Source organism: Triticum aestivum, chromosome 3B, assembly GCF_018294505.1.
Source record: "Triticum aestivum cultivar Chinese Spring chromosome 3B, IWGSC CS RefSeq v2.1, whole genome shotgun sequence".
Lineage (NCBI taxonomy): Eukaryota > Viridiplantae > Streptophyta > Magnoliopsida > Poales > Poaceae > Triticum > Triticum aestivum.
The window spans coordinates 765,068,582-765,140,670 of NC_057801.1; the positions used below are offsets into that span (position 1 = coordinate 765,068,582).

Genomic DNA, 72,089 nt, shown 5'->3' on the forward strand with positions numbered 1-72,089 from the left:
GTACAATTTTAATAAGGTGTTACTCACCTTCCTTGTCCTCGAGCTGCTTCTTGGCACGACCGAGCTCGTTCTCGGACCGCTCGAGGCTTTGCTTCAAAGTATTGACCTCCGCAGTCAGTGCGGCAGAGGTCAGCAGCACAGCCTGCAATCCCATATTGACATATTTTTTATGACTCCTGCGTATATCTTTTTAGATCCTCAGTCCGGCTTTTCTTTCTGAATACCGAACCAAGCATCAGGGGCTACTGTCTATGCGGTACTATTTTACATATATCAAAATTCTTACCTCAAAGCCTGTTAGAAGGCTGCTGCAGGCTTCGGTCAGCCCGCTCTTGGCGAGCTGAACCTTCTGAATCACCGCACTCATGAAGGTGCGGTGTTCCTCTTTGATGGAGGCGCCGTTGAGCGCCTCCAGCAAGCTATCCGGCACCCCCGGTTGGACAGAGGCCGCCGGCGTCACGGTCTTGCCCTTCTTACGAAGGGGCCGCCCGCCGGACTCCGGAGCCACTACGGGTTCCGGGGCGGAGTCCGGCGCAAAGTCCGGGAGGTTGCCCTGCGGCACCTCCGGGGCCTTCTCCTCCTGGCGGGTCCCTTCCCGGGATCCCACCTCGGCATCGTCCGCATCACGAGGGGTGGAGGCGGTCGGAAGGGAATCCATATCCAACGCACCCAAGGATCCGCTCGACGAAGCGGGAAAATCATCCTTGGACAGACTGCAGGGTTGTATGCGGCATTAGAAAGACACTATGTGGCGAAAAGAAAAACCATGAAGTTATTCGGGAGTCCGGATACTTACGGTCTTGCCAGGGGCTTGGCCCTTGGAGGCCAATCCTCGTTGTCATCACTGGCGTTGGCAGAGCAGTCCGGGGGAAGAGTCTTTCCCTTCTTGGACCCTTCGGCCTCCCTCGTTGGGGAAGCCTTCCTTTTCTTCCCTCCCCCCACTGGGGGAGAGGCCTTCTGCTCCTCCTCCTCACCTTTGTGGGAGGAGTCTACCGCGGAGTCATCGTTCGATGACACCTGAAAACGGGAACTCTTCCGAGTGCCCGTGGCCTTCTTCTTGGCCTTCTTCTCCGGCACCACGTGGGGTGCCGGAGCCAGCAGCCCCGTTAAGCGGGCGTCCGCTGGGTCCTCTGGCAATGGGGCCGGACATATAGTCTGTTCAGCCCTCTCCAGCCAGTCCTGTCAAAGGAGAGGGAGTTTAGAACCCGCATAGAGTCAAACTATGGAAAACAAGTGTCCTGTAAAGGGAAAAATCGCTTACCTCGCTTGCCGGATGCTGCAAGCTGAATCCACGATCTTCGGTAGCGGATGCGGGGGCCTCGGCACCTTTAAACAGCACCCTCCAGACATCTTCGTATGTAGTGTCGAAGAGCCCGCTCAAAGTCTAGTGCTGCACCAAATTGAACTCCCACATACTGAAGCCCCGTCGTTGGCACGGGAGAATCTGGCGGATAAGCATGACCTGGACTACGTTGACAAGCTTGAGCTTCTTGCTCACTAGCTTTTGGATGCAGGCTTGGAGTCCGGTCAGCTCCTCCGAATCACCCCATGTCCGGCCGCTCTCTTTCCAGGAGGTGAGCCGTATGGGGATGCCAGATCTGAATTCGGGGGCCGCTGCCCATTCAGGGTCACGCGGCTCGGTGATGTAGAACCACCCCGATTGCCACCCCTTAACGGTTTCCACGAAAGTGCCCTCAAGCCAAGTAACGTTGGGCATCTTGCCCACTATGGCGCCTCCGCACTCCGCTTGGCTGCCCTTCACAACCTTCGGCTTGATACTGAAGGTCTTGAGACACAAGCCGAAGTGGAGCTAGATGTAGAGGAAGGCCTCACACACGACGATAAATGCCGAGATGTTGAGAATGAAATTCGGGGCTAGATCATGGAAATCCAGGCCGTAGTAGAAAATGAGCCCCCGGACAAAGGGGTGGATTGGGAAGCCCAGACCACGGAGGAAATGGGAAAGAAATACTACCCTCTCATGGGGCCTGGGGGTGGGGATGAGCTCCCCCTCGTCGGGGAGCCGGTGCGCGATGTCGCTGGACAGATATCCGGCGCTGCGCAGCTTCTGGATGTGCCCCTCCGTAACGGAGGAGGCCATCCACTTGCCTCCCGCTCCGGACATAGTTGGCGAAGGTTGAGGTGAGATGTGCGGACTTGGGCGCTGGAGCTCGAGTTCGCGGAGATGGATAAGCCAAGGAGGAAGAAGGCGTAGGTAAAAGGGTTGGATCTTTATCCCCTTATATGGGCGGACGAAAACATGCGTCCCCACCGGCCTGATAAAACTCGCTTATCTCCCAAGCGCTGCAATCAATGGCGCGGTTGGGTTACCCATGTCCGTATTGATGGGAATCCCGGAATAAGGGGAACACGATCTCTGCTTCGACAAGGCGTGCCAAGGAAACCGCTTCGCTAAACACGCTGAGGTGGTACAATAAAAACAATTCGAGTAAAGGCTTGGTAGTGGTGTGACATCACGCCACCAAATACGTCAGCAGATTGAACTTGTGTAAATATTATTCTCTCTACGGTGGTATGTGGAATTTATTTTGCAGAGCCGGACACTATCCTGGTGTTCACAATCTTCTATAAATTATTCGGAGAAGGAACCCGCCTTGCAATGCCGAAGACAATATGCGCGCCGGACCCGTCGTCATTGAAGCCTGGTTCAGGGGCTACTGAGGGAGTCCTGGACTAGGGGGTGTCCGGATAGCCGAACTATCATCATCGGCCGGACTCCAAGACTATGAAGATACAAGATTGAAGACTTCGTCCCGTGTCCGGATGGGACTTTCCTTGGCGTGGAAGGCAAGCTTGGCAATACGGATATGTAGATCTCCTACCATTGTAACCGACTCTGTGTAACCCTAGCCCTCTCCGGTGTCTATATAAACCGGATGGCTTTAGTCCGTAGGACGAACAACAATCATACCATAGGCTAGCTTCTAGGGTTTAGCCTCCTTGATCTCGTGGTAGATCTACTCTTGTAATACCCACATCATCAATATCAATCAACCAGGACATAGGGTTTTACATCCATTAAGAGGGCCCGAACCTGGGTAAAACATCGTGTCCCTTGTCTCCTGTTACCATCCACCTAGACGCACAATTCAGGACCCCCTACCCGAGATCCGCCGATTTTGACACCGACAAGTTCCAAGATTGATATGATCATCATCGCACACTCCCTATACTTTCGGGATTAGTGTTAAACCTAAATAAATGTTATTTGGCATTTGCGTTGAGCATGAATATGATTTGATCATGTTTATTGCAATACGGTTATTCATTTAAAGTCAGAGAATAATTGTTGTTCTGTTTACATGAATAAAACCTTCAATGGTCATACACCCAATGAAAATAGTTTGTTGGATCTCGATCGTAGTGATACACATATTCATAATATTGATGCCAAAAGATGCAAAGTTGATAATGATAGTGCAACTTATTTGTGGCACTGCCGTTTGGGTCATATCGGTGTAAAGCGCATGAAGAAACTCCATGCTGATGGGTTTTTGGAATCACTTGATTATGAATCATTTGATGCTTGCGAACCGTGCCTTTTGGGCAAGATGACTAAAACTCCGTTCTTCGGAACAAAGGAACGAGCTACTGATTTGTTGGAAAGAATACATACCGATGTATGCAGTCCAATGAGTATTGATGCTCATGGCGGGTATCGTTATTTTCTGACATTCACAAGATGATTTGAGCAGATATGAGTATATCTACTTAATGAAGCACAAGTCTGAAACATTTGAAAAGTTCAAAGAATTTCATAGTGAAGTGGAGAATCATCATAACAAGAAAATAAAGTTTTGGCGATTTGATCGCGGAGACAAATATTTGAGTTATGAGTTTGGTCTTCAATTAAAACAATGTGGAATAGTTTCACAGTTCACACCACCTAGAACACTATAGCGGTATGGTGTGTCCGAAAGTCGTAACCGCACTTTATTGGACATTGTGCAATCTATGATATCTCTTATCAGTTTACCACTATCGTTTTGGGGTTATGCATTAAAGACAATTGCATTCACTTTAAATAGGGCACCATCGAAATCCGTTGAGACGACGCCTTATGAACTATGGTTTGGCAAGAAACCAAAGTTGTCATTTCTTAAAGTTTGGGGCTGCGATGCTTATGTGAAAAAGTTTCAACCTGATAAGCTCGAACCCAAATTGGATAAGTGCGTCTTCATAGAATACCCAAAGGAAATTGTTGGGTACACCTTCTACCACGGATCCGAAGGCAAAAGTCTTTGTTGCTAAGAATGGATCCTTTCTAGAGAAGGAGTTTCTCTCGAAAGAAGTGAGTGGGAGGAAAGTAGAGCTTGATAAGGTAATTGTACCTTCTCCCTTATTGGAAAGAAGTTCATCACAGAAATCAGTTCCAGTGATTCCTACACCAATTAGTGAGGAAGTTAATGATGATGATCATGAAACTTCAGATCAAGTTGCTACCGAACCTCGTAGGTCTTCCAGAGTAAGACCCGCACCAGAGTGGTACGGTAATCCTATTCTAGAAGTCATGTTACTAGACCATGATGAACCTACGAACTATGAGGAAGCGATGATGAGCCCAGATTCCGCGAAATGGTTTGAGGCCATGAAATCTGAGATGGGATCCATGTATGAGAACAAAGTATGGACTTTGGTGAACTTGCCCGATGATCGGCAAGCCATAGAAAATAAATGGATCTTCAAGAGGAAGACGGACGTTGATAGTAGTGTTACTATCTACAAAGCTTGACTTGTCGCGAAAGGTTTTTCGACAAGTTCAAGGTGTTGAATACGATGAGATTTTCTCACTCATAATGATGCTTAAGTCTGTCCGAATCATGTTAGCAATTGCCACATTTTATGAAATCTGGCAAATGGATGTAAAAACTGCATTCCTGAATGGATTTCTGGAAGAAGAGTTGTATATGATGCAACCAGAAGGTTTTTTCGATCCGAAAGGTGCTAACAAAATGTGCAAGCTCCAGCGATCCATCAATGGACTGGTACAAGCATCTCGGAGTAGGAATATACGCTTTGATGAGTTGATCAAAGCATATGGTTTTATGCAGACTTTTGGAAAGGCCTGTATTTACAAGAAAGTGAGTGGGAGCACTACAGCCTTTCTGATAAGTATATGTGAATGACATATTATTGATCGCAAATGATGTAGAATTTTCTGGAAAGCATAAAGAAGTGTTTGAAAGGAGTTTTTCAAACAAAGACCTCGGTGAAGCTGCTTACACATTGAGCATCAAGATCTATAGAGATAGATCAAGGCGCTTGATAAGATTTTTCAATGAGTACATACCTTGATAAGATTTTGAAGTAGTTCAAAGTGGAACAGTCAAAGAAGGAGTTCTTGCCTGTGTTGCAAGGTGTGAAGTTGAGTAAGACTCAAGACCCGACCATGGCAGAAAATAGAAAGAGAATGAAAAGTCATTCCCTATGCCTCAGTCATAGGTTCTATAAAGTATGCTATGCTGTAAACCAGACTTATTGTATACCTTGCTCTGAGTTTGGCAAAGGAATACAATTTTGATCTAATAGTAGATCACTGGACAGCGGTCAAGAATATCCTTAGTGAGGACTAAGGAGATGTTTCTCGATTATGGAGGTGATAAAAGAGTTCGCCGTAAAAGTTACATCGATGCAAACTTTTACACTGATCCAGATGACTCTAAGTTGCAATCTAGATACATATTGAAAGTGGGAGCAATTAGCTAGAGTAGCTCCGTGCAGAGCATTGTAGACATAGAATATTTGCAAAATACATACGGCTATGTATGTGACAGACCCGTTGACTAAACTTCTCTCACGAGCAAAAACATGATCATACCTTAGTACTCTTTGGGTGTTAATCACATAGCGATGTGAACTAGACTATTGACTCTAGTAAACCCTTTGGGTGTTGATCACATGACGATGTGAACTATGGGTGTCAATCACATGCATATGTGAATATTAGTGTTAAATCACGTGGTGATGTGAACTAGATTATTGACTCTAGTGCAAGTGGGCGATTGAAGGAAATATGCCCTAGAGGCAATAATAAAGTTATTATTTATTTCCTTGTATCATGATAAATGTTTATAATTCATGCTAGAATTGTATTAACCGGAAACTTAGTACATGTGTGAATACATAGACAAAACTGAGTGTCACTAGTATGCCTCTACTTGACTAGCTCATTAATCAAAGATGGTTATGTTTCCTAACCATAGACATGTGTTGTCATTTGATTAACGGGATCACATCATTAGGAGAATGATGTGATTGACATAACCCATTCTGTTAGCCTAGCACTTGATCGTTTAGTATATTGCTATTGCTTTCTTCATGACTTATACATGTTCCTGTAACTATGAGATTATGCAACTCCCGTTTACCGGAGGAACACTTTGGGTGCTACCAAACGTCACAACGTAACTGGGTGATTATAAAGGAGTACTACAGGTGTCTCCAAAGGTACATGTTGGGTTGGCGTATTTCGAGATTAGGTTTTGTCACTCCGATTGTCGGAGAGGTATCTCTGGGCCCTCTCGGTAATGCACATCACTATAAGCCTTGCAAGCAATGTAGCTAATGAGTTAGTTACGGAATGATGCATTACGTAACGAGTAAAGAGACTTGCCGGTAACGAGATTGAACTAGGTATTGGATACTGACGATCGAATCTCGGGCAAGTAACATACCGATGACAAAGGGAACAACGTATGTTGTTATGCGGTTTGACCGATAAAGATCTTCGTAGAATATGTAGGAAGCAATATGAGCATCCAGGTTCCGCTATTGGTTATTGACCGGAAACAGTTCTAGGTCATGTCTGCATAGTTCTCGAACCCGTAGGGTCCGCACGCTTAATGTTACGATGACAGTTTTATTATGAGTTTATATGTTTTGATGTACCGAAGGTTGTTCGGGGTCCCGGATGTAATCACGGACATGACGAGGAGTCTCGAAATGGTCGAGGCATAAAGATTGATATATTGGACGACTATATTCGGACACCAGAATTGTTCCGGGTGATTTCGGAGAAAACTGGAGTGCCGGAGGGGTTACCGGAACCCCCCGGGGAAGTATTGGGCCTTAGTGGGCCTGAGGGGAGAGAGAGGGTAGCAGCCCAGGAGGTGGCGCCCCCCCATGGGGAGTCCAAATTGGACTAGGGAGGGGGGGCGCGGCCCCTCTTTCCCTCTCCTTCTCCCTCTCTTTCCTTCCCCCTTCCTCCTTCCTAGTGGGACTAGGAAAGGGGAATCCTACTCCCACTAGGAGGAGGATTCCCCCCTCCTTGGCGCGCCCCCTAGGGCCGGCCGGGCTCCCCCCTTGCTCCTTTATATACGGGGGCAGGGGGCACCCCAAGACACACAAGTTGATCTTCGTGATCGTTCCTTAGCCGTGTGCGGTGCCCCCCTCCACCATATTCCACCTCGGTCATATCGTCGTGGAGTTTAGGCGAAGCCCTGTGCCGGTAGAACATCATCATCGTCACCACGCCGTCGTGCTGACGGAACTCATCCCCGACACTTTGCTGGATCGGAGTCCGGGGATCGTCATCGAGCTGAACGTGTGCTGAACTCGGAGGTGCCGTACGTTCGGTGCTTGGATCGGTCGGATCGTGAAGACGTACGACTACATCAACCGCGTTGTCATAATGCTTCCGCTTACGGTCTACGAGGGTACATGGACATTACTCTCCCCTCTCGTTGCTATGCCATCACCATGATCTTGCGTGTGCGTAGGAATTTTTTTGAAATTACTACGTTCCCCAACACTTCCGAGCTCCAACACCGGAATGTATCCAAGCTCTAACGCCGGACTGTGTCCAAGCTCCAACGTCGGACTGTATCCGAGCTCCAACGCCGGACTATATCTCAGATGTCATAGATCATCTGGGTTCAAAAAGTTGAAGGATTTTAGCCGAGCTTAATGCCGGAAATGCCCTCTATGGAGCCAGCCACTGGCGCCCGAGCTTAATGCTGGACTGCTTCCGAGGTGGTGCACCACCCCTGACTGCAGGCTGATATTTTGATTGGTGCAATTTATTCTCTACCGAGATATATAGCCAGTAACCCTCAAGGTGTGTGTGTCGGTCTAAAACTCGAGATGCACCTAAAGGAAAACATGAAACCGTTGATCCTAGTTGCCCCTGAGACTCAGGTTGATGCGCGAAATCGGCCTGAGGATCAACTCCTAGCTCGGCAGCATACATAGGAATAGAAACGCGGTGTGCAAAGTCCTCGAGACTCAAGTTGGGTGCGGCCGACCAACCTAAGGATAATAATCTCCTTGAAAACTATATTGCACTTTAAATTTTCTACATTGGGCAGGCAATGCAGCAGCCCCCGAGACACTGGTCGGGTGGCGACACCAGATCAGGGGATCGATGTATCCCTTTAATCTTTGTAAATAATAAGCACGAAGCCCACTAGCCCCCGAGCCTTAATGTGGGCACGGGTGGCCGAATTAAGGATCGATATCCAAAGTAAAATCACAAATTATGTGTAATGATTCTATGTATCTAAGTACATTACATCATCAATGCTCGGATCCACATTTACAAAACTTTGTTGACCGGCCATCGGCTTCAACCTCCTTGGCCAGTAGTCGGGGAGTGTTTGTCCCACTTTATAAAGCCTTTATGAGGGCAAAGATTTACGGCAAACAAGGCAATCCGGCCATACGGTTTTATAAACAAAGGTACACAGAGAGACATGTTATATTATTGTTTTAACATAAGAAACATCGTCCAAAGAAAATAGTCCCGCTATCGGTTCCTTTCTTTGGGTTATCATGCTAAGCATGATCATGAAACCTCAGCTTCAATCAATGTGGGAGGAAAATACTGAGGATTTAGTTCGGGAAAAGCTTCCAAACTCTGTGGTCTAGATAAACCCAAATTTTCACTTCCCCGTTGCGACCATTTATAATCTGAAAGTGGGCCATCATCGGCTTCTACCCCCTTGTAGATGCTATGTAGGGTGTTTCCGAAATAACAAAACAACCCTTAGCCAACGTCTCGGTGCCCGAAGGCGGTTGTGTTGGCGGAAATGAGGCAATCAGATATGCGGGCTTTATAACTTTCACTTAGTCATAGGATCTTAAAGTTGGGAGGCCAGCAAGTAGCCCCCCCCCCCCCCCCCGCTTAGTGTTCGGCGACAGCCGAGGTCAAGACGTAAACACTTCGGCCAATGTTATGAATGGACCGTCTTTTAATACAGTCATCGGACTGTTGACCAGTTTGCTCTTATTGTGATAGTCAGTTTTTGGCTTTCTCCACTACGGTGCTTAACCATGCGAGCTAGAAGCACAATCGCAGTGGTTCTCCCTTTGCACACCTAGCCGAACAAAGCGAAACATAGGAGGCCAGCATAGGAACCAGGCAACCCAACTATTGACCGAAGAAACAATTCGAAACTGATGCATACATAGCAATATCCAAGAATTTTTGTCGAATCTCTAAAGGTGTCCGGCGTTGCACTGCGAGACTTATGCGGAAAACACACAAATAGATAAAAAGTACCATAGGATTGAAAAACCAAAAAACGTCAGTAAAAACTCGACGTCCGAACTAGATTAATTGTTCGATGCCAATCAGAAAATTGGTCTTAGAGAAAAAAGTGCTTATGTCGTGCTTTAACATGACACATCCTATCTCAATACTTCAAGCAGGTCAGCCTACGGCTTCAACCTCCTATCCCGAAGGCTGAATTCTTCTCGCTAGGCCAGTTTAGCAAAGTTTAGCGGCTTTGAAGGGAAATCCGGCTATTGACCACACACTCGCGTCGAAAAAAGGAGTGATAGAAAAAAGACTTTTCAACGACTAGGAAGAAGAACACTTATTATAAAACAGCTCACATAAATTTAAGAGCCCCCGAGTGACTTGGGTAAAAGAATTTTATGTAAAATGATTGTACGTACCGAAGTACTTGTATCATATCTATGTTCACCCGAACTTTATACACGTCTTAACCGACCGTCGGCTTCTCCCTCTTCGGTTGAGGACCGAAAAGTTTTATGTACCCCACCTGTCGAGAATATCGGCGATGTTTCCGATAACCAGGCAATCAGGTCATAAGACTGTCAGGGAACTTATGCTATATTACTAACAAAGTGTAAGAAGCATCTTCAAAGAAAATAGTACCCCCACCGATACCTTTCTTCGGTGCTCATTGTCATTATGAGACTTGTGCAATAGAGTTTTTGTACTCATGAGTTCCGTTGTGTGCCGACCATGATTGAAAACAATAAGAGTGCTAGCTTTAGGCTTCACCCAGTCTGAGGTCAGAGCTCGGACGACGGTCGTGACGGTCGCAGAGGTGCTCCCTTTACTCCCTAGCCGAACAATCGGGAACGTAGGGGTAAGCACAGGAGCCAGGCAACCCAGCTTGCGGAACAACTTAAGTCAATATGGTGCATATTGTGGCGTAATACACGAACAAGGAATGAAGCCGTACAAGTATGTTCATTTGCAAGAGGAAAGGCTTCATAAAGGAAGCCCCCAAGTAAACGGGGTATTTGAATTTGTGTGTCACAAACAAAGTTTGGACAAGGAAGTTTTTCACAAACAATTTTTTGCCAAAAAGGTATAATGCTTGGTCGAACCGAACACAAATTTAAAATTTAAAACTTTGAGCATAAAAGTGACTTAGCTGGTTAATGTGTTCGGCATTGATAACGCGGTCCAAGCTTGATGCAGGACAAGGTTCCAGCCCCCAAGCTGGCCCCGAGGTGGCCGAGCGGAGAGTTGGGCACTCTGAAATGGCGACACAGCACGACCGCTGTGGAGAGCTGAAGCTCCCAGTTTAGGCGAGGTGACGAAGCAGGTTGGTGGGGTCATGCCGGAGTCTCCGACCAAGTAGGTTGATGAAGCGATGATGCGGGGTTGCCAACACAGGACAACGCTCCAAGGCGACGACACAATTCGGTCAATGGAGGTGGGCGACGAGGACACCACACCGAGGGGATAGAGTGGCCCGATCTAAGTCAATTGCCTACACAGGTAAAATAGTGCAAACCAAAAAAAAATAATGAAAAAAAGGTGTATAATTAATTTATGCGAAAAAAGTTTGGTAAATATGGCCTGAGCGCTGAGGCTAGCTCGACGGCACGTTGGCGTCGTGGCACGGCGATGTCGGCGAAGGTCGACCTGCCCAGGTGACAGGGAGAGGCTGGCCGGACTGATGCCAGGTGCGTATGTCGGTAGAATTTCTCTGCCAAGATGATGCAGTACAGGCCAACAAAAAATATTCTGTGTATAATAATGCTAATCAAATAATTTGGAAAAATACAACTTAAACTCCAGCAGCAACGACTGTAGTAAACCGAAGCAAACGGACCAACTCATCTGTGCCGAACAAGCCGCAAAGTCAATCCTCAATATGCGTAGTAGAACTTTTATTCTGTGTATTTGTCAGAAAAAGTAGAAGACAACCAGCGGCCGACTACATAGGTATTGAATTAAAAAGGGAAAATTAGCAAATCTCCCTGTGACTGCGCTGAGCCGAACTATTGTCGGCATAACATGCATGCCGTGTACAGTACTGTGTCATCTCCTCGGCTCGTTCACCGCCGTTAGGATTGCTTTTTTTATCATTGACCTTGACGAGGTGTCTGTCGGTCGACGCACAGCAAACCGAGCTGTGGAGACGATAGCCAGGTTGGAGCAGCGCGAAGGAGCTCTCTTAACGATGAGCTGAACTTATCAAGGCAAGCTCGCACAATGGTCCGACCTTGAAAATTAGGAAACAATTAGTATCATGCCTTTTTTGATAAGTACGTATCTGAAGACAGACTTCTTAATAAAGTAGTCTATTTCCTCAAGGCTAATAATTAAATAAGGAGTATGTACGTGGGACGCGTAGATTTTTCCCCGAAACCTAGGAACCCTCTGGCGGCGACTAGGGTTTCGACGTGGAACCAGAACACGGCCGCAGATCCCATCGGCGGGCCGTCGGGGGAAAGAGATCGGAGGGGATGGCAGCGCCCTCCTCCTCCGGCAACCCATGAGGGGTCGAAGGACAAGCAACAAAGGACGGGGAAATCTCCATTGGAAGAAGCACTAGGGAGGCTGGATATCTCGGAAGAAGAAGCTACTCCTTTCGTGATCGATGATCGCATGGACGGAGCGCCGGTGAAGTGGTTGTTGGCGGGCAAGATCCTCCACCGGAACCAGTTTCATATCCAGACGGTCACCAACGCGCCCCGCCCGGCATGGGGAAACCCTAGAGGTCTCAAGTTCCGCTCTGTTGGACCCAACATGTTTATTGCAGAATTTGAGAGCCAGAGGGACAGAGATAGGATCTAGGATGGATCTCCGTGGCACATAAACAAGAATGCAATAATCCTAGCTGATTTCGAGGATTGCATGCGCCCGAATGAGGTAAAGTTTGATCGATTGCAGGTATGGGCTAGGGTTCTGAACTTACCGTACAACCTAAGAGATGATGCTTGGAGCCTACCCATCGCTCAGATGATCGATAGGAACGCACAGATTGCAAAATTTGACCACATAGGAGGATATCTCCGAACCAGGGTCACAATTGACGTAGACAAACCTCTGCGGAGGTGGATCTTGATCGATTCTGCAAGGAGGAAGAAGGTCGATGCTTATGATATTCAATATGAGCAGATTCCTTATTTCTGCTTTTCATGCGGACGACTTGGCCACTCAGAACTGTATTGCCCCAATCCGGGGTCCAGGGATGAGAAGGGTGAACCTCCGTTTGGATCATATATGCGAGCTCCTAAAGAGTACAAGAAGCAGCCGTCCCAGGAGAGCTCGGCAAAGAGTCAGAGAGCGGAAACTAGCAGCAAGACGAGCACAAAGAAATCAAGCACTAATCCAAAGACAGATGGGGGTGAGGAGGTTGTTTCACCGTTGAAAAACCCATCGGGAGGAAAGTATAAAAGGAAGGAGGGGCCTACTGCAGTTTATGTGCCAAAACAACTTCTCCTCACCTCGGGCGAGGACAGTACAAATCATGAAGATCCTGTGGGGAGGAAAGATGAGGAGGATGATGAGGGGTCAGAGAGGTACCCTAAGAAGAAAAGGCCAACACCTGAGAATTCGGCAGAGGACGCTGGGCGGCCCTGCCGGGAGCAATGAGTTGTTTAAGTTGGAACTGCAGGGGCTTGGGAACCCCGAGGCAGTTCGAGAACTGCGCAAGATTGTGCGGCAGGAAGTTCCTGCCCTACTGTTTGTCATGGAAACCAAAATTAGGGCTGTGAGAGTTGAATCACTGCAGAGACAGCTGGGCTTTGTAGGATGTTTTGCAGTTGATAGTAATGGACTAAGTGGTGGCATTGGCCTATTCTGGTCGAGTGAGGTTAGTGTTGAACTAAAAAACTACAGTACTAGCCATATTGATGTTATGGTGAGGAAATCTGATGATGATAGCTCTCCTGCTTGGAGGCTAACCGGTTTCTATGGAACTCCAAGGGCAGAAAATCGACACCATAGCTGGAGGTTCATGAGAACTTTGTACCAGATCAAACACGTAGCATGGCTTTGCGTGGGAGATTTTAACGAGACCATGTATGGGACGGAACATTTTAGCAGGTCGGAGAGGCCGGAGTGGCAGATGAGGGCCTTTAGAGATGTCATCGAGGAGTGCCCGTTTCAGGACCTTGGTTGGTCAGGTGTTCCATTCACATGGGATAATGGGCAGCAGGGGGAGAAGAATGTTAAGGCAAGACTTGATCGGGCTTTGGCAAACCAAGGATTTTTGCAGAGATTTCAACATTCATGTGTACGACATCTTAGTGCAATGGAGTCTGACCACTACTTTGTTATGGTGGATATTCGTGAGAAAGCAAAAACCAGTGGACATGGCAAGCGACAGTTTAGGTATGAGAATATCTGGCAGTCGCATGCAGACTATGATAATCGTGTGGCCAATGTTTGGAGGCGTCACTGCCGCGGGGCTTGCCTTGTCAGCATTGCGGATACGTTGTCCACATTATAGGGGGAGTTGGGGGCATGGGGAACAAAGGAGTTTGGATGTCTCGCAAAGAAAATAAAGAAGCTCCAACAGAAGCTTGACAAGCTGCGATCTACGTCTATGGGCAGAGGTCCGACGGAGGAGGAAAAGAAAACAGTGATGCAATTACGAGAAACGCTGAAACTTGAGGAGATTTGGATGCGACAATGGTCGCGAGTTCCATGGCTGTGTGATGGTGATCGAAACACAAAGTATTTTCAGGCTCAAGCTACCCAGAAGCGTCGCGTGAACCGCATCTCCGGTTTACGACGTCGTGATGGTTCTGTGTGCACCGGGGAAGAGGAAGATAAAGAGGAGATTCAATCATTTTATCTGTCCTTATTCCTTTCTCAGGGTGTTAGTGATATGGAAGCACTGCTGCAGTTCATCCCGACCAAGGTTTCCCCCGCAATGAATGAGGCTCTTGATAAACCATACACCATGGAGGAAGTACGTGTGGCTTTGTTTCAGATGGCACCGTCCAAGGCCCCCGGAGTGGACGGTTTCACAGCAGGATTCTTTCAGCGTCATTGGAACTTGATCAAAGACGACTTGGGGCCTGCTATACTGGATTCTTTGCATGGAGGGTGAGGGAGTCCCGGATTAGGGGGTGTCCGGATAGCCGGACTACCATCATCGGTCGAACTATCATCGGCCAAACTATCATCATCATTGACCGGACTCCAAGACTATGAAGATACAAGATTGAAGACTTCGTCCCGTGTCCGGATGGGACTTTCCTTGGCGTGGAAGGCAAGCTTGGCGATACGGATACGTAGATCTCCTACTATTGTAACCGACTCTATGTAACCCTAGCCCTCTCCGGTGTCTATATAAACCGGATGGCTCTAGTCCGTAGGACACAACAACAACCATTACAATCATACCATAGGCTAGCTTCTAGGGTTTAGCCTCCTTGATCTCGTGGTAGATCCACTCTTGTAAACATCCACAATATCAATATCAATCAAGCAGGATGTAGGGTTTTACCTCCATCAAGAGGGCCCGAACCTGGGTAAAACATCGTGTCCCTTGTCTCCTGTTACCATCCGCCTAGACGCACAGTTCGGGACCCCCTACCCGAGATCCGCCGGTTTTGACACCGACATTGGTGCTTTCATTGAGAGTTCCTCTGTGTCGTCAACGATAGGCTTGATGGCCTCCTCAATCGACAATGACGCAGTCCTGGGTGAGACTTTTCTCCCCGGACAGATCTTCGTATTCGGCAGCTTCGCACTGCGGGCCAACTCACTTGGCCATCTGGAGCAGATCGAAAGCTACGCCCCTGGCCGTCAGGTCAGTTTGGAAGCCTAAACTTCACAGCCGATATCCGCGGGGACTTGATCTTCGATGGATCTGAGCCACAGCCAAGCGTGCTGCGCTGCCACGACGGGCATGACCTAACTCTGCCGCCGGACAGCACCTTGGAGGCCGCACATGAATCCGCTCCGACCCATAGTCCAGAGCCGATCGCACGGATCGAGGATGGATGGCTGGACACCGCCTCGGGAGTTGCAACTTCCACGGCGATGGAGCCGAACACTTACCTTGTCCCGCATAAAGCCCATGACTCCGAGGTGCCGGACCCCCTGCCGGACTCCGAACCTCCTGCGCCCCTGCCAGTCGAATCCGATTGGGCGCCGATCATGGAATTCACCGCTGCGGACACCTTTCAGCACTCACCCTTCGGCGATATCTTAAATTCGCTGAAGCATCTCTCACTATCCGGAGAGCCCTGGCCGAACTACGGCCAGGATGATCGGGACACGGACAATGAAGAAATTCAGAGCCCACCCACCACCCACTTCGTAGCCACCGTCGACGATCTAACCGACGTGCTAAACTACGACTCTGAAGACATCAACGGTATGGACGACGATGCCAGAGACAATCAAGAACCAGCGCCTACAGGGCACTGGAAGGCCACCTCGTCACATGACATACATATGGTGGACACCCCAAAGGGAAGCGATAACGAGGAACAACGGGATGCGGCAGAGGATAATCCCGCCGATAAACAACCAAAAGGGCGACGTAGACGCCGCCCTAAGTCCCGCCTCGATCAAAGCAGCATTCCTAACGACCCAGCGATAGAGCAAGGCAAACCAGCGGACGACAAACATACAACCAAGCAACCATCCGAACAAGACGAACCGGATAATGAACCACTTCACGGAGCAATCAACAGTCCAGACACAACACCGGAGCATAAGAACCTTCACAAAAGACTCGTCGCCACTGCAAGAAGTTTGAAGAAGGAAAAACGGAAGCTCAAAACGGCGGAAGACATACTCAGAATGAAGTGGAGCAAAGTACTCAAGACCGCAAACAAATATGGCAATGGCCATCAAACAAAGAGCTACCCGAAGCGCAAGTTGCTGCCAGAATTTGACGAGGAAGCCATAGAGCCCTCACAGTCAAAAAATAAAGAGGCCGCCTGGCCGGATAGACGGCCAGATGACAGGCCAAAAGCGACAAGCGGCGCCGCACACAAGCCGACTTATGATCCTGGGAAAACGGACGGCCCAACTAAGTCCATCTACGGGCCAAAAAAGAGGGCCCCAGGAAGTAACACAACACGACAAGTGTTCGAAGACAGCGGCACACCCAAATACAGGGGCGCCGCACACCCGCTATGTTTTACCGATGAGGTGCTGGATCATGAATTTCCAGCAGGGTTCAAACCCATAAACATAGAGGCATACGACGGCACAACAGACCCCGGAGTTTGGATAGAAGATTACATACTACACATACACATGGCTAGAGGAGATGATCTCCACGCCATAAAATACCTACCCCTCAAGCTCAAAGGGCCAGCTCAGCATTGGCTCAAAAGCCTCCCAGAAAACACTGTTGGAAGTTGGGAAGAGCTTGAGGACGCGTTTAGAGCAAATTTTCAAGGGACTTATGTCCACCCTCCGGATGCAGACGATCTGAGTCATATAACCCAACAGCCCGGAGAGTCAGCGCGCAAATTCTGGAACAGGTTCCTTACCAAAAAGAACCAAATAGTCGACTGTCCGGACGCGGAAGCCTTAGCAGCTTTTAAACACAACGTCCGAGATGAATGGCTCGCCAGACACCTCGGCCAAGAGAAGCCAAGAACAATGGCCACGCTAACAAGCCTCATGACGCGCTTTTGCGCAGGAGAAGACAGCTGGCTAGCAAGATGCAGCACCAGCGACCCGAGTACATCCGAGATCAGAGATGGAAAAGGAAAATCACGGCGCAGGAAAGATCAGCACCGGAATAAAGAAAAAAGCCCAAAGGGCACGGCGGTCAATGCCGGATTCAAAAGCTCGCGGCCAAACAATAAAACACTGCCTCTTAAGGACAACAGCGACGAGCTATCAAATTTAAACAAAATTTTAGATCGGATATGTCAAATCCACAGTACCTCCGGAAGGCCTGCAAACCATACCAACCGAAATTGTTGGGTTTTTAAACAGTCCGGCAGACTCAACGCCGGACACAAGGGGCTCGATGCGCCAAGCGAGGACGATGACGAACCCCACCAGCAGAGCACCGGAAGTCAAAAGACTTTCCCACAAGAAGTCAAAACAGTAAACTCGCTTCATGTGATAGTACGGAAAACCAACACGGCACTCGCTAAGACAAGTGTCGCACGGTCCACCCCAGCGGAACACCGAGATTGGATGTCAAAACCAATCACTTTCGACCATCTGGTCCAGAAGTATCCGAAACACAGGATAGACTGCCCTGATATTGGATCCCATAATAGACGGACTGCAATTCATGCAGGTTTTGATGGACGGCGGCAGTGACTCAAACCGGCTATATCCGGACACAATCCGCAAGTTGGGATAGACCCTACTACAATTCGGCATAGCCGCACTTCCTTCAAAGGAGTGGCGCCAGGCCCTTACGCCAGGTGCACAGGTTCATTATTAATAGAAGTTGTGTTCGGGTCACCAGACAACTTCCGACGAGAAAAGCTAACCTTTCATGTCGCCCCATTTAAAAGTAGCTATCAAGCATCACTGGGACGGGAAGCTTTCGTCCGCTTCAATGCAATACACACATTACGCGTCTCTTACGCTTAAAATGCCCGGTCCACGTGGCATCATTTCATTAAAAGGTCGCCTGAGACCCCGGACACGGCTGGACGAGTCCGGAATAAATAAGCTAGGGGCTACCTAGCCGCACACCCCTTCACAAGGGTTTGTACATATAAGCCATAATGAGCTAGCATAGGCTCAACTTTATTAATCTATATTTCAATTTTTTATGCACTTTCTCGCACGATTTCTTTTCAAACTAAGTTCCTCTCTTTTTACAGATGAACAGCGTGCACACCCGTCCAGGATACGGCACAACGGAGACACAGGCGCAGACGTGCAGTAGGGACCCGTTGCAAGGACTCTTTTCACACTAAGACCCTACGCAAACCTTTCTTACTATCTCTTGTTGCTATAATCCCCTGGTTTCTCATTATAACCAGAGTGGAGACTGGCGTTTTGGCATCGGCCGCGCCAGAAGAACTTGCCCGTACCTGGACACAAGGGGCTTAGGGCATTGTTTTGCCCGCTATTGTAAAGACCGAACACCTTCGGGAGTGTTCGGCGTCTCGAGTTAGGCCTTATATGCATCAGCTCTGAATCATGTCTTTGGTCAAATGTTGGGTTTGCCCGGCTCCTGTGTTTTGCTGCCTTACATTCCGTATCACCGGCTAACGCGGCACCAGAAGAACTACTGCGATTGTGCCCCAGTTCGGCTGGGCGAGCACCTCAGTAGAGAAAGCCAAAAACTGACTGTCATGATACAGCGAGAGACTGGTCAACCACTCGATCGACCATGGGAATGTTTAGAATTCCTCCGCTTTGACGAAGGGCCGTTTCCCGGTCAGGCACATACGCGCCCCAAATTCGGAGAGCGCGGTGCCCCCAGGGGCTATGTCGTAGCCCCACCCTCGAACTCCATGGCTAAGTGAAAGTGATAAAGCATTATAGTCCGGTTGCCTCGTTTGCTACGCTACCACCTCCTTTACAGGACCGAGACGTCGGATTAAGTGTGAAAATGCGCTATTTTTTGCGAACTCCCCCGCACCTTGTGCGTGGGGGCTGAAGCCGACGACTGCCATCTTTCAGGTTATACACACGTATACATGAACGACCGCATAGGAGATATTCTATTACTTGAACGCACAAGTATAAAAGGCGCTTACATCATAAATATTGTTTTACATCATAAAAACGTTCATTCGAACGTAACATTTTTTGAGCACTTCGACTCTATTACACGAGCACCACGCAGCACTTCGCCAAAATAGTGCTCGGCGGGTAACCGGTTATCGTCCGAACCCAGGGTCGCAACAGCGGTGGCATCCATCTCTGTCCAATGTGTCTTCACACGGGCGAGTGCCATCCGCGCACCCTCTATGCAGGCCGACTGCTTCATCGCCTTGATATGCGGCACCGCCCCAAGAAATTGCTGCAATAAGCCAAAGTAACTCTTCGGCTCGGGCCTATCCGGCCAGACATGGGTCACTATATCCGTCATAGCAAGACCGGACAACCTATTTAGCTCAGCCCACTCGGCCAAACGGTCGGTCAGCGGAAGTGAACACTCCGGACTATGGAATTGAGACCAAAACAGCTCTTCCGTCTTGTGATCCTTCTGGCTTCGAAAATGCACAACGGCATCCGCCGCACTCGCTGCTAAGTCCATATAAGGGTCCTCTGGACCCCACAGTTAGCCCAGCTGAGCATACTTTGGATCCGTAAACCTTCGGCGCAGCAGAAAAGGCTTGCCAGCTACAATATCTCCGGCCTGGCGCAGCTCTTCCTTTATAGCCCGCTTTGCAGAGCGGGCATCCTTGGCTTTGGCGGTGGCCTTCCCCAGGTCTTCTTGCCCCGCTAGGCACTCCTTCCCAAGAGCCCCATTGCGGTCGGTAGCATCTTTTAACTTCACGGCCATTTCGGCCATCTCTTCCCTGCTCCGGCAGTGTGCGACCCTTTCGGCCGCTAACTCCTTGGCCGCCCTCGAGGCCGCCGCATTACTCCTTATGGCCTGCTCCTTGGCTTGAGCAAGTTCGGTCCGAAGGCTCTCCACAGCAGCGGCACTATCTGCATTTCACACACATGTTGTAAGGAGCTGGCTTCGGCTCCCTTACCAAGTGACCGCACAGAAACACTTACCTTGCGACTCATCAAGTCGCCTGTTGACTAGCGTGATGTCCGCATCCGCAACAGCGAGTTGCCGCTTTAGTTCAGCAACTCCATCAGTCCGGCTGGCCCCCGGACGACCCGCCACCTGCATCGGCACGGCAGAAATTTAAACCGACGATTTTGATCCTCGGCACGCTGTCGATTTCGACAACCTATCGAGTCTCAGGGGCTACTATCTATACAGGGCGCATTCTATATGCAAAACTGTTAAAAGGTGTGTCATTTCTACGTACCTCAAACCCCGCCAGCAAACTCCTGGCGGCATTATGCAACCCGCCTTCGGCGGACGAAATCCTTTCAATTACCATGCTCATCAATGCATGGTGATCTTCTGAGATAGACGCTTTCTCAAGCAGATCCTTCAGCCGTACACCAGTTGGCGCCGAACTATCCGGCTTTCCAAACCAGGGGCTCCCTCCGTGACGACACTTCAGGCTCGTCCGCCCTATCCGACGGCGCCCCGGACGGAGGCGTCTCGCTCTCCATCATCTCCGGACGAAGGTCCCCCAAAGACGAGCTCATTTGCGAAGGACGGAGATCCGAACTACAAGGTAAAAACTTTAGTTATCCTCAGAAGCACAAATAGGGATGTCCCTTATTATAAAACTCCTTTCTTTCTACTTAGGCTCGTTGGAGGGCTGATTCTTTAAGGGAGATTGTGCGGCCGGGGCCTCCCCGGATGCAGGACCCTCTGGCAAAGATTTCTTCCCCCGTTTAGGGGCTTTTGCCCCTGGGTCCTCGGAGGCAGTCCTCTTCTCCCCTTGGAGGGAGGGATTCCCGATCCCCCCTCTTTCAAGAGCCTCCTTAGGCGAGGCAGTAGCTTTCCTGCTTTCCCCTTCGCCTTCCTCTGGAGGCGCAACCTCAAGCATCCGGACCAGCACGGAATCCGGCGCGGTCTCGGGGAGGGGGGCCGGACACCATATCAATTTTGCTTCCGCTATCCACTCCTGTTTAGAAGGAAGTTGGTCATAAGGCGAATCATCGAAACGCAAACAAATGGTATGTCCGGACTTGGAACTACTTACTTGAGTATCCAGACGATTGCAGCTTAGGCCAGCATCCTCGGTCAATTCTGGACGCGCCTCTTGCGATCCGAAGAATAATTTGTACATCTCCAGGGGTGTCATACCCATGAAGTGTTGAAGAATCCGTGGGCCCTCCGGATTGAACTCCCACAGCCGGAGAGGGCGGCGTTTGCAGGGCGGGAGATGCCTAATCAGCATAACCTGCATTACCACCACCATATCAACCTCCCTCGTTTGGAGATCTCGAATCCGGCCCTGCAGTAGGGGCACGTCCTTTGACGGCCCCCAGTTGAGCCCTTGGTTGATCCACGACATCAACCGTCGTGGAGGTCCCGGGCGGAAGAAGGGTGGCGGCTTTTGTCTGCGGCCCCTCGGAACGGTAATATAGAACCACTTTTGCTGCCACGGGCCGAGCTCCTCTTGGAAGGAGCCAGCGGGCCACGGGGCATCGGCCCTCCTACTTATGGCCGCCCCGCCGCACTCTTCTTGACGCCCCCCGATCATCTTCGGCGCCACATTGAAGGTCTTCAGCCACAGGCCGAAGTGAGGGGTGACGCGGAGGAAGGCTTCGCAGACGATAATAAATGTGGAAATATGGAGGATGGACTCCGGAGCCAAATCATGGAATTCCAACCCATAGTAAAACATGAGCCCTCTCACAAAAGGATCCATCGGGAAGCCTAAACCCCGACGGAGGTGGGATACAAAAACGACATACCCGCCGGGCTCGGGGGTGGGGATGGCCTGCCCTTCGGCAGGCAACCTGTGCAAAATCTCATAAGCCAGGTACTTGGCCTCCCGCAGCTTTAGCACGTCCTCCTCCGTGACGGAGGCGGGAATCCACCGGCCCTGGAGGTCGGAACCGGACATTGTTGAAGGTCCGAAGCGCTCGAATCTGGAGCTCTAGGTGCTGGAACTTGGAGCGGGGAGAGGATTCGATGGAGGATTGAAGAAAAGAAACGAGCCTTGGTCCCGTTATAAAGAGGGAGAATACCGAGAGCCGTCTCCGTGATCGTTTGGGACTCGCCTTCGATAGAGGGGGCGTGGCGACGGGCGCGGTTGGGTTACCCACGTCCGTATTGATGAGAATCCCGGATTAAGGGGGAACACGATCTCTGCTTCGACAAGACGTGCCAAGGAAACCGCTTCGCTAAATGCGCTGAGGTGGTAGAGTAAAAAACGATTCAAGTAATGGCTTGGTAGTGGCGTGACGTCATGCCGCAAAAAACGTCAGCAGATTGAACTTGTGTATATATTATTCTCTCTACGATGGAATGTGGAACTTATTTTGCAGAGCCGGACACTATCCTGGTGTTCACAATCTTCTATCATTCGGAGGAGGAACCCGCCTTGCAATGCCAAGCAATATACGTGCCGGATTTATCGTCATTGAGGCCTGGTTCAGGGGCTACTGAGGGAGTCCCGGATTATGGGGTGTCCGGATAGCCGGACTACCATCATCGGCCGAACTATCATCGGCCGGACTATCATCATCATCGACCGGACTCCAAGACTATGAAGATACAAGATTGAAGACTTCGTCCCGTGTCCGGATGGGACTTTCCTTGGCGTGGAAGGCAAGCTTGGCGATACGGATACGTAGATCTCCTACTATTGTAACCGACTCTATGTAACCCTAGCCCTCTCCGGTGTCTATATAAACTGGATGGCTCTAGTCCGTAGGACACAACAACAACCATTACAATCATACCATAGGCTAGCTTCTAGGGTTTAGCCTCCTTGATCTCGTGGTAGATCCACTCTTGTAAACATCCACAATATCAATATCAATCAAGCAGGACGTAGGGTTTTACCTCCATCAAGAGGGCCCGAACCTGGGTAAAACATCGTGTCCCTTGTCTCCTGTTACCATCCGCCTAGACGCACAGTTCGGGAGCCCCTACCCGAGACCCGCCGGTTTTGACACCGACAGAGGGGAACTGCCCTTGGGATTTAATGACACGTCTATCACGCTAATCCCTAAGGTGAAGCATCCGCAGCAAATATCTCAGTACCGCCCAATCTCCCTTTGCCCTGTACCATACAAGATCGCATCCAAGATGGTGACAAACAGGCTGAAGGTGTGGATGAATGTGATAGTGGGAGAAGAACAAAGTGCCTTTGTACCTGGACGTAATATAACCAATAACGTTCTAGTGGCCTTTGAGAGTGTGCACACAATGAGAAGAAGAAAGAAGGGCAAAAACTACTCGTGTGCGGTGAAGCTCGATATGATGAAAGCTTATGACCGTGTGGAATGGCATTATTTGCAAGCAGTGATGCAGCGACTTGGGTTTAGTCACAATTTTACTGCGTTGATCATGAAGTGTGTGACTTCGTTCAGATTCTCAGTGAAGGTAAATGGGGAGCTACTTCCAGTTTTCCACCCCTTGAGAGGACTTAGGCAGGGGGATCCAGCGTCACCCTTCCTTTTCTTGTTGTGTGCTGAAGGACTAACATCTTTGCTGAACAACTATGGCTCTTTTATTGACAGGGGTGTTAGAGCCTCGGTTAGATCACCTTGGATCAACCATCTCCTCTTTGCCGACGATTGTCTCATTTTTATCAGTGCGAAGGGAGAAAGTGGGGACCGACTTAATGAGATACTAAACATATATGCTATGTGCTCGGGACAAAGTGTTAACAAAGATAAGAGTGCAGTCTATTTTACTCCGAACACTCTGGCGGTAAGAAGGCAACAAATGAAACAGTGCCTTGGCATCTTTGTTGAAGCTTTCAGCGGCAGGTACCTTGGTTTACCAACGGCCGTCGGCAGGATTACCAGTGGCACGTTCGAGCACATTTGTGATCGGGCGAGGAGCAAGATGATGGGATACTCAGAGAGAGATTTGGCATGTGCGGGGCGAGAAATATTGTTGAAATCAGTCATTCAAGCGATACCAACCTTCAGTATGACTTGCTTCCGCTTAACAAAAAAGGTGTGCAAGAAGATTACATCTTGCATGGCCAGGTATTTCTGGAGTAGCAACATCGACAGACGTTTGATGCATTGGCTTTCATGGAAGAAGCTAGCCACCCCGAAAGAAGCAGGGGGATGGGGGTCAGGGATCTCAAGACCTTTAATCATGCTCTGTTGGGGAAGCACGACTGGAGGTTCATGATACACCCGGAGAGTTTATGTTCTCGAGTTATGAAATCGAGATACTTCCCAGATTCAGACTTCATGACTGCTACAATCCCGAAGACGACGTCACCTATCTGGAGGGCGATTGTTGCAGGCCGCAAGGCATTGAAGCTTGGGCTGATCAAGAGGGTGGGAGATGGCTCCACGATTTCCATCTGGGAGGATAAGTGGATCCCGGACTCCATTTCGATGTCTCCTATGGTAAAACCTGATAACACACCTCTTGTTTTAGTGAATGAGCTAATTGACCAGGTTAATTGGACATGGCAACATGAGCTTGTTCGTGCAACCTTCCTAGCACCGGATGCCCAAGCAATCCTAAATATCCCGTTACGCAATGGTGGAGGAGAGGATTTTTTAGCGTGGGCCTTTGAATCCACTGGAATCTACACTGTCAAATTAGCATACTGTACTCTTGTGACTCACAAAGAGCGACTAGCTCGAGAGGAAGGGACGGATATGGGTACCTCACAGACGGAACGACAACTATGGAATTCCTTATGGAAGTTAAAGGTTATACCTAATGTGCGAGTTTTCTGGTGACGTGTGTTGAATAAGATTCTGCCAGTTGAAGAGACTCTAAAACACAGACATATCATACAATTGGATCGATGCAACGTTTGCCTTGCTATGGGAGAGGATCTGATGCATGCATTGATACATTGTACACATGCAAAGCACTTCTGGAATGAAGCAGAGGCTTTATTTGATTTTCATCTACCACGTCTGCACCCTGACACTTGGTCCAGGGATATCATATGTGACAGCAGGTTTGCAGAGGATGAAAGGGCAAAAATCATTACAGTTATGTGGGCTATCTGGCATTCGCGCAACCGATGGGTACATGATCAAGAAAGACTCGATCCTGGTAATGAAGTGAGAAAGATTAGAGAAGATCTTGCACTTCTGGAGCTACCCAGGAAGCAAGCTTCGATTTTACCTGGATATGGATGGCGGCCACCTGAGGATGATATTGTCAAGATTAATTGTGATGGAGCCATTGATACACTCTCTGGCAAGGGAGGAGCAGGTGGAGTGGCGCACTCGGCGTCCAGTCTACTGGGCACGTGGTGCAAGCCACATCTTGGGGTTACAGACCCATTGATCGTGGAGGCACTAGCCCTCCGGGAAGGAGTCATTTTCGCCAATTTGCGAGGCCTCAAGCGAGTGACGATGGAAACTGATTGCTTGGCTTTTGTGAACTTGTGGAAATCTCGCCATGCAGATCGTTCTGCTGTGGCACCTATTCTTGATGAAATTGGAGAGCTGTCTTTAGATTTTGATTACTTTGTAATTCAGCATGTACTAAGGACAGCCAACATGGCGGCCCATCTGTGTGCAAAACGTGCTTGCACACTCTTGGTGACTGAATGTTGTCTGCACCTGACCCCCTCGTTCTTGGTTAGCTGCCTGTTAGCAGACTAGAATGCTTTTGTTGAATAAAAGCTCTCAGATATTTCCCTCAAAAAAAAAAAAAAATAAGAAAAAAAGATAATTAAATAAGGAAGAAAGAGAAAGAAAAGTTGAATTTCCCTCATGATCTCCTAATGCACATAGCAATTTTGAAGAGAAAAGTAGGCTTTAGATGGTCTGTCAGGTGAAGTTGCAGCCACGCCCTCGAAGTAGGAGTGCCAGATTTGACTTCTTCGTCCGCTGGCGCGAGGCTGTTGTCGACACAGGGCGTCAGCGCGATAAGGTGATGAAATACGAACTCACAGGCTCGCTCAAGTTACGAACGCAATACGCGTGGGACAGCGATGGCATATCATATCGCCTTGAAGTGGCGGCGGCAACGTAGGCCAGATTGTAGACCTGGATCTTCAAGTGTGGAAATCTAAAAAGAATTGTTAAGCACAATAATCCATTAAGGGCCGCATATATGCACTAGTAGTAATAGCATCAGACCACTTGGGATTTGACGGTCTACACAAGGGTTAGAATATAGCAAAGCTGAAGCCAACTAGTAGTAGCACGTGAGGGCGCAGATCATGAAAGACAAACCATTACAACTTGATTAAATAATAAGGAGGAAGGAGGATGGATGGAAACTTCCCTGCATGCCGCCGCCGATCAGGACTATTGTCAGACGGCCCTCCTGTACTGTTTCTGCGTGGGGACGGGCAACACGCTCGCTATCTCCTCGGCTGGCATGTGTTGCTGCTCAGATTGCCCCATAATCTCCGCGTTGATCCGTGCAGCGAGGCTGCTGTTTACACGCACGGCTTTCCAAGACCTTAATGGCCTATGGGTAACTCGGATCGAAGGTATCCTCAAACGACGGATATGGCAGCCGCCGCACAAAACCTTTTGGATTCTGATCTGACTACGAACAACATAGCAAAACGTGATAGCAAGGATTTCGCAAAAGAGAAAATAAACATGAAAGTGACTGAAAAAATATCACCTGATCATCCCATCGATCCGTGACGATCATCCGGCAGGCTCTCAATGAAAGCACCAATGTTGGTTCAATATCCGACGTATCTCGTAGTAGGGGTCCTAAGCTAGGCGTCTTGGAGCGATGGTAACATGGACACGGGGTTTTACTGAGCTTCGGGCTCTCTTGATGAGATAATACCCTACATGTTGTTTTTGATTGTATTCATATGGGTGTAGTACAGAGTACACGTATCTACCACGAGATTGTAGAAATGAATATGAGATTGTCCATTGACTAGCCTGACCTCGGTTTATATAAGACACCGGAGGCCTAGGGTTTAGGAGAGTGCTTGTCTTGGGCGCCAAGTCTTGTGGAGTCTTCCTTGTATGCGGCAGGGGTTGTCCGAACTGGCCCATGAGTATGCGGCCATGGGGGTCCTCGGCCCAATCTAGCTGATTGGGAGACGACGTGGTGAGTATCCCCTAGTCCAGGACACCATCACCCGTGCCTAATAGCTACTTCGGACTCGTGAAGCGGCTGGTAGCTGCCTGCCCTCGGCTTGATGCTATTAAGCGGTCAGTCTGCATTGAAGGTGCACGGATGGCTTTTGCCCGCGCCAAGACGCACTGGGCGAAGATGGATGCCACAAAGTTGATAACCGAGGGTCCGCCCGAGGGCAAGGAGCATCGCAGGCCCGAAATGTACTATGACAGTGTTATGAAGGGATCCCGCCTTGTGGCGGAGCAATGTTCTAAGGATATCATTTTCCCTTGAAAGCAATATTTTATCCTGTCATGTAATATTGAACAAGGTCTTTGTGTAATGTAATGCTTGTTATTTAAATTTTTACCTCCTGTGCGGCCGTTTATAAAATCTGAGAGTTGACTAGTCGTCGGCTTCTGCCCCCACGTAGCTAGTACAGGGGTGTTCGGGATAAATCTAGACAGTCTTTATCCAAATGTGTGGTCCTTTAAGGAGGTGTTTAGCACAACGAACAAGGCAATCGGACTATACGGCTTTATCACCCTCACTTAGCCATAGGAGTTCTATAATTTTAAATTTTGGCGTAGCCCCTGGCATTCGGAAGGCTGAAGTTGGGGCGCTATACACGCCTAATCGGACAAAAACCGATTCCTCACATAAAGCGGAGAAAATCTCTAATGATTTGAAGACCTCTCAAACAGCAGACCAACTCTCACCGCATCATGACAGTCAGTTTTCGGCTTTCCCTACTGAGGTGCTCGTCCGGAAGAACCGGGACACAATCGCAGTAGTTCTCCTTTTACTACCCTAGTCGATATAGCGGAACATAGGGTAGCAAGCACAGGAGCCAGGCAATCCAACTACTGACCAAAGACATGATTCGGAGTCGATGCATATAATGTTATAAGTTCGGGGTGTCGAACTATGCTATAAAAGTGTTCGGACTTTCTTGCTGTGTTATGGGGTACACTGAAGCCCCTGGCAAATTAAGTCGTACCAGAATGTATGGGTGCAATTAAAAATAAATGGACAAGGAAAAATCTAAATAATGGGCAAACGTTGCAGATTATTTTTCGTTGTAAGTTGATTGATACGTCAAGGCGTATCTATACAAAGTAGTGCAATAAGCAAGTAAGGCTATTAACATGCCACGACCAAGAGCGAGCTGCGTGCGGGTATTTAAAACAGGTATGACGATCGTTAGCAAAGACCACCTAGGTATTCCCTTGTATGTTTGAGCCCCTAGCTTTCTTGGCGTATACGTCCTGCTACGCGTCCGATGAGCATGTTTATTAGAAAAGACCTTGAAAGGTGAGAAAACCTGAAAGAAAGAGAAAAAGTGAGGGTAAGCGGATCCGGAGCGGTTGAGCCGCATTGTGGGCCGCGGTCTAGTTGTGACTCCGTCCATGCCCATGGTATTTTAAGTGCGTAGTTGTGTACACGCGGCATGAATTTCGCCGCTTTGTTGGGGCTGGGACGAAGGCCGTATTGCTAGATGAGCTCTGGACGAGCCGGATGGTCCTATTGCAGATTAGTGCGGACCCGCTTGACAGTGTCCGGGGGCTTTATTGCCGAATTGAGGTTTTGCCTAAGGAGGCTATTCTGTACTTCTGCTGCAAGGGCCGCGGTGTGCTCATCGGTCTGGATGGATCGTGCTACGTCTTGAGCTTGCGTTGGTTTTCCTTGAAGAGGAAAGGGTGATACAACAATAGTAGCATAAGTATTTCCCTCAGTTTTTGAGAACCAAGGTATCAATCCAATAGGAGGCTCCTCAAAGTCCCACGCACCTAAGAAACAAACAAGAACTCGCAACCAACGCAATAAAGGGGTTGTCGATCCCTTCAAGGCCACTTGCAAAAGTGAGATCTGATAGAGATAATATGATAAGATAAATATATTTTTGGTATTTTATAATATAGATTGAAAAAGTAAAGATGCAAATAAAAGTAGATTGAAAGCTTATATGATAAAAGATAGACCCGGGGGCCATAGGTTTCACTAGTGACTTCTCTCAAGATAACATAAGTATTATGGTGGGTGAATAAATTACTATCGAGCAATTAATAAAAAAGCGAATAATTATGAGATTATCTAGACATGATCATGTATATAGGCATCACCTCCGTGACAAGTAAACCGACTCCTGCTTGCATCTACTACTATTACTCCACACATCGACCGCTATCCAGCATGCATCTAGAGTATTAAGTTCATAAAGAACAGAGTAACACATTAAGAAATATGTCATGATGTAGAGGGATAAACTCATGCAATATGATATAAACCCCATCTTTTTATCCTCGATGGCAACAATACAATACGTGCCTTGCTGCCCCTGCTGTCACTAGGAAAGGACACCGCAAGATTGAACCCAAAGCTAAGCACTTCTCCCATTGCAAGAAAGATCAATATAGTAGGCCAAACCAAACTGATAATTCGAAGAGACTTGCAAAGATAACTTAATCACACATAAAAGAATTCGGAGGAGATTCAAATATTTCTCATAGATAAACTTGATCATAAACCCACAATTCATCGGATCTCGACAAACACACCGCAAAAAGAGTTACATCGAATAGATCTCCAAGAAGATCGAGGAGAACTTTGTATTGAGATTCAAAGAGAGAGAAGAAGCCATCTAGCTAATAACTATGGACCCGAAGGTCTGTGGTAAACTACTCACAACTCATCGGAGAGGCCTTGGAGATGATGTAGAGGCCCTTCGTGGTCGATTCCCCCTTCGGTAGAGCGCCGACGAAGGCTCCAAGATGGGATCTCGCGGATACAGAAGGTTACGGTGGTGGAAATAGTTTTTCGTGATCGCTTCTGATGTTTTCGGGGTACATGGGTATATGTAGGAGGAAGAAGTAGGTCGGTGGACGATCGAGGGGCCCACGAGGGTGGGGGCACGCCCACGTGTAGGGGGCATGCCGGGCACCCTCGTGGTCGCCTCGCTTGTTTCTTGACTTCCACTCCAAGTCCTCTGGATCACGTTTGTTCCAAAAAGATCGCTCCTGAAGGTTTCATTCCGTTTGGACTCTGTTTGATATTCCTTTTCTTCGAAACACTGAAATAGGCAAAAAATAGCAATTCAGGCTGGGCCTCCGGTTAGTAGGTTAGTCCCAAAAATGATATAAAAGTGTAAGGTAAAGCCCATAAACATCCAAAACGGGTAATATAATAGCATGGAACAATCAAAAATTATAGATACGTTGGAGACGTATCAAGCATCCCCAAGCTTAATTCCTGCTCGTCCTCGAGTAGGTAAATGATAAAAATAGAATCTTTGATGTGGAATGCTACCTAGCATAATTCTCAATGCAATTTCCTTTATTGTGGCATGAATGTTTAGATCCAAATGATTCAAAATAAAAGTTCATATTGACATAAAAAATAGTAATACTTCAAGCATACTAATCAAAGCAATCATGTCTTCTCAAAATAACATGGCTAAAGAAAGTTCATCCCTACAAAATCATATAGTTAGGTCATGCTTAATTTTTGTCACACAAAAATGCTCCCATCTTGCACACCCCCGATGACAAGCCAAGCAATTGTTTCGTACTTAAATAATCTCGAACTTTTTCAACTTTCATGCAATACATGAGCGTGAGCCATGGATATAGCACTATGGGTGGAATAGAATATGGTGGTGGACATTGTGTGGAGAAGACAAAAAAATTCTCAAATTGACGAGGATAATCAACGGGCTATGGAGATGCCCATCAATTGATGTCAACATGAGGAGTATGGATTGTCATGCAACAGATGCACTAGAGCTATAAATGTATGAAAGCTCAACCAAAGAAACTAGTGGGTGTGCATCCAACTTGCTTGCTCACGAAGACCTAGGGCATTTTGAGGAAGCCCATCGTAGGAATATACAAGCCAAGTTCTATAATGAAAAATTCCCACTAGTATATATGAAAGTGACAACATATGAGACTCTCTATATGAAGAACATGGTGCTACTTTGAAGCACAAGTGTGGAAAAGAGATAGTAACATTGCCCCCCTTTTTATATATTTTTGGGCCTTTTTTTATTTGGCCTTTTTTTTGGCATTTCTCTTTTTATTTATTTTGGGGACAATGCTCTAATAATGATGATCATCACACTTCTATTTATTTACAACTCATGAATTACAACTCAAAACTAGAACAAGATATGACTCTATATGAATGCCTCCGGCAGTGTACTAGGATGGGTAATGAATCAAGAGTGACATGTATGAAAAATTATGCATGGTGGCTTTGCCATGAATACGATGTCAACTACATGATCATGCAAGGCAATATGACAATAATGATGCGTGTCAATGTCATGATGATGAACGGAAGGTGGAAAGTTGCATGGTAATATATCTCGGAATGGCTATGGAAATGCCATAATAGGTAGGTATGGTTGCTGTTTTGAGGAAGATATAAGGAGGTTTATGTGTGATAGAGCGTATCGTATCACGGGGTTTGGATGCACCAGCGAAGTTTGCACCAACTCTCAATGTGAGAAAGGGCAATGCACGGTACCGAAGAGGCTAGCAATGATGGAAGGGTGAGAGTGCGTATAATCTATGGACTCAACATGAGTCAAAAGAACTCATATACTTATTGCAAAAATCTACAAGTCATCAAAAACCAAGCACTACGCGCATGCTCCTAGGGTGATAGATTGGTAGGAAAAGACCATCGCTCGTCCCCGACCGCTACTCATAAGGATGACAATCCAAGAACACCTCATGTTTCAAATTTGTTACACAACTTTTACCATACGTGCATGCTACGGGACTTGCCAACTTCAACACAAGCATTCTTTAAATTCATAATCACCCAACTAGCATGACTCTAATATCACTACCTCCATATCTCAAAACAATTATCAAGTATCAAATTGATCATAGCATCCAATTCACTTCCTATGATAGTTTTTATTATACCCAACTTGGATGCCCATCATTCCAGGACCAATTTTATGACCATAGCAAATACCATGCTGTTCTAAGAGAGTCTCAAAATAATATAAGTGAAGCATGAGAGATAATAAATTTCTACAAAATTAAGCCACCGCCGTACTCTAAAAGATATAAGTGAAGCACATAGAGTATTCTAATAAATTCCAATCAAGTGGGTTTCTCCCAAAAGATGTGTACAGCAAGGATGATTGTGGAAAACTAAAAATCAAATACTAATATCATACAAGACGCTCCAAGCAAAACACATATCATGTGGCGAATAAAAATATAGCTCCAAGTAAAGTTACCGATAGACGAAGACGAAAGAGGGGATGCCTTCCGGGGCATCCCCAAGCTTAGGCTCCTTGTTATCCTTGAATATCTTGGGGTGCCATGGGCATCCCCAATCTTAGGCTCTTGCCACCCCTTATTCCATAGTCCATCAAATCTTTACCTAAAACTTGAAAACTTCACAACACAAAACTCAACAGGAAATCTCATAAGCTCCGTTAGTGCAAGAAAGAAAAACCACCACATAAGGTCCTGTAATGAACTCATTATTTATTTATATTGGTGTTAAACCTACTGTATTCCAACTTCTCTATGGTTCATACCCCTACATACTAGCCATAGATGCATCAAAATAAGCAAACAACACACGAAAAATAGAATCTGTCAAAAACAGAATAGTCTGTAGAAATCTGTAACTCTCAAATAATTATGGAACTGTAAAAATCCTACCAAAATAGAAAGTCCTGGGAAATTTGTCTATTGGTCTTCAGCAAAAAGAATCAACGCAAAATCACGTTTCTGTGAATTACTAAAATTATTTTTGTGCGTGCAAAGTTTCTGTTTTTCAGCAGAATCAAATTAACTATCACCATAGGTTATCCTATAGGTTCTACTTGGCACAAACACTAATTAAATGAAAACACATCTAAACAGAAGGTAGATGAAATATTTATTACTAAGCAGAAGCAAAAACTAAAATAAAATTGGGTTGCCTCCCAACTAGCGCTATCGTTTAACGCCCCAAGCTAGGCAAAAAAACGAGGATAGATCTAAGTAGTGCCATCTTTGGCATCTAATTCCTCAATAGAGAACTTATAATCTTTAGGGGTTTCTCCCTTTTTAGCAATGATTAAGCCCTTAGGCAAGAATTCAAGAAATTCATTTGTAGCAAAAGGTTCCTTAATGATAGAGAGACAATTGGGATGAACACTTATTGATTTGTGATCCGCATTTCCCTTATTAGAAGATTCACCCTTATTTTTAGGAACATAAATAAATTTGGTAGTTTTGGTAGGAGGATTTGGAGTGTTTTTCACGGATGAAAAGGCCGACCCTAAGTTGGTAATGATATCCTCAAGTTTACCAATTCTCGTAGAATCTAGATCTATTCTTTCATTAACTATAGGTTCTTTCTCTTTAAAAATTTCCAAAGTAGCTCCAACCCTAGATCCATATTGGGTAATTTGGTTATGAATCCTTTTTTCTAGATTTTTAATTAAATCAACAGTGGCAACTTTATTTTTAATAATTTCAAGCCCTTGCATCACGTGTTCTAGAGTCAAAATAGTCCCATTTACCAGGAGAGGTGGTGGGCCGAACAAATCTGACATAGCATTATAAGCATCAAAAGTGTGGCTATTCAAGAAATCCCCTCTGGTAATGGTATCGAGAATGCATCTATTCCAAGGGGTAATGCCTACATAAAAACTGTGAAGAAGAATGGAAGTAGAAAGCTTCCTAGTAGAACTATTTTGAGCATTGCAAATTCTATGCCAAGCATCTTTTAGATTTCTCCCTCCCTTTGCTTAAAATTAAGAGTTTCATATTCAGGAGTAATAACGAGGATAGGAGGACTAGCCATAACGATGAGATAAACGACTTAACACACGAGCACGAAAAAGGCAAGCGAAAAAGAGAGGAGATTGGGAAAAAGAGGGCAAATAACACGGCAAGGGTGAAGCGGGGGAGAGGAAAACGAGAGGCAAATGGCAAATAATGTAATGCGAGGGAGATGAGTTTGTGATGGGTACTTGGTATGTCTTGACTTGAGCGAAGACTTCCCCGACAACTGCGCCAGAAATTCTTCTTGCTACGTCTTGAGCTTGTGTTGGTTTTTCTTGAAGAGGAAAGGGTGATGCAGCAATAGTAGCGTAAGTATTTCCCCCAGTTTTTCAGAACCAAGGTATCAATCCAGTAGGAGGCTCCTCAAAAGTCCCACGCACCTACACAAACGAACAAGAACTCACAACCAACGCAATAAAGGGGTTGTCAATCCCTTCACGGCCACTTGCGAAAGTGAGATCTGATAGAGATAATATGATAAGATAAATATATTTTTGGTATTTTATAATATAGATTGGAAAAGTAAAGATGCAAATAAAAGTAGATTGAAAGCTTATATGATAAAAGATAGACCCGGGGGCCATAGGTTTCACTAGTGACTTCTCTCAAAATAGCATAAGTATTACGGTGGGTGAACAAATTACTGTCGAGCAATTGATAGAAAAGCGAATAATTATGAGATTATCTAGGCATGATCATGTATATAGGCATCACGTCCGTGACAAGTAGACCGACTCCTGCCTGCATCTACTACTATTACTCCACACATCGACCGCTATCCAGGACACATCTAGAGTATTAAGTTCATAAAGAACAGAGTAACGCATTAAGAAAGATGACATGATGTAGAGGGATAAACTCATGCAATATGATATAAACCCCATCTTTTTATCCTTGATGGCAACAATACAATACGTGCCTTACTGCCCCTTTTGTCACTGGGAAAGGACACCGCAAGATTGAACCCAAAGCTAAACACTTCTCCCATTACAAGAAAGATCAATCTAGTAGGCCAAACCAAACTGATAATTCAAAGAGACTTGCAAAGATAACTTAATCACACATAAAAGAATTCAGAGGAGATTCAAATATTTCTCATAGATAAATTTGATCATAAACCCACAATTCACCGGATCTCGACAAACACACAACAAAAAGAGTTACATCGAATAGATCTCCAAGAAGATCGAGGAGAACTTTGTATTGAGATTCAAAGAGAGAGAAGAAGCCATCTAGCTAATAACTATGGACCCGAAGGTCTGTGGTAAACTACTCACAACTCATAGGAGAGGCCTTGGAGATGATGTAGAGGCCGTCCATGGTCGATCCCCCCTCCGACGGAGCGCCGGCAAAGGCTCCAAGATGGGATCTCGCGGATACAGAAGGTTACATTGCTGGAAATACTTTTTCATGGTCGCTTCTAATGTTTTCGGGGTATATGGGTATATGTAGGAGGAAGAAGTAGGTCGGTGGATGCTCGAGGGGCCCACGAGAGTGGGGGGCGCGCCCAACTGTAGGGGGCGCGCCGGGCACCCTCGTGGCCGCCTCGCTTGTTTCTTGAATTCCACTCCAAGTCCTCTGGATCATGTTTGTTCCAAAAAGATCACTGCCGAAGGTTTCATTCCATTTGGACTCTGTTTGATATTCTTTTTCTTCGAAACACTGAAATAGACAAAAAAAAAAGCAATTCGGGTTGGGCCTCCGGTTAGTAGGTTAGTCCCAAAAATGATATAAAAGTGTAAAGTAAAGCCCATAAACATCCAAAGCGGGTAATATAATAGCATGAAATAATAAAAAATTATAGATACGTTGGAGACGTATCAGATCGCTCCATATTTCCATTGGCTGTTATAACACCGCGAGGTCCGGGCATCTTGAGCTTGAGGTAGGCGTAGTGCGGCACCGCATTGAAACAGGCAAATGCGGTTCATCCGAGCAGTGTGTGGTAACCACTACGGAAGGAGATGATGTCGAAGAGTAGCTCTTCGCTTTAGAAATTATCTAGGATCCGAAGTCCACTTCCAGTGTGATTGAGCCCTTGCAGCGGGCCTCTACACCTGGTATGACACCTTTAAAGGTGGTTTTGGTGGGTTTGATCCTTGATGGATCAATACCCATTTTGCACATTGTATCTTGATAAAGCAGGTTCAGGCTGCTGCCACCGTTCATTAGAACGCGTGTAAGGTGAAATCCATCGATTATAGGGTCAAGCACTAGTGCGGCTGAACCGCAGGTGACGGATACTGCTCGGATGGCCCCTTCGATCGAAGGTGATCGAACAGGAGGACCACGGGTTGTAGTTTGGGGCGACTGGCTCCATCGCGTAGACGTCCCTTAGTGCGCGCTTCCGCTCCCTTTTGGGGATGTGGCTAGCATATATCATGTTAACCGTTTTTACTTGGGGAGGAAACTTCTTCTGTCCCCCTGTATTCGGCGGCCGGGGTTCCTCGTCGTCGTCACTTGGTGATCCCTTTTCCTTGTTTTCAGTGTTTAACTTGCCGGCTTGTTTAAAGACCCAACATTCTCTGTTGGTGTGATTGGCTGGTTTATCGGGGGTGCCGTGGATTTGACATGGACGATTGAGTATGCGATCTAGACTAGACGGGCCCGGATTGTTTCGTTTAAATGGCTTTTTCTGTTGACTGGAGTTGGAGCCACTGAATCCGGCATTGACAGCCGTGTCTTCGGCGTTATCGCCATTGTTTCGACGCTTGTGTATGTTGCGTCGAGGCTTGCTATCTCTGGCTTCGGAAGTGCTGTGCTTACTTGAGGTGGTGTTGCTACGAGCTAACCAGCTATCCTCGCCCGCGCAAAAGCGAGTCATGAGCGTCGTGAGGGCTGCCATGGACTTCGACTTCTCTTGGCCGAGGTGTCGGGCGAGCCACTCGTCGCGGATGTTATGCTTAAAGGCCGCTAGGGCTTCAGCATCCGAACAGTCGACAATTTGGTTCTTTTTGGTTAAGAACCGAGTCCAAAATTTCCTGGCTGACTCTCCGAGCTGTTGGATTATATGACTTAGGTCATCGACATCTGGAGGTCGGACATAAGTGCCCTGGAAGTTGTCAAGGAATGCATCTTCCAGGTTCTCCCAACTGCCAATACTGTTTTCGGGCAGACTGTTGAACCAGTGCATGGCTGGTCCCTTGAGTTTTAGCGGGAGATACTTTATGGCATGGAGATCGTCGCTGCGGGCCATATGTATATGGAGAAGGAAGTCCTCGATCCATACCACGGGGTCTGTTGTTCCATCATATGATTCAATGTTTACGAGTTTAAACCCTTCTGGGAATTCATGTTCCATTACTTCATCAGTGAACCATAGGGAGTGCGCGGCGCCTCTGTGTTGGGCTACATCGCGACGCAGCTCGGATGGAGCCGGTCTACGGTATTCGGGCCGGACAGGTGTGTATTTATTATGACCGGCGTGGTGATCGTCGTTGCGCATTGGGGTGCACCCCCGCGATCTGTAGATCGATCTGGTTTGGCCTGCTCTGTTCTACAAGTCGCACCGCAGGTCATGTGTGTATCCCCGAGTTGTTGTGTTTCTATTTGTTCGGCGGCATGGTGCCGGCTGGTGTTCGGGCTGAATTGTCGCTTTGTCTCGACCACGCGGTGGTCGGTCGACCGCATTATATGCTGGCAGTGCTGGCTTCAACGCCTCGTCATCGAATTGAGGTAGCAATTTGTGCTTCGGGTAACTTTTGGTTGGGCTCGAGTCCGTATTCCTCGGCCGCCAGGACCTCAGTCCATCTATCTGTGAGCAGATCTTGATCAGCTTGAAGCTGTTGTTGCTTCTTCTTCAGGCTTCTTGTCGTGGCAATAAGGCGGCGCTTAAAGCGCTCCTGCTTGATGGGATCCTCTGGCACGATAAATTCTTCGTCGCCGAGGCTCACCTCGTCCTCGGAGAGAGGCATGTAGTTGCTGTCCTCCGAGTCTTCGTTCACGGCCTGTTCGTCGGGATTGGCTTGCCCATCTTCCCGTTCGGCCTGTTCGAAACTTGGCTTGGCGGGGTCTTCATTGTCTTCGGCATCGTCCGGAGTGCTGTTCTCTCTTGTGCCGGTATCGCTATTTTTACCATGGCGTGATTTAGAGCGGCGCCGCTGAAGTCGGCGCTTAGACTGCTTCTCAGGAAGTTTATCATCAGTTGCATCTTGTATGTCGTCGCCATTGTTTTCTTTGGGTGTATCCACCATGTATATATCGCATGAGGAGGTGGATGTCCAGCGCCCTGTGGGTGGTGGTTCCTGTTCTTCTCCGGCATCGTCATCGATATCGTTGATGTCTTTGGAGTCGAAATCAAGCATGTCGGCCAAATCATCGACAATGGCTATCAAATGGGTGGTGAGTGGGCAACAAAGTTCTTCCTCGTTCGCTTCCCACTCGAGCCGGACATAGTTCGGCCAGGAATCTCCTGACAAGGAGAGAGAATTTAATGAGTTTAACACGTAGCCTAGGGGCGAGTGTTGGAAGATGTCCGCGGAGCTGAACTCTAAGATCGGCGCCCAGTCAGACTTGATGGGTGCGGATTCACATGGTTCGGAGTCTGTAACCGGAAACGAGTCCAAGGCTCCGATGACACAGGCCTCGTTGGAGGTCAAATCTGTGTTCGGCTCTAGCACCGTCGAGTCCGCGGCTTTCGTGGCGGGGTTGAGCCTCCCGTCCTCGAATGGCGCGCTCTACTCTGGATCTAGGGCCAATGCGGCTACAGGTGCAATCTCCCGCATACCATCCGATGACAGATTTAGGTTGTGTTCATCGTGGCGGTGGGGCGCTGCTGTCATGGGCTCGAATCCCTCGAAGATCAAGTCTCCGCGGGTGTCGGCGGTGTAGTTCAAGCTTTCAAACCTGACCTGATGGCCAGGGGCGTAGCTATCGATCTGCTCCAGATGGCCAAGCGAGTTGGCACGCAGTGCGAAGCTGCTGAAAACGAAGATCTGTCCGGGGAGAAAAACTTCACCCTAGACCGCGTTGTTGATGATTGAAGGAGCCATCAAGCTTTATGGTGATGACACAGTGGAACTCTGAATGAAAGCACCAATGTCGGTGTCAAAACCGGCGGGTCTCGGGTAGGGGGTCCCGAACAGTGCGTCTAAGGCTAATGGTAACAGGAGGCGGGGGACACAATATTTACCTAGGTTCGGACCCTCTCGATGGAGGTAAATACCCTACTTCCTGCTTGATTGATCTTGATGATATGAGTATTACAAGAGTAGATCTACCACGAAATCATAGAGGCTAAACCCTAGAAGCTAGCCTATGGTTATGATCGTCCTCGTCCTACGGACTAAACCCTCTGGTTTATATAAACACCGGAGGGGGCTAGGGTTACACAGAGTCGGTTACAGAGAAAGTAATCTTCACATCCGAATCGCCAAGCTTGCCTTCCACGCAAAGGAGAGTCCTATCCGGATACGAGACGAAGTCTTCTATCTTGTATCTTCACATTCCAACCGTCCGGCATTCGCATATAGTCCGGCTGTTCCGAGGACCCCTTAATCCAGGACTCCCTCAGCCGTCGTGGCCACGCGCACACGAAATGGATTGGCACCCGCCGACGGGAGGTGGATGCCGCCGTTGTAGGGAAGAGTGACACTATGCTGCTGAGGCCATAGACGCCATGTCACTGGAGGTCACCACACCTCCTATGAATCCACCCCCCCCCCCCTCTCCACACATCTCGCTTGGATGCATAAAAAGATCCGGGAACCGTTGGGAGTCGCCGGTACAGCCGTCGCATGACCTCGCTGTGCATGGGTGGGGACTAGAAGAAGATAAGGTGATGGGAATAAGCGAGTGGGCGACGAGGTGAGAGGAAGATGCGAATGATTCTGAAATGCCGATGACCACGAGGCACAAAATTTGCTCCGTGATTCGTATTAATAATCCAACGACAGGAAGCGCGTTTGTGACGAGATTCTAAAAAATTGACATCAATTTTTATCGATTCCGTTATTTGATGATTTTAACATGTTTTAAGTTTAAAACATACTGTAATAATTTTGTGTAGCATAGCCAAGAGGGGAAAGGAAGGGAACAATCATTTCGATTCAGCCCATTCTGCATACACCTTCTCTCCTCTCCCACCGAAACCCTCCCCTCCGGAAAATCCCCCAAACTTTGGTTGGCCAAAATCATGGACGGAGATCGACGGATGCCGGCGGTCGCGGCCGCGGCCGCGGCCGCATCGACGGCATCGGTGCTTGACGACGACGACCTCCTCCGCGAGATCCTCCTCCGCCTCGGCTTCCCCACCTGCCTCGTCCGCGCCGCCCTCGTCTCCAAGCGGTGGCTCCTCCACGCCTCCGACCCGGCCTTCCTTCGCCGATTCCGCGAGCGCAACCCGCCCCGCCTCCTCGACTTCTGCCTCGGCTTCTCCGGCAGGTACCGGTTCGTGCCGTTCCCGCCGCAGCCCCCGGAGCTCGCCGCTCCCATTCGCCGGGCGACTTCCTCCTGCGCCGCCGCCTTCGCCCGCAGAATCCTGCCAATCAAGCACTGCCGGAACGGCCGCCTCATCATAGAGTTCTTCAACAAAGGCAGATTCGATTACTCCCTCGCTCCGCTGCTCGCCGGGGAGGCCGCGGCCGTCCTCCCGACGACCCCGCTACCCCACCTTGACTGGGACACCACTCAAGATAGATTCGTTGAGATGTTCTTGCCCGAGGATGGGGGCCGCAACGGCATCACCTTGCTGTATCTCTGGGCGGTCCGGCGAAAAGTGTACGCCGAGTTGTACGTCCTGGGATCCGGCGGATGGGGCGTCCCTGCCACCGCGGCAGAGATTGAGCTCTCGTTTGACGCAGACTTCCTTGAAATTCTACCACCCATCCATGGCAAGGTCTTCGTGGTGACCGACTCTCGGTACGCCCTGGGTTTAGATTTGGCAGCGGCGAGCTTCTTCACCCTTGAGTTCCCAGTTGGAGTGCGCCACAATTACAACCTCTCATGTGCGGAGGATTCCGGGCTCTATCTTGTCAGTGCAGACGGGTTTCAGCTCAGTGTGTGGCTCCATCCGATGTCGGGCGATGGCAATGGTGCAGGCTGGCTGCTGGTGGACACATTTTGTGTCCGTGAGGCTGAGGCTTGTGCACGTCTTGTAAGGGACCGTTGGATCCCTCCCGGTAATTATCTTGATGTTGCTGCGGTCGGGGACAATGCCGAATTTGTGTTCTTGGATCATACAGCAAGTGGCACTCTCTTTTATGTTCATCTGAGGAGCAGGGTAGTTGAGAAAGTCCATCAGAGGGTGCCAGAAAAATGCTATGAACCTCCCCAAATAGCTCTCTCTCCCACTGTGATGATCTGGCCGCCAATTTTCCCTGCACGAGAGGTAGGACATGATCAAGAGGAATGACCCCTCTGTGTTTGATCTTTGTAATATCTTCACTGGGTATGACTTCTGTAATAGAGAGGTATGTTTCTGACTGTGGTAATGGAAATTGATGAAAAATCAAAATTATGTGGATGGGTTTGGTTGCATCTCCTCTGACTAATGTATGCTATTTCACCGTGCTTAGTTCCTCTCCTTAGTTTGAAATGTGTTGAAACAATGTGTGCAAGTCTATCTGCTATTTGCCTGGAACTATTATATAGTACTCCCTCCTTCCATCTATATAGGGCCTAATGCGTTTTTGAAGACTGCCTTTGACTATTGACAAGATTAAAAAACTAGTGCCAATTTGATTAGGGCCTAAAATTAGTCTCGAAAAACGCATTAGGCCCTATATAGATGGAAGGAGGGAGTAGACTCTTTACATGTAATGGTTGCCAATTTGATTAACAGATACAAAGATTAGCTGATTCAAATGTGTAGAGTTTGTGTCACCGGCTAATAGTTGTAGTCTTGTAGGTTGGATCATAAGAACCTTTTTTCATTTCAATAAATAAAAACTAGTGCATTGCAAGAGACCAAGCAGAACTGCATTGAATCTTCTAAACTTGATCGCAGTGTATATAACATACTCGTTGTGTGAAGACTCGGTAACGAAGATTTTCTGGTAGTGATCAGTAGTGCAGAAAAACTTTGAAAGATGACCATGTAAAAATGACAAGCATCAACTGGAAGAGAAATACCTGAAAGTACAACTTGTGGCAAGCTTCATTTCTGTTACGGACAGGGATGGCTCAAACGATAAGACAAGTTATGCATGTGTTGTGATGTACTCCCTCCGTTCCTAAATATAAGTCTTTGTAGAGATTCAACTATGAACTACATACAAATGTATATAGATGCATTTTAAGTGTGGATTCATTCATTTTGCTCCGTATGTAGTCCATCCAGTTGAATATCTACAAAGACTTACATTTAGGAACGGAGGGAGTACATTTTTATTCGCATTAAACCTGACTTCTGTTTTCCAAATTTTATGTCCACAAAGCTATAATCCACCCATCATCACTAGTTCACTACTATTAGTTCTAAGGGAAAATTTGATAGATGTCATTAGATGAAGTTTTCACCCAATGCCGTCCATACAAAATGGGATGAATATCTCTCCCATTATGATGATCTATCTTCCTGTCTTCCTGGCACGGAACGTAGGACATGATCAAGAGGAATGACCCCCCTGTGTTTGATCTTTGTGATATCTTCACTTTTGGGTACAACTTCTGTAATAGAAAGGTATGACTAATGTATTCTATTTCACCGTGTTTAATTGCTCTCTTTGGTTTGAGACGTGTTTGCATGCATAGAATTTGTCATGGCTGTCGAAACAACGTATGCAGCTCTCCGCTATTTGCACAATACAAGATATATAGTATATTCTTGCATGTACTGTTACCAACTTGATTAACAGATACTGAGCTTAGCAATGCAAATGTGTAGAGTTTATATCAGACTCACAGCCATATAACACTGGGTGTTGCAGTCATGTAATATTGATCTTAATAACCTCTGTCATTTATGTTAAAGGAAATTGAAGTCTACAGAAGTGTATTGTGAGATATCCACCCGAACTGCACTGAATCTTCTAAGCTTGACCTCAGTGTGTATAAGATATTGCCGAAATGAAGTCTTATGGCAATGAAGATTTTATCATAGTGATCAGTAGTGTAAAAACAAAACCTGTGGAAGACAGGCAAGTAGAAATGAGGAGCCGCAACTGGAACAGAAATGACTGAAAGTACAACTTTTGGCAAGGAAGCTTCATTTGTGTTCCGGAAGGGATGGCTCAGACGATACAACAAGGTGAGCATGTTGAATGTTAGTTGTGATATCCATCTGCCACATTAAAACTTATTTCTCCGAATTTTTTTGTCCAATCCATCCATCATCACTAGTTCACTACTAATAGTTCTAGGCGTGATCGTTAGGTTGATCTGGAGCTAGTTCTCTACTTAATGTTGTGCTATCCATTAGACAAAGGGGTTTTAGGTGTGATGCATGATTTCGACATCTCCACACTATTGATATTCCTTCTCACACACAAATGCAAAAACAGGCTATTAGAGTTTATCTAAACCTAGCTTATCAGGAACCTCTGGGATCATCAGCTGAAGCATTGATTCAATTGATACAACCAAAGTTCAGCCTATCTTGAATCTTTTGATTCTTCACACCATTTTTCTATGTATGATTCTAACAACAAAAGTCCAACCTGTCCCGAATCTTGATTCTTCTTCATCTTACTTATTCGAGACACTATTAAAAAATATCAAGGATCAGCCACTCTCCTGGTCATAGCAAACTGTATGATTTTGGCCTCTACCAAAAGCAAAGATAAGAAAAGCTGGTAGCTAGAATAGAACCTTTAGACAGAGAACATATATTCTTCCTGATTAGCCACATCTCATAGCGATTCCCTTGCACCTCAATTAAGCATGCAATCCTGCGCCGACCACTCCCGCCTCTTTACCCGACACAGCTAGTCATCTACAAATAAGCACGGTTGGGTCATCAGTTCATCACCATCATCCAACTCCAAGAAACAACAGCCCACAGCAAGCTCAAGTGAAGTGAGCTGATCAGATCGATCGATCACAATTCACAAAGCCCCAACAAACAACAGCCTACAGGCTAGCCAATTCACTCGATCAGCAATGGCGGACCGGGTGGCGAAGCTGGCGTCGCAGCGTGCGGTGGTGATCTTCGGGGTGAGCAATTGCTGCATGTGCCACGTGGTGAAGACACTCTTCACAGAGATGGGCGTGAGCTGGATGGCGCACGAGCTGGACAAGGACCCCCACGGGAAGGACGTCGAGAGGGCGCTCGCCGGCATTGTCGGACGGAGCCCGCCCGTGCCGGCGGTTTTCATTGGCGGCAGGCTCGTCGGAACCACCGACCAGGTCATGACGCTGCACCTCGGCGGCCAGCTTGTGCCGCTGCTCCGCCAGGCTGGCGCCCTCTGGCTCTGAAGAGTCAATGACAGCAGTGGCTGATGCGTGTGCGCAGTTATGTGTGATCGCAGCCTCGAAATCAAGCTAAGCTAGTGATCATGTAGCGGATCTACATAATTTTGGAAAGGTCATTATCAAACATATTAACGATCATGATTTTTCAGTTTGACCTCTTGTTGTCATATGACAGAAGCAATGGATGCTTTGTGATGAGCATCCTGAGCAATATTAAAGGAGCTTATGCTTATCTTATCTTGTCGCTGCTTAATTTGATGTTTTGCTTAATTTAGCCTACTGTTGTGCTAAGACCTTGAGAGAATCCACGGTATATATAATGCTCCTCAGTAAATGGAGAATATAATGTCATATCGTACATGTTTTTCTTGGAGCTATATAATGGTAGTAGATAATAGGAGGTAGATGCACTAATTCAGGGAGGTTAGTATGTTGAGGTAGATGCACTGGTCCAGTAGCTCGGTATGGTACGAGCTAAAAAGAAGGATCTACCTAGGCTGCATTTGGCTTATGGCATCGCAGCTTGTTAGGCCAAAAAATGTTTTTCTACTCTAAGGTGAATGCTGTCGATGGCGGGAGGTAGGGCAGTCCCTGGGCCAGGGTGTCCTTTATTTCCCTTTTCAAACCCCATGGAAACTCCGAATACATGCGTCATCCTAAGTACAGACACACCGATTCGGTGTTATTTGTGTAACCCTTTATTTTGTATACGTTTGTTGCTAATTTCCGTTGCATATTAACAAATAAGTACTGTATATTGCAACGCCATTCAGTAACCACAAACTGAGTGGGTTTAGATAGTAGTTGATATAAAGGTCTAAAAGATTCTTTTTTTTGATAAAAAGGTCTAAAAGATATGGTAGGTCAAGAACTCAAGATTAACCCTTCTTATTCTATACGGTCTTTTCGGTAATCTCATACCTATCACGGAGAAATTAACAGATATGTCAAGGCTTCTTCTGTAACAAAGTGAAAAGGTGTTTTTCACTATCAAGTTTGCACACTAGCTAGTTTGACAGTGTAATGTAATCCTGGTATCCATGCATAAGATTGGTGGTCATTTTTGGGAAGTTTTTACCCGTATTTGTTGAAAGTGCTATCCCACATGACATAGCTTATCATCACATCCTGAATAGGAAGGTATGTTGCTGATGAGATAATGGAAGGGGCAGCCCCAGTGCATGTAGCTCCCGCTTGCGCAGGGTCTGGGGAAGGGTCCGACCACTTTGGGTCTATTGTACGCAGCCTTTCCCTACATTTCTGTAAGAGGCTGTTTCCAGGACTTAATGGAAATTGATGAGAAATCAAATTTAGCTGGATGGGTTTGATTGGATCTCCTCTGATTAATGTATGTTGCTGACGAGGTAATGGAAATTGATGAGAAATCAAAATTATCTGTATGGGTTTGATTGGATCTCCTCTGATTAATGTATGTTATCACTGTGTTTAATTCCTCTCCCTGGTTTGAAACATGTTTGCATGCATAGAATTTGTAATGCCTGTCAAAATTATGTGTGCAACTGTATCTGGTATTTGCCCGATATTCAAAATATAGTAGATTCTTGCATGTACTGGTCACCAACTTGATTAGCAGATACTGAGCTCAGCAATGCAAATGTGTAGAGTTCATGTCACAGACTCACATCCGTAGAACACTAGGTGTTGTAGTCATTTATTTAAGATTGATCTTTATAACATTTGTCATTTCAGTAAAAGAACGTTAAGTTTACAGAAGTGTATTTGGAGATATCCACCAGAACTATACTGAATCTTCTAAAGCTTGACTGCAGTGTGTATAGACTTGTCAGTAATGAAGAATTTGTGTTTTTCAGCCAAAACAGGAGCTCTGCCTTTGCATTGAAGATAAGGAATTTATCGTAGCGTAAAAAAAAATCTTTGGAGGACAGGTAAGTAGAAATGAGGAGCAGCAACTGGAACATGAATGACTAATAGTACAACTTGTGGCGAGGAAGCTTCATTTGTGTTCTGGAAGGGATGGCTCAGACGATACAAGGTGAGCATGTTGAATGCTAGTTGTGATATCCATCTTCCACATTAAAACTTATTTATTTTTTCCAAGAAACTTTGTCCAATCCATCCACCATCACTATTTCACAAGTAGTTCTAGCTAGGGGAGATCGTTACGCGTGATCTGGAGCTGGTTCTCTAAATTTTGTGGTTTCCATTAGATAAAGGGGTTTTATATGTGATGCATCATGTCCACAAACTCCACACCAATGGTATTCCTTGTCACGCACAAATAGCAAAAAACAAGGAATTCGAGTGTATCTAACTTAGCTTATCAGGAAACTGTTGAATCATCAGCTGAATTATTGATTCAATTGATATCACCAAAGTTTAGCCTCTCTCGAATCTTGATTCTTCACACAATTTTTCTATATATGATGCTAACAACAAAAGTTCAGTCTGTTTCGAATCTTGATTCTTCTTTAAAAGTATCAAAGGTCAGCCACTCTCCTGGACATAGCTAACTGTATGATTTTGGCCCCTCCCAATTCCCAAAAGCAAAGATTACAAAAGGTGGTAGAATAGAACCTTTAGACAGAGAACATATATTCTACCCGATTAGCCACATCTCATAGCGATTCCCTTGCACCTCAGTTAAGCGTGCAATCCTGCGCCGACCACTCCCTCCTCTTTACCCGCCGCAGTCATCTATAAATAAGCACCGTTGGGTCATCACCATCATCCAACTCCAAGAACACAACAGCCTAGAGCAAGCTCAAGTGAAGTGAGCTGATCAGATCGATCAATCACAAATCCCCAAGAACAACAGCCTACTTGCTACCCACCAATTCGCTCGATCAGCAATGGCGGACAGAGTGATGAAGCTGGCGTCGCAGCGGGCGGTGGTGATCTTTGGGGCGAGCAACTGCTTCATGTGCCATGCAGTGAAGACGCTGTTCACAGAGCTGGGCGTGAGCTGGACGGTGCACGAGCTGGACAAGGACCCCCGCGGGAAGGACGTCGAGAGGGCGCTCGTTGGCATGGTCGGACGGAGCCCGCCCATCCCAGCCGTCTTCATCGGCGGCAGGCTTGTCGGCACCACCGACCAGGTCATGACACTGCACGTCGGTGGCCAGCTCGTGCCGCTCCTCCGCCAGGCCGGCGCCCTCTGGCTCTGAAGAGTCAAGGACAACAGTGGCTGATGCGTGCGTGCAGCTATGTGTGATCGCAGCCTCGAAATCGAGCTAAGCTAGTGATCATATAGTGCGTGCACTGCAGTGCAGCTACATAATTTTGGAAAGGTCATCAAACATATTAACGGTCATGATCTTTCAGTTGTACCTTTTGTTGTCATAAAAAGAGTAGAAAGGAAGCTTTGTAAGAGATAAGCATCCTGAGCAATATTAAAAGAGCTTATGCTTATTATCCTGTCGTTGCTTAACTAATTTGATGCTTTGCTTAATCTGGATGGCTGTTGTGCTAAGGCTGTAAGAGAATCCACGGTATATATAATGCTCCTCGGCAAATGGAGAATATAGTGTCATATCTGTTGGAATTATTAGAATTTATTAGACTTTTAGTTGTACCTCTCAATGTGCATCGAGACGTGAGACAGCAGGCCTTCGAAGTCCTGCCTCTTGCTGTACGGGAGAGAGACAATTAGGTTTTTAGAGAGCCCCCTAGCGCAACTGTTGAATCTTCCTTTATCGTGGCTGAGAACGACGGCTATTTCCCCAACGTCGATCCCCTCCTCGGCGATATAACGAATGGTGCACCAACATCTTCTTCCATCGCACTGTACGTCTTCTCTCTTTTGTTAGGGTTTTTCATCTCGTTTACTGCTTTTATCTATTGATGTGGATATTATCTTTGTTGTTATGTACTCAATTGCATGACTACTTACATCACTTTGCTACTTGATTCGGTTATCATCTCTATTATGATTAGCATGTTTTATCTACCGTCTTTCTGGTTTTTCTAGATCAAATTTAACAGGAAATTGCTCAAATATTCAACAAAATCGCTCGCACTTTTCTCAGGGTATAGTATATGGATAGCTTGGGGGTAGATGCATTGATACAGAAAGGAGAGATCTCGGTGTGTTGAGAACTTGAGATAGAGGCACCGGTCCAGTCAGTGATGGCACCAGGAACTGGCCGAGGCCTAGGCCGCCCTCGGGCAACCTTTATTTACTGTAGCACTATAGCTACAGAAATGCTAAAACCAAGGAAGGACTTGAGCCTTACACCCCATGCCACAGGCCGGGCTGCCTGAGGCACATCTCCGTCATTGGCGACCATAGGAACTAGCCAAGGCCCAGGCAGCCTCGGGCAACCTTTGTTTACTTACTGTAGTGCTGTAGCTACAATAAATTCTACAGTAAGGGAGGACTTGGGGCCCACGCCTCAGTCAAGTGAACTCGATATGTTACATATCATGCTCATGCATGGGACACATTCAAATCAAGACAAAAATGATGGTGAGCTCAAGGTCCTCCAAGTTCAATTTGCATTCCAACTCTGGTGCTTGGTTAACTAAGAACATCTCCAGCCGCGTCCCCAACAAGGCCCCCCAGACGACTTTTCGACCGCCGGCGTTAAAAAATCGGCCCAGTCGCGCCCCCAAGGGCCCAGTTTTCACCGGCTCGGGCCGAAACTGGCGCCGGCGGACCCAACCCGAACCCGGCGCACTGGGGGCGCTCGGGCGAATCGTTTTTGGCACGAAAGAGCCGCGGGCCAGCCGCGTCAGCGACACCGCCTCGTCTTCTCCCAACGCCTCGGTTTCCCGCGGGGAATCAATGGCAAGGCTGCCACCGGTCAGCTTTGCCATTGATTCCTCACGGGCGGCGCGTCACGGGACGGCGCGCCGACGCCTCCCCTCCCTCGGACGCGTACACACGGACGTGGCGCGGCTATATATGGCCTCGCTCGCCTCTGATGAGCGCCACCTCTCCCGAGCGCCACCGCCGAGCTCCTCTCCCCCAGCCCTCCCTCTCCCGTGAGCCGCCGCTCAGCCCCTCCATCTCCCTCCCCTTTTCCGATGGCCGAGCGTTTCCCCGGAGACGAGGCGGCGGCCAACGGCTTCGGCCGCCGTTCGCTCCGCGAATAGGAGTCGTGGCTCCTGTTCCAGGCGAATATGCCGGCGCCGCCGGACATGCGCGCCGGGCCGATGGGCTGGAGGCTCAGCAACAGGGGAGTGCCCATTCCCCCATTGCCCGACATCGTGGCCAAACCCTCCTACTTTGCCGACGAGGTCGAGATCGTGCGCGCCTCCCTTATCGACGCCGAGCTCTCCCTCCCCCAGTACGCCGCCGACAACCACGCGGCTTGGGCAGCGTACTTCGAGCGCCGCCAGCAGCAGCGACTGACGTCCACCAACGGTGTGCCGGTGGTCGGCAGCCTGAAGAACAGCGAGGGGTGCCACCTGTGGTGGGGCGCCCCCGGCCACACACTTGAGGGTGTGGTGACGCACCTCGAGGGTGGCAACAACCCGCCGTTGGCGTACCCCCCGCCGAGGGAGGCCGCCCCGGCGCACCGCCGACGCGACAGGCAATGGGCGCCAAGGAGGTTCGGCTCCTCCTCTTCTTCCTCGTCGCACTCTTCCTCCCAATCCTCCGGCACTCCGACGCTGCTCGGCGTCAAGGCCGAGCCCGCAGCGGAGACGCCGCTCGGCCGGCGCACTCGCAGGGCCGGCATCGTCATCAGCGAGGGCGGCCGGCGCGCCTCCTCGTCGGCTCCTCCTCCGCGCTTCGTCAAGCCGAAGACGGAGTCGGGGCTCGCGCCGGGGAAGACGAAGCCGGGTCTCCCCGCCGTGAAAATGGAGCACGGCGAGGTCGAGCTCGACGACGACGTGGCCCTTGAATGGGCACGCCAAGACTCCCTGAAGATGGCGAGGGAGCGCCAGTGCGCCGCCCTACGGCGCTTCGTGCAGCGCCGCCGAGGCCGCGACGAAGAGGAGTCGTCATCATCGACGACAGCGACGACGACGACGACGCGCCGCCGCCTCCACCAGCCGGGGAGGGGTCCAGCAGGGGCGCCCGAGTCAAGGAGGAGAAGGCCGACGATGGCGGCGACGACGGCGACTACTCGGCGTTCAGCCAGTTTTTTTAGATTAAGTTTATATATTTGCTACGTATGTAATGAAAATCCGCGAACATGTCTAATATATGCCCAAGTTTGCCAAAATTTGTCATGTTTAGCCAAACTTTGCCTAAATTTGCTATATATTTTTATTTTTTAAACGCGCCTGGGGGCGGCCTTGGGGGCGGCGGTTGGGGGCCAACTCGCCCCAGGTCCATTTTTTGCGCCGGGTCACCCCAGGCGGCGATTTTAGGCGCCTCCTGAGGGCCAACGGCTGGAGATGCTCTAAGTCTCTAAAGAGCAAAACAAAGTCAAAAAAGAATGGGCAGGCAGGAGCTAGGGCAGAGGAACAAGAATGAAAAGGAGTTGGCCCGGCAAGGTGGGTCAGGGGGATCCTACTTTTGCCATGTCATCTGAAAAATCAAAATAGGTGGAAGTAGTATGCTTTTCAATTTGCAATAAGGTGAGGACATTTCCAACTCGGACCCCTAAAACTGACACGGTATTTATATGTAGATGCGTGGGACCGGTCATCCAACCATACCCACATATAGAATTTTAACAAACTGGACGATTGTCATGTAAACATGAGGAAATCAACTTAAGTTCAGACGTAATTTACATAAGACGAACGATATTTCGTATGTTCAACTAAAACCTAAAAAAACACATAAGCTATCTTGTAGTGTATGGTGACCTCGTACGTGTGGCCGGCCTGGTCGGCGGCACCTCCGCCACCGTCTGTGTCATCATAGTTGTTGTTGGAATGGTCCTTCCAGCGGTGGAAGGGTGCGGGGGAGCTGCGGCCCTGCTCGGTCGTGGCATGGCGCTTGTGGAGGAGTTGTTCCGCTTCCTCTTCGTCGTGCGAAGGGCCGTCGCGGCCAACACCGACCCTTGCCGGGGAGCCTTGCCCTTACCCCATGTCGTCGATAGCAGCGGTGTCGGTCTCGCTGAGAGACCACTCCTCACTGTACTTGGTGAGCTCCCCGTCAAGGCAGTGTAGTTGTCGCGCGACCGTCTTCATGGTGGTCAGCGACTGGCCATGGGCCCAGGCCAATGACTCGTCAGACTTGGTGAATGCTGAGTGGCGCACCGCTCCTGCCTAACTACCCTCTCCTTAGCCGACATGAGTGCCGTGGCGACGAGCATCCGTCACCGTCATGGCCACTGAGGTAGTGGAGGAGGCCCTCATGCACCTTTGCGATCACCGATGACACCTCCTCCTTGACGGCCTTTGATGTAGGGGGAACCCTAGGGCCCAATCTTTCACGATTTGGAGGGGGGTTCCCGAAGAACACCATGAACACACGAGGGAAAACACGAGGGGAAACGAAAGGAAACACTCAAATCAACGAGCAATGGTTACACATGTGCTAGATCCACATACACATGAAGAGATACACGATCCAAATCCAACAAAGGAGGATACAAAAGGTAGCTAGTTCATCCCAATCCGTGAGGAGTTGAGGTCTTGAATCCGAGATGGATCTTCCCAAGTAAGGGTTGATGTCTACTACGCAACTTTATTCTTATAGACTTGTGTTGGGCCTCCAAGCGCAGAGATTTATAGGACAGTATTAATTTCCCCCACGCGGAAGGCCGTGGAGGGATGTGGATCTTCCCTCACAAGCAGTTGGGGGATAGAGCTCTCTCCAAATCAACGCCCTCATCCTCAAAATATGAAGGCTCGCTGCTCCATTTGGAGCGCCCTCATAAATTATGGCAATCAGGAGTTGGATGACGACAGTGCTAGAGCGGTCTTTTCCATAAAAATATCATATCAACGGTCATTATGTTGATTGACGTTATGTAATGACTTTGCTAGAGTTGCTCTTAGAAAATTGATAAATAGACTGGCGGTGCTACAACGTGCACGCGATGACTGCTACAGGTGTGTATTGAGTTTCCATTTAAAAATTTACAAACGCTGCGGTGCTACAACTTGCACGCAATGGTCAGTTTTGTATCAAACTAACAAAAGTACTCCCTTCATCTGGAATTACTTGTCGCAGAAATGAATGTTTATCCATTTCCGCGACAAGTAATTCCGGACTGAGGGAGTATGTGTGTCTGGTCAACGAACTTGTCCTTGTTTTTCAAATACGGTCATTCCTCCTGTATCCCATGCTTCCATGGAGCGCTAGTGTGGCACTGACCCACATGTCAGTGAGGGGGGAGGCGTTGCGCGCTGACTTTTTTCCCCTTTACAAAAAGATGCTTGTTGATTTGAGTCGATATTTTCCCTTTGCAAAAAGATGCTTGCTGAATTGATTTAAATCGAGTGGTTGGGAGCATCACTTTGGGGGCGTACTAGGTAGGGGCCGGGTACTGGTAGCAGACTAGAAGTAGCACATATTCGCGTTTATCCATCCATCCATCCATCCATCCTATCGTGTTCATCCGCCCGCAGGTACTGTGGCGCGCCGACGGGGTGCCATGCGATGAGATGAGATGCGAGCCATGCATATCGACAGGAATCCTCGTCGATCTGTACATGCATGTTCCGCCGGCCGGGTGAGCCGACATGCATGGGTCGATCCATTGGAATCACATTCAGTTTTGCTGTGCTTTGCACGTGTGCAGCTAGGCAGATGAGATGAGATGAGAAATGCTCGCGGCCGGGGCCGAAAGCTGAAGGATGATGCGGCCAACGCAACAAATTCGAGCATTTCCTCCTGGTGGAAGGGAAGAGGTCGGCCGGATCAGAGCGATTCGAAAAAGAAGGCGGGCCAAGATCGATGTGCACGGATTTTCTTTTTTCCAGATGATGCGCGCGGATATTCGGGCGCTCTCGGCGGCGGGGGAGTCCCTAGCTTTTTTTTTTCGAGACACTCTCGCCAAGCTTTATTCAAAAGTCTGAAATATTTACAGGTAAAAACAACAATTCCCTGGGCTGGCCTAACCACACATGCCTGTCAAAATCGAGAGTTAAAACATGCTTAGCGAGATTGTGAGTCTCGAAATTCGAGCTCCTAAATTCGTGAACGACATTACAAACCGAAAAACTCCGTGAGCGTTCTATAATTTCATGTACTATGTCCCCATACTCCGTCGCTGAATTCTGCTTGATGTCGTTCACCACTGTCTTGCAATCCGTCGCAATCTGAATTTGATTGACATATAAGTCTTCTGCAATTGCTTGTCCTTCACGAACTGCCAGAGCTTCCAATGTGGTCGGATCTGAAATAAACCTGAGTTTGATCGCGGAAGCTCCCAAAAAAGCTCCATCTTGATCTCTACACACCACCGCCACCGCTCCATGATCACCTGCTCTTCCTACTACTGCATCTGCATTTATTTTGGTCAGTCCTTCTGGTGGTGGAAGCCACCCCGATGGCTGAATAACAGGGACCTTGATCAACTTCGGCGCCTTCTTCTCTATGAACTCAAGATCATTCAGAAAAAAGTTGATAAAAGAATGTGTGGAAAAAGGAGTTTGATAAATATCTTCATGGATCACTTTTCTCCTAGCTCGCCAAATCGCCCACAATGTCACCACCATGCGGGTGAATTCTTCATGCTCCAGCTTGTCATACAACGTGAAGACCCAATTCTTCGCGTTCATCGTCAGGTTATCATACATGCAATCCACTGTCTCTTCAGAAGATAAAGACCACACACTTCTTGCCATTGGACAGTCTATTGGAGCATGTTTCCATGAGTCAGGTGCAGATCCGTGTTGTGGTCATATTACGGTGGTGTAAAACATCCAGCGTTGGAAGAGACTCGTGGCACAACCTCCATAAGAAAATCTTTAGCTTGGAAGGCACTCTCAAACTCCACAAAGACGTCCAAGCCTTCTCCTCTACCGTTATGTTTGAACGGCCGCCGACTTGCTCCAGGAGTGCCTCTTGCGGGGGAGTCCCTAGCTGACGCTCGCAAGCGTCAATCTGACGTGCTTTCGCGCAGGGTGCGGTCTTAATGGGCCAGCCCATTCGGTGGCGTTCATATCTAGTCGCTACTAAAATTCTAAAAAAAAAGAGAACGCATTCTTGAGGAATCGAACTCTACACCGCACGATAGAAACTAATTGTTCCCTACCATATTTAAGTACTGGATACAGAGGTAGATAAAATAGTAGATAAAAGAAAAATCGAAATTTTAACCATTTAATATTTTTAAATATACATTTAATATCTTTTGATGTATGATGAACAATAGTTAAATACACATTGAATGCATTTTTATGTAGGTTGAACAATATATATATATTGAACTTTTTTGATATACACTGAACAATTTTTAACACAATGAACATTTCTTTTATGTACGTTGAACAATATTTAAATACACACTGAACAATTTTTGTGATATACGCTGAACAATTTTTGCATTGTGAACAAATTTCGAAAAAGTGAACAGAATTTGATAACCGTGAACAATTTCTGAAATCATGAACAGAAACTGGAATTTCTAATATTTTTTGAAAACAAAGGTTAAAAAATGAGAAAAGGTAGAAGAAAGGGGGAAAAGAAAGAAATAGGAACAGAAACAAAAGAGGAAAAAGGACAAAAATAAAAAAGGAAACAGGAAAAACCGGAAAACTGGCAAAAGACAAAAAAGCAGCAAAAAACCGGTTGAGGGAACCTTCCAGAAGGTTCCCAAAACCGGTTTGCCTCGTAGTGCTATTAACGCAGGCAGTGGGCCGGCCCGTTTCGCGGCGCTCGCTCGCCCGCTTCAGCGGAAACGCGGTAGTTCGACGCACGCGCACGTCAAATAGGGGGAGCTCCTATTGGGCGCCACAGGCGCCAGAAGTCGTCCCTGGCGCCTACTACACCGCCGAGTTGGGCCGGCCCAACTAACGTGTACAACATCGAAAAATCATAGCGTGCGTTCAAAAAATAGCAAAGATAAATGCTCTGGACAGGTTTCGAACTCATGTAGTTCCTGTAACAGACGAGTTCTGCTAGCCACTCGAACTGCTTGCCAATAGTGTTAAGTAACAGTGCAAAATTATCTGATAACAAAACTGCCTCGCTATTTTATTGCAAAAACTGTACCAATTAATATTTTCTGAATTATTTGACAAAAAAATATCATGAATTTGAAAAGGTTCATAGATTTCGAACAAAGTTCGTCAATTTTCAAGAAAAGTTCACAAACTTGGAAAAACTTTCATCATTTTTCTAACAAAAAGTTCATCGATTTTGAAAAAGTTCATCAAATTTGAAAAAAGTTAATTGAAATTGAAAAAAGTTCATGGATTTTCAAAAGTAGTTCATCAATTTTCAAGAAAAACTCAAAGAATTGAAAAAAGTTCATCAATTTTCAAACAAAAAGTTTATCAAATTTGAAAAAAGTTCATCGAAATTGAAAAAGTTCACGGATTTTCAAAAACAAAATACAATTTTCTAGAAAATTCACAAACTTAAAAAGAATTTCATCGAAATTTAAAAAAGTTCATGAATAGTTCATGAATTTTCGAAGAAAGTTCATCGATTTTTTTTTAAAGTTCATTGAACTGGAAAAAACAAGTTCATGAATTTTTTAGAAAAGTTCACAAAAATTGAAAACAGGACATGCATTTTTTAAAAACGTCCATATTTTGAAGAAAAAGTTCACCGATTTGCAATCACGCATTTAAAACAGAAAAAAGAAAAAACAGAAAACGAAAAATGAAAAAGAAAAAAGGAAGAAAAAAAGAAAAAGGGAAAAGTGAAAAGAAAGAATAAGAAAGGTAGAAAGTTCATTTCTAACGGAACCGGGTCGGGTGGCGTGGTGGTTGCACAAGTAATTTGCTCGCGGTCCCTAAAAAAAAGTAATTTGCTCGCGGAGGTCGTCGGTTCGAATCAAGACTAACACAGTTCGCTTTGGGGTTTTCTTTTTAAAACACAGAAGAATAGATGGGCCGGCCCAGCTGACGCGCCCTGCAGGCGCCGGTTTGCAGAAACAACAGTAACCGGCGCCTGCAGCGCTAAATAGGGTTTGTATCACACGCAGACGCTACATCTTTTAAATTGTTTTACAAATCAGTCCGGTCTTGGAGACCGCCGGCCACTGTTCGACGAAATCACTAATTAAGGAGTACTTCTTGCGAAGATCACTCCAACTTTCCCAGGTTGCGGTGCGCCACTTGTCGCAACCTGGGAGTTTTCCCTTTTTTCGTAGATCTGTTTATTCAAAATGTTTTATCTCTTAAACCGTGAGTCCAAATCTCTAACCGCTTTCGCCATTGGATTCCTCGCATCAAGATCTTCAAAACTAGATCCCATGTTGATAGGTTTTGACGAACTTTTTTTCACAAAAAAACGGACGAAAAAAACCGACGAAAAAACCGAACCGGGAACACGGTTTTTTCCCTTTTCGAAAGAGCACGCCCGTGCCTCTGATGAAATCACAACCGTGCCTCTCGCGGGAACAAAACCGTGCCTCTCACGAAAGAAAAAAACAGAAAACGCGTTTTTTTTTTCCTTTTCCAAAAGAGGCACGGCCGTGCCTCCCGCGAAAGCACAACCGTGCCTCTGGCGGAAGCAAAACCGTGCCTCTCGCAAAAGAAAAAAAGAAAAAATGTTTTTATCCTTTCAGAAAAAGGCACGCCCATGCCTCTCACGAAAGCACAACCGTGCCTCTGACGAAAGCAAAACCGTGCCTCTGTGAAAGAAAAAAAACAAAAAACGCGTTTTTTCCCTTTCCGAAAGAGGCACGCCCGTGCCTCTCGCGAAAGCACAACCATGCCTCTGACGGAAGCAAAAACCGTGCCTCTCGCGAAAGAAAAAAAACAAAAAACACTTTTTTTCCCTTTCTGAAAGAGGCACGCCCATGCCTCTCGCGAAAGCACAACCGTGCCTCTCGCGGAAGCAAAACCGTGCCTATCACGAAAAAAACAAAAAAACACATTTTTTTTTCGTTTCCAAGAGGCACGGCCGTGCCTCTCGCGAAAACAAAATCGTGACTCTCGCGAAGAAGATTTTTTTTGAAAAAAAAATTTTGGTCGAGAAGCTAGGGAAGACCGGTAAAAAACCAAAATATCAAAAAAAACCAAAAAAAAACCTTTTAAAAAGCCGAAAACGCGTGCGTAAAAATTAAAAAAACAAAACCCGGAGGAAGCGTCCAGAGCGCGACACGTGGCGAATGGCTGTGAGCGCGCCAAGTGACGCTGATCGTTGCGAGGCTTTCCAAGGAGCGCTCGTTAATTAGTTGCTCCCACTGTTCGAGGAGAAAAGGAGATACGAAATGCATGGGCTGTTATTGGGCTCAACAAGTAAGTCGCTGGGCCTGGCGCGCGCCCGGCGGTGGACGCATGCGTACGCGTTGGTGGGAGAGAGTCAGAGAGATCGAGTGGGTGCGTGTGCGGCTCGGGCGACCCGGGCGGCGCCCACGCCCGCCAACTCCCGCCCGGTCGGTCGGTACAAACGTACGTGCGTGCCGTCGCCCTCGTCGGAGCGACCGCGACTCGTAGGCCGCTCCACTGCGGGTACTTGGCGCGTCCCCGTCGCCCAAGGCCCCACTCCGTCGCGTCGTGCAGCGCAGCGGCTGGCTGACAGGTCCCGATGAGTTGCTGCACCTTGCACCGGTTTGTTGGGATGGCGACTCCGTCCCGGTCCCGTCGCCCTGTTGCACCAGCCGCATACGTCTGCGTGCCTTGACCTGAGCCCCTCAAACGCACTTGCGCCTCGTACTCGGATCACCTGCTTCTGCAGGCCCCTTACGGTTACCGATACGGAACAACCTGCCTAGTACTCCCTCTGTTCCTAAATGTAAATCTTTTTAAGATTCCACTATAAACTACATACGGATGTATATAGACATAGTTTAGAGTGTAGATTCACTTATTTTGCTTTGTTTGTAGTTCATAGTGAAATCTCTAAAAAGACTTATACTCCCTCCGTAAACTAATATAAGAGCGTTTAAAATACTAAAATAGTGATCTAAACGCTCTTATATTAGTTCACCGAGGGAGTATTTAGGAACGGAGGGAATAGTATCTGACGGCACGTACGTGGTGCATGCGCGTGGCATGCTCAAAACTCTGTGCGCACGCACGCTCGCACTGCTCCTGCACCTCACGCCCAGCAAAAGAAGAGTTCGTTTCTTTCTTCGGGGGAACGAAACGATATGACAAGAGCCGGCCGACGACGGAGACGGATATCGTCGTCGACATCGATGCGGCCGAGCACAAGCTCCACACCTCACTTCTCGATAAGATTTTGAGATTTCCTTGGAAACTTAAACTACAGTTGAATAGTGTTTCCCTAACCACGCGAATCACGCATGGCCATGCATGCAGGTTACGACTAGTACCGGCCGGCCGGCTCCTTTGTCTTGGCCAATCAACGACTGTCGCCACCACAATAAACTAAAGATACGTGAGAAGATCTACTACTCCATGTAGTAAAATGGATGCATATTTTGGCTGTCAATGCTACCCCATGAACTGCATACATAGACATCGTTGCATCGTGCATGTCCGACCGAGTCAAAAGAGAAAACTTGTGCCACCTGCCATTGTACTGAGTTATTGTCACGGCAGGCGCCGTTGCGCCGATCCACGGCCACGCTGCCGGCAACACACGCAGTTGAGCGGCAACAACTTAAGGGAAAAAGGTAATTTATGTTTACATCGGATTAGTTCGTGCCTCTAATAAAAACTATAAAAGTATAATCATACAAACATCTTGATCCAAACACAAACGTGAAGAGGAAGAGGAAGAGAGTCGAATCATCAGTTATAAAGTTTCCAAATATTTATTTGTGCTTGTGTATACATGAAGAGGAAGAGAGCCGAATCGATTCACAAATTTTCCAAACAAGTTGATTCAGGTTCTCAACCATCGAAACATGATGCTGCTGTGCAATCTTGTGAAGCGAACCAACCTAATCCTAACTGAGGTTAAAGACTTCCATTGATGCCGCCATGAGGTAAGCAATAATTATTTAATTCAAACATTTAGAACTTCTTAATACATTATATCTAATAATTATTCTCTGTTGATTGCATGAGGTGGTTAATGTTTCAAGCATCTCTTTTTAGAGGAAATGGTGAATAACAGGATGCCAAGAACCAAGGTAATAACCGGACCTTAATTTAATTGATATGCAAGCTCCTAATAAGAAATTATGCAACTAACAAAATTTTATAGATTACCTCGTGTCGTTGTTGTCTATCTATCAGTGCTTAGATTTGCATCTCTTTTTCCTCTTATCACAGTAACATGTTGGTTAATTCTGTTAAGAAATTAGTGGAAAGCGGGTTAACCTAAGGAGAAAAAATCTCTTATGCCATTGTCTTTGCCCCCCCCCCCCCTATAGTCAAAACCTAGCTCCGTCCCTGGCAATGGCATCAAGCAAGACATCCAGCCGCTTCACCGTTTTGTGTATGATTTAATTTTCTAGGGAAGCGCGTTCGGGACGACCACCGACGAAACGCCGGAACGCCACCAGTTCTTTTCCTGACGGGAACATCATCATCAGTCCACAGCGCAAATCTCGATCGCTAATGACCAACAGAGGCCGAGCTCCATGGAGCTTCGTTTCAACATATCATTCTCTACACCACGAAAAATTTCGATATTTTTAACGAAGATACATACAGTTGTAATATTATATATGTGCAAAATTTTATAATTCAGGCTTGTCGTAAAAAAGAAGACAAATATGTATTTCCAAATGGGCCGACTTTTCTTTTTGTTGGGCCATAATTTTGACTTTTTTTGTACAACATACAAATCATAATATGTTCAAATGGTTTTAACACGTTTGTGCGGGAAGCATATAAGTTTCTATGGAATTTTATTCAATTTTTTTGAAACTTTTGAATATAAATTTCTCTTTAGTAAAAAGCAGGCCCATGAAGCTTGGCCTCCAAAAAATGCAACTAAGGAAGGAGGGTCACCTGGGGTGGGTTGAGAGCGCGCCACTTGGGCGCTCTTAGCTGTCCCGTGTCGCGCTCTGGACGTCCCCTCCAGGTGTTTTTTATTATTATTTCGCACGCGTTTTGGCCATTTAGATGGTTTTTTCAGGTTTTCACTGTCTTTCTTAGCTTTCGGACAGAAAAAATGAAAAAAAATGCGCGAAAAAAATGCTCTTTTTCTACTGCGAGAGGCATGAATTTGCTTATGCGAAAGAAACGGCCGTGCTCTAGGAAATGAGAAAAATGACGCATTTTCAAAAAAAATGCCTTCCGCGAGAGGCTTGGTTTTGCTTCCGCGAGAGATACGTCCATGCCTCTTGAAAATGAAAAAAAAATATGTTTTCTTTTTTCTTCACAAGAGCCACGGTTTTGCTTCCGCGAGAGCCACGGTCATGCCTTTCGGAAACGGACAAATAAACATGTTTTCTTTCTTTTTCCTTCCGTGAGAGGCACGGTTTTGCTTTCGCGACAGGCACGGCCGTGCATCTCGGAAATAGACAAAACACGCGTTTTTTCAAAAAAAAATCTACCGCGACGTGCCTCTCGGAAACAGCTTTCGAAAAAGAAAAGAAACATGCTCCCGGTGTGGTTATTTCGTAAAAAAATGTTCGTCAAAACATATCAACATAAGACCTGGTTGCGACAAGTGACACACATGCAGGCGCCATTTTTCGCAACCTGGGTTACGGTGTCCCAAAATTTGGGGTACTAACCTAGTCGGCCCGTAGTCCTCAGATGGACGGTAGGCCCTCATTCTCTTCAAGGTGGACTATGGTAGCTACATGCTACGTCTCTATCGTATCTACTTTTCCAAACTCTTTTGCTCTTATTTTGGACTTTAATGTGCATGGTTTGAATGGAACTAACCCGGACTGACGTTGTTTTCAGCAGAATTGCGATGGTGTTATTTTTGTGTAGAAATAAAAGTTCTCGGATTGACCTGAAATTTACGGAGAATAATTCTGTAATATATAAAAACTACCGGCAAAAATACCAGAGGGGGGCTACCCAGGAGCCACAAACCCTGGGGGCGCGCCTACCCACCAGGGCGCGCCTCCCAGGCTTGTGGGGCCCCTGGAGCTCCGGCAACACTTAATCCAATTCCATGTATACCTATTTGCGGAGAAAAAACTCAGAGAGAAGGATTCATCGCGTTTTACAATACGTAGCCGCCGCCACCTCCCGTTCTACATCGGGAGGGCTGATCTGGAGTCTGTTCGGGGCTCCAGAGGGTGGAATCTGTCACCGTCGTCATCGTCAACCTTCCTCCATCACCAATTTCATGATGCTCACCGCTGGGAGTGAGTAATTCCATCATAGGCTTGCTAGACGGTGATGGGTTGGATGAGATTTATCATGTAATCGAGTTAGTTTGTTTGGGTTTGATCCCTAGTATTCACTATGTTCTGAGGTTAATATTGTTAGGACTTTGCTATGCTTAATGCTTGTCACTAGGGCCCGAGTGCCATGATTTCAGATATTAACCTATTATGTTTTCATGAATATATGTGTGTTCTTGATCTATCTTGCAAGTTGTAGACACCTTATGAGTTATGATCCGCATATCCCAAGGTGACAATTATTGAGATTCTTTCCGGTGATTACCGTTGTTTGAGGAGTTCATGTATTCACTAAGTGCTAATGCTTTGTTCCAGTTCTCTATTAAAACGAGGCATTAATATCCACTAGTTTCATTTTGGACTCCGCTGCCACGGGAGGGTAGGACAAAAGATGCCATGCAAGTTCTTTTCCATAAGCACGTATGACTATATACGGAATACATGCCTCCGTTATATTGATGAATTGGAGCTAGTTCTGTGTCGCCCTAGGTTATGACTGCTACATGATGAATATTATCCAACACCTTTATACATCGCTGATCCAATTCCTACGACCTTTTCACATATTGATCATTGCTAAGTTACTTTCATTGATGATGTTACAGTTACTACAAAACTGGTACTTCTACTTTTGACACTGTTACCGTTACTATCACACAACTTTGCTACTAAACACTTTGCTGCAGATATTAAGTTTTTCAGGTGTGGTTGAATTGACAGCTCAACTGCTAATACCTGTGAATATTCTTTGGCTCCCCTGGTGTCGAATTAATAAATTTGGGTTGAATAATCTACCCTAAAAAACGATTGTGATCCCCTATACTTGTGGGTTATCACTACACAGTGGATGAAGACTGCGCATGCTGAAGACTTGACATACATCCAAGGCACCCCTTGCAACCTCCATATGCGCCCCTGAATACCGACCATGTAACCCTAAATTCCCTACCTAGCGTGTATATAAGCCACATGTATAGGGGATCACAACAGTTTTTGATGGTAGAGTATTCAACCCAAATTTATTGATTCGACACAAGGGGAGCCAAAGAATATTCTCAAGTATTAACAGTTGAGTTCTTAATTCAACCACACCTAAAAGACTTAATATCTGCATCAAAGTAGTATGGAAGTAACGGTAACGGTGACAAAAAATAACAGTAGCAGTTTTTGTAGCAATCATAACAGTGAAAACGGAAAAGTAACTAAGCAAAGATCAATACGTGAAAAGCTCGTAGGCAATGGAACAATGATGGATAATTATGTCGGATGCGATTCCTCATGCAATAGTTATAACATAGGATGACACAGAACTAGCTCCAGTTCATCAATGTAATGTAGGCATGTATTCCGAATATAGTCATACGTTCTTATAGAAAAGAACTTGCATGACATCTTTTGTCCTACCCTCCCGTGGCAGCGGGGTCCTATTGGAAACTAAGGGATATTAAGGCTTCCTTTTAATAGAGTACCGGACCAAAGCATTAACACTTAGTGAATACATGAACTCCTCAAACTATGGTCATCACTGTGAGTGGTCTCGATTATTATCACTTCGGGGCTGTCGGATCATAACACATAGTAGGTGACTATTGACTTGCAAGATAGGATCAGGAACTCACATATATTCATGAAAACATAATAGGTTCAGATCTGAAATCATGGCACTCGGGCCCTAGTGACAAGCATTAAGCATAACAAAGTCATAGCAACATCAATCTTAGAACATAATGGATACTAGGGATCAAACCCTAACAAAACTAACTCGATTACATGGTAAATCTCACCCAACCCATCACCGTCCAGCAAGCCTACGATGGGATTACTCACGCACGGCGGTGAGCATCATGAAATTGGTGATGGAGGATGGTTGATGATGATGATGACGATGGATTCCCCTCTCCGGAGCCCCGAACGGACTCCAAATCAGCCCTCTCGAGGAAGATTAGGGCTTGACGGCGGCTCCGTATCGTAAAACGCGATGAATCCTTCTCTCTGATTTTTTTCTCCCCTAAAGTGAATATATGGAGTTGGGGTTGAGGTCGGTGGAGTCCCAGGGGGCCCATGAGGCAGGGGGCGCGCCCCAGGGGGGCGTCCTGCACCCTCGTGGACAGGGTGTGGGGCCCCTAATGCTGATTCTTTCGCCAATATTTTTGATTAATTCCAAAACGCGTCTCCGTGGATTTTCAGGTGATTCCGAGAACTTTTATTTCTGCGAAAAAATAACACCATGGCAATTTTGATGAAAACAGCGCCAGTCCGGGTTAGTTCCATTCAAATCATGCAGGTTAGAGTCCAAAAGAAGGGCAAAAGTGTATGGAAAAGTAGATACGTTGGAGACGTATCTAGGGTTTAGCCCGTAAATGGGACTGAATCACAATTACATTCATCTAGCCCTAGGGTTAGAATACAACTTACGATCACGAGGTTGATCAAGCTTGTACTCAATACTTCTCCATCAATATAAACAAGAGCAGGACGTAGGATTTTCCCTCCATCAAGAGGGTCCGAACCTGGGTAAATATCGTTTCCCTTGTTCTCGTTACTACCGATCTGAGATCCACAGCTCAGCACCCCCTACCCCGAGGTTTGCCGGTTTTTACACCGACAGTAGGCAGGTAAGAGTGACCTTTGCAGAGAGTGATTCCATGAAAACATTTTGCAAGCACTTGAAACTTTTTTCAATATTTGTCACACACAAAAAATCATTTTTTGTTTTATTTTATTTTACAGTTCACCAAGCTCATTTGATCTCGGGAGTAGAAGGACACTTCCGTAAATATACCATGCTTCGTAATTTTTAGGGCATCACGGTCTCCCTAATTTTTATGGCATCAAAAATCAATTGAGGTTTTCATTTCGGATTTGGGTCACCCAATTTTTACTGGGTCAACAATTTCTCAAAGACCTCTTCTATTAAATTTTGTTTATTCACTATCCTCTCTTATTTCGAAACTCTCCCATTTGATTGAAGTATTTGATTCTTTATTTGGAGCATGAGGGGCAGCTCTACAACTTCTGCCCCACCGGTGGGGGCGACGAGATGTCGCCACCTACAGAGTGGTGTTCCTCAGACGACTTTCTCTCCGCTATGCACTCCAACGACGATGCAGTGGCCTAGCATGCAGACCGCCATTGAAGTGTCTTGGTAGAAGGAGAGGAGCTACACCACCGACCTTGGTCTGACACTAAATTATCTTTAGTTTTAATGAAGTTGCATCGAATTATTTTCGGTTTCAATTAATTTCGACCGAGTTTTACTAAATTTATTTAACGGTTGTTGCATTGAGTGAGAGGGAAGAGTGGTGGTTAAGGAGGGCGCAGGGCCGGCCCAACCAAATATTAGGCCTGGTGAGAATCAAAATAAATATAATCCTTTACACTAAACTATAGTAATTATTTATAAGTAGTTTACGGTGAAATCACAATTATAGGTAATACATCTTTCGTTTGAAATTAGTTATCGTTTAAACGGATGTATCTAGCATTGAAACCAATGCACAATACATCCTTTTGAGTGACAACTAATTCTGGACGGAGAGAGTACACTAGACTAAATTACACTATATTTTTAAAAAAGTATATACCTTAAAAGTAACTAAGTCAAATTCACTTAAATGTTTGGAGATATAAAATATAAAATTACATTTTTCTTAGATTAATTTTGTGACTATTGCATGAATATAGTGTTTTTTTATGTGTATTATTTGAAAAAGGCACAGTTTTTATTTTCAGGTTGCGGTCTTATTATAAATCTCTATAGAGTATGGTATACAAAATATCTTGATAGCAGTCTTTCACTAGATGTACGCAAATAGAAAATTCTATATTATACAAGATGTTCACGAGGAGCCTGTCACTTAATCATATTTTTTTTGCAAAAATCCTGTTACTTAATCATTGACACACTACTTCATCACTTATGGTCAAATGTGTCAGCACATATTATACTCCTCCGTCCCATAATATAACAACGTATTTTACACTTGTGTGGTATTAAAAACACTCTTATATTATGGGACGAAAAAAGTTTGTATCTAAATAAGATCTTATTTGAATGCACATGCAAATCATCCACGTCGTCAAGCGCATGTAACAAATCCACTTTTCACATTGCACTTTCAATCACATGCAATCCCTTCACATCATCAAGCGTGGCATGCAACCATTCCATTTCTCATTTTCTACAGCATGCAAGGCCTCCACATCATCAATACAAAGCTATCCACATCTTTCAATGTATGCAACAGTCCATTTTTTACTCTCCATTGCCCGCTACTCCCTCCGTTCGGAATTACTCGTCCAAAAAATGAATGTATCTAGATGTATTTTAGTTGTAGATACATTCATTTTTGTGACAAGTAATTCTAAACGGAGGGAATACATGCAAGCCCCATCATCAAGCACGCATTTAACCATCCTACTTTCCAATTTCTACTTTCTACCACATGCAAGTCCTCCATATTATTAGTTTATTCTTTAGTATCGAATAATCAAAGTAGAATTTCACAAGACAATATAACATGCATCCACCCTCCGTTTACGTCTAGGTTTTCTACCGTCATATGGTGAGAATGTAACACATTATTGTTCTCATATATTTTATGTTTATTTTTGGTAACTTCATTGATGTAAATTCCACATCAACGTGCTGGCCTTGTCTAGTATAGTATGGCAGGGTTCGGGGCAGGCTTCATTTTGCCACATCATCGCTAAAAAGTTTATCAGAAGCAGTCGGTGTACGCTTCACCTTTCAGTTCCATCCAGCGGGAGATTCGTCCGCTCGATCGACGGCCAAAATATGGAACGGGGCCAGGATAGGATATCGCTAGAGGCAAGATAGAGCATCGCTTTCGGGGTAGGGGCCGGGCGGGCACAAAAACATATTCGCGGCATCGTATCCTGTTCATTCGCAGGTACTGTGGCGCGTCCGTCGACGGGGCCTGGATTTGGATGCATGCATGCATCATGCATGTACGTGACGTGGCTCCCCCTCGGTGGAATCGGAGGGTGTATCCACTTATGCGAACGACGGAGCTGAGTCCATCCAGGATATGGACTGATTCCGCCAGACGGACGTGTGGCGGCGCCGGCTGCCACGCGAGCCGGTGGGGGAATAATTGGTGGTGACCGCAAACGCGCATCGCGCATGCGCACAGCGTGAGATCGTTATCTGAGATGCTCGCCGGGCCGAAAGTCGGACGTTGTGGCCAACACAGATTCGCGCGCGCATTTTCTCATGGTGGAATGGAAGAGGTCGGCCGGATCAGCTCTGCTCCCTGGAACCTCGTAGGCAGGAGCACCTAGTTACTAGCGTCTCTTGCACCTGCCGTCATGATTCAAGACGCCACGATCGGTACGGATTCTTGCGCCATGGTCGACCGGCGCTCCGTTTTGGCGAGGCGGAAGGCCGGCGAACCAGAGCGCGGGGCATCATTCGGAGGCGTGGCAGTAGCAGTAGAGCCAGAGAGCGCGCCCAAAGAGGCAAAGACCTAACCACCCTGTGGTGATAGATGGATGGATGATGCGTCGAGATCGAGAGGGAAGGAACGCGCGCGTGTGCGGCCGGAGTGACCCGGGCGGCGGCCACGGACGCCAACCCCCGGCCTGCCGGTGCACGCACGTCCCTCTCCGTCCGAGCGACCCACCGACGGCGACCCGCAGGAAGGGCGCGCGGGTGTTACCTGGCGCGTGGAGCGGCCGCAGCGCGTCGCCGTCGCCCAGGTCCTTTTCCGTTTGCGTTTCCGCGACGTGCAGCGGTTGGCTGGTTTGCACACTTTGCATCGTACGTACGTCTCGTGCGTGCCTTGGAGGGACCTGGCCAGCCATGGCCCATGACGACGGCGACTCGTCCAGTGCACCATAACCAGAGTCCCTGACACGCACTGCTTTTTTTGTAGGGGACCTGACACGCACTGCTGTCAGGTGTGTATGTAGTATGCCTGTGCCATATAATCTGCAGGGCCCTCTCGAGTTCGTGCTTGAGCCAGCCAGCCAGCTGTAGTTTCTGACGCGGCATGCACGTTCAGAACCCTGCGCGCGCACTGCTCCTACGCTACGCTGCACGGCTGTGCATACCGACACCACGATGGATGCACCCTGGGCTGGGGGCCAAGGAGCCTGCACCTGACGCGATGCACCTCATCGATCATGGGTGGCATTATTCGTATCACTGGAGTGCGTCCATTCCAGCCGCTCGATCGTTTTGAGTTCAATTTTAATTATCTGGGGTGGGGAACCGCGCGCCAGACCACAAAGCCGATGACGACCGACCGACGAAACGCCGGAACACCACCGGTTCTTTTCTTCCACGGACCAGGGGGACATCATCATCATCGTCTTCGATATGGCCGAGCGAGCACAGGCTCCACGGCGCGAACCTCGATAAGCTCCTCCTTGTTTCCAGTTGAATACAAGTATTTCCCACACGAATCACACCCATAGTATGCGATAATACTAGACGCACGGACCCTTACGGGGGTTTTACAAAATCTCGTTCTAACTAATCTCTCCCCACCCCTCCCCCATTTTCAGCTGGGGTGGGCACGATCGTTTCCTAATCTTAAATCCTATTGGTCCACAGGTGATAACCCGTTGAACCCGTAAAAGAACCCCCGCTGATGTAGCATTACTCCATAGTATGTATGGATGATTGGCCGTCTTTTGCCTCAGTCGAAGCCACCGCAATAAATTATGGATACATGACAAGATACGTATGTACTTCCTCCGTTTTTATTTACTCCGCATATTAGTTTTGGTCAAGTAAAACTTTCCAAACTTTGACAAAGTTTATAGACAAATAGATTAAATAACATATACAATAACAAATCAATACTATTAGATTCGTTGTTGAATGTACTTCCACATCATATAGATTTGTTATACTGAATATTTATATTCTTTTCTATAAATTTGGTCAAACTTTACAAAATTTGACTTCAATCAACTCTAATATGCGGAGTAAATAAAAACGGAGGAGTACGCCGTATCTATTTTGACTGTATAGGCTACGCCATCAACAACGTACGTACACATAAGGTGTTAACCAGAAAACCAACCTCTACCGCATGTCTGCCTGCCAATGTGAATTTGAAATTCATGGATGTTCCGAGAAGTTTCAACGCTGACATGCCACAAAACGGATTGTGCCATGTGTCGTGGAATTGTCACGTCAGATTTCCTAGTGAAATGACTTAGTCGTGGAGCCATCACAACTAGAAAGGTTAAAGGGGTTAATCGGGACAAAGGACACGAGGTTTATACTGGTTCGGCCCCTTACGGTGAAGATAAAAGCATACGATCCAGTTTTGAGTGGGATTGCTTATGTATCGATAATCAAGGAGCGAAATCGCTTGACCTAGCTCTCGATCTGATGTTACTTGCCCTGAACCGCCGCTGGGTCGTCCCTTTATATACAAAGGTCGACGCCCAGCGGCTCACAGAGTCCCGACTGGCTCATAAACAGTGTCCGGCTCGGTCTCTAACTATTCTTGCCTTACAATATAAGTCATGTACATATGGCGGTTTATCTCTACGGGCCTTGAGTCGCCTCTGGGCTTTGGGTCCTTAACTGAACCACCATCTTCAAGCTTGGTCTTGGGCTTCAAGCATACTCATAGGTATAACCCGGCCCCTCCTGGGTGGGTCATACCTAATAGTTAAATCCCCAACATTATGCCCCAGATTGATTTGAACCGGTTCATGTCAATCTTCAACACTTAAGAAAAATCTTCTGCTCTTTGCTTATGAAGTTTTTGTAGCCCGCCATGACGTCATCCTCTGGATCCGTGGTAACCCGCCATGACGTCACCTGCTATAAATGCGCGTTTTGTCCAACATATCTCAACGAATCTTTATCTTAATGACCATCCTGAAAATCGAGGTGTCGTTGCAGCTAGATAACTATGTCTTTGGCCTCCTTGTTTTTCGCGCCCACTTACCAGTCCGCCCTTATAAATAGGCACGACTAGGTGTCTTCTCATTCTCCCCTTCCTCATCTTCTTCCTCTCGCAACCCTACTGCCGCTCGAGCTCCGCCGCCGCTGCAACGCTCCTCGTCTTCCTCGACTTCGGCCGCTGCATCGACCTGAATTAGTCCAGAGAACGGCGGCGCCCCTCCGCAGTAGATCTGCTGTTGTAAGTCTCCTCCTTCCCGCACCTTAGATCTTCATTAGGGTTCACGGGTTCCTCTGTGTTCTTTGTAGTTCATCACAGTGTCTTCGTAGTTCTTCCATCGCGGCTTCATTTGATCCAAAAGTAGTATGTATCTTATGCGATAGTTGTTTCACGTCCATTTTTTATATTGGCAGATCCTTTTTTCTCGTAAAGAAGCCTCATTAGAACTCATGAACTCCTCTATACCACGTTTTTAGGTTTAGAATATTTTCATTTCTGAACAGCCGTTTGATCCAAAATAATAGTTGCGACCTGTGAAACTTGTTTATGCAACACTTAGGCAAAAACTTGTATCTGTTAGGTCCACCTAACCATGGTGACTCTTATCACCGGTTTAAAAAGGCAATGCTTGACTGAAAATCTTGACCGCCCATGGCGGATTAGATAACTTAACTGCTTACAGCGCTCATGGCGGCTCAAATAATCTGACATAATTAGCCTTATACCATTGGGCCCCGTATAAGCCGCCATCTTGAATATGCACTGCACTATTTTTCTCTGGCTTAAATTTGAACCGAAAATTTGTACTCTTTCTTAGGCTTTCATCACAATGGCACCCAAAGCACCCACTTCACGCAACTGGCTCAAGTCCATCGTCACAGACAGCACGCTTGAGGATTTTGTGAAGACCGGCTATCTGCCGAAGAAGGAAATTATGTCATATCACGCTCCTGATCCGACGGAGGAAATTCCTCATCCCAAAGCGGGGGAGGTCATCGTTTTTACTGATCATATGATCCAGGGTTTTTCACCACCCGACTCAAAAATCTTTCGGGACGTCCTACACTTCTTTGACCTCCGTCCTCAAGACATCAGACCCAATTCCGTGTCGAATATTTACAACTTTCAAGTGTTCAGCGAGGTGTACCTTGGAGAAGAACCCAGCTTGCTACTCTTTAGAGAGTTATTCTACTTGAACCGCCAGAATGAGTGTGCCAACGGACAAAGCTTAGAGCTTGGCGCTGTCTCATCCAACGCCGGAGAGATGTAACTTTTCCTTATGCCAACCCGCCAAGTCATCCCAAAGACTGGAACCAGACATGGTTCTATTGTCAAGACACTTCTCCTGCTGACGAAAATCCTCTGCCCGGCTTTCGTGCTCTGCGTCTGGAGTCCAAACATCCACTTCCGGATAAGATAATAGCTGCCAAACACAAGACGCTCGCCCACACCTTGGCTAAGATCAAGGCTCTTCTGGGTAACGGGCTAAATGGCATCGATTTAGTCCGGGTTTGGCTCGCCTGGGAGGTTATTCCATTGAGCCGCCGCCCCGGCCTGATGTACACCTACACAGGCAAGAAGGATGACCCTCTGCGACACAGTGTTGATGATTTACCTGACCACATCGTCAATGACATGACAAGGTCCCTCCTGAACGAGAGCCTAGCAGACTGCGGTAAAGTGGGCTTAAGCCCTTTCTGCGAAGCTAACCCGGCTCCAGCGGTAAGCCGCCCATCTGAAATAATTACCTTCATTCCTTGATGTTTTATCTGTACTCACACTTTGCTGATTTCCACAGGCGGGTGATTAACTCTGGAAGGTTAAATATGACCACGAAGCTGCGAAAAAGGCCAGGAAGGCCAAGAGAGCCACCAGGAAAGATGTTGCGAAGAAGAATGGCAAGAAGGCCACCGCCTCTGACTTGCTTCGGCTAGAAGATTCTTCTGAGTCGGAGGTAGCCCTTGACTCTCTTGGATCCTTTTTTAACCATCTTATTGACACCAATTATCAGCAGGAGGACACATAAACAAGTCATGGAAAGGATGAAGAGGTAACTATCATTTCCTCCGACTCCGAGCCTTTGCCAAGACCGAAACTCCGAAGAGTAACCCGGAAAGTAAGATTTTCACATCCCTTAGCTTATCACGATCCTCAATTTATTTTGAAGCGACAGATTCATGAGAGCCGGAGGCAGACCCGGACCAGCAAAGATGCGGAACTCTCCTCCGGCTTACCCAATACACCAAGGAAGCACCGGAATGAGGTCACCTCTGATTCAAATTTCTTTTATCCTTTGGCAGGTCTCACTCGTCAACCACTCAATTCTTCTGACTCAAATTATCAGGAAACCTCACCTTCCTCCTGAAGGAAATATGCCCTAGAGGCAATAATAAAGTTATTATTTATTGCCTTATTTCATGATAAATGTTTATTATTCATGCTAGAATTGTATTAACCGGAAACATAATGCATGTGTGAATACATAGACAAACATACTGTCACTAGTATGCGTCTACTTGACTAGCTCGTTAATCAAAGATGGTTAAGTTTCCTAACCATAGACATGAGTTGTCATTTGATTAATGGGATCACATCATTAAAAGAATG

The 72,089-nt window shown here is 46.9% G+C and overlaps 3 protein-coding genes across 3 annotated transcripts; all 3 read left to right on the forward strand.

The window, feature by feature from the left end:
- The first annotated feature begins 40,059 nt into the window (after positions 1-40,059).
- On the forward strand, positions 40,060-41,465 carry LOC123066432 (uncharacterized). The gene has a single exon (XM_044489520.1). It carries the CDS (start codon positions 40,137-40,139, stop codon positions 41,352-41,354), a length of 1,218 nt encoding a protein of 405 aa, XP_044345455.1. The 5' UTR covers positions 40,060-40,136; the 3' UTR covers positions 41,355-41,465.
- Positions 41,466-42,311: 846 nt separating this feature from the next.
- On the forward strand, positions 42,312-45,918 carry LOC123072284 (putative glutaredoxin-C2). The gene has a single exon (XM_044495850.1). It carries the CDS (start codon positions 44,042-44,044, stop codon positions 44,354-44,356), a length of 315 nt encoding a protein of 104 aa, XP_044351785.1. The 5' UTR covers positions 42,312-44,041; the 3' UTR covers positions 44,357-45,918.
- On the forward strand, positions 45,716-47,852 carry LOC123072285 (putative glutaredoxin-C2). Its single transcript, XM_044495851.1, has one exon. The coding sequence runs from the start codon at positions 47,185-47,187 to the stop codon at positions 47,497-47,499; it is 315 nt and encodes a 104-aa protein (XP_044351786.1). The 5' UTR covers positions 45,716-47,184; the 3' UTR covers positions 47,500-47,852.
- Positions 47,853-72,089: the final 24,237 nt, after the last annotated feature.

Excerpts from the sequence above, each read along its gene's own strand:
- LOC123066432 (XM_044489520.1), top strand. The coding sequence starts at position 40,137 with ATGGACGGAGATCGACGGATGCCGGCGGTCGCGGCCGCGGCCGCGGCC.
- LOC123072284 (XM_044495850.1), top strand. The coding sequence starts at position 44,042 with ATGGCGGACCGGGTGGCGAAGCTGGCGTCGCAGCGTGCGGTGGTGATC.
- LOC123072285 (XM_044495851.1), top strand. The coding sequence starts at position 47,185 with ATGGCGGACAGAGTGATGAAGCTGGCGTCGCAGCGGGCGGTGGTGATC.